This window comes from Pelecanus crispus, chromosome 5, assembly GCF_030463565.1.
Source record: "Pelecanus crispus isolate bPelCri1 chromosome 5, bPelCri1.pri, whole genome shotgun sequence".
NCBI lineage: Eukaryota > Metazoa > Chordata > Aves > Pelecaniformes > Pelecanidae > Pelecanus > Pelecanus crispus.
In genome coordinates, this window is record NC_134647.1 from 78,407,214 (window position 1) to 78,478,192 (window position 70,979).

General features: G+C 49.1%; 1 protein-coding gene across 1 annotated transcript; it reads left to right on the top strand.

Moving 5' to 3' along the window:
- The first annotated feature begins 27,792 nt into the window (after nt 1-27,792).
- On the top strand, nt 27,793-32,400 carry LRRC8C (leucine rich repeat containing 8 VRAC subunit C). Its single transcript, XM_009489049.2, has 2 exons — nt 27,793-27,930; nt 30,130-32,400. Exons 1-2 carry the CDS (start codon nt 27,793-27,795, stop codon nt 32,398-32,400), a joined length of 2,409 nt encoding a protein of 802 aa, XP_009487324.1.
- The last annotated feature ends 38,579 nt before the right edge of the window (nt 32,401-70,979 follow it).

Genomic DNA, 70,979 nt, shown 5'->3' on the forward strand with positions numbered 1-70,979 from the left:
GAGATTTAAAAAACAAACATATAACTTGCTGATGGCCAGCATTTAAATGTCTAACAATATTTTCCATTACTAATAATCTGGCAAAATGTTGTGTCTAATGGGTTATGTCAGCTAAGAAATAGACAGTGGGTTGGGTGTTCCTCTGCTGTTTTGCTTTATTTACAATGAATCACAATTGTCTCCTCTTGCTTCATTTCTGTGTTTTGGGAAATTGATCTGATTCATTGCTTCCAGCTCGGGCCCTTTCCTGACTCCTCACCCTCTGGTTTTCTCCTGGGATTATACCATGCTGTCTGCCTCCGTGGGCTGCTTTGTCCAGTCCTTCCATGCAGTCCGGGTACATTTTCTCTCTTGAGATTGCAGCCACTGTACAGCTCAAGGCATCCATGTACAATCCTTCTCTATTTAAATCTCTCTGCATGCATAATTTAGCCTGTATAGCAGCGTTTCTGGGGTCTTTGTTTCAGCTGGGGGTTTCTGTTCCATGGAAGGGATGTGTAATTACCTCCATGAGGAGCGTGACTGTTCTCATGTGCCAGCTTCAGTGAAATTTTTGGCTAGCTGTTCACAGAAACGTTTCACTGTGATCATCACTACAAGGAAGACATTGAGGTGCTGGAGCATGTCCAGAGAAGGGCAACGAAGCTGGTGGAGGGTCTGGAGCACAGGGCTGATAAGGAGTGGCTGAGGGAACTGGGGTTGTTTAGCCTGGAGGAGGCTGAGGGCAGACCTTATTGCTCTCTACAACTACCTGCAAGGAGGGTGTAGTGAGGTGGGGGGCGGTCTCTTCTCCCAAGTAACAAGTAATAGGACAAGAGGAAACAGCCTCAGGTTGTGCCAGGGGAGGTTTAGATTGGATACTAGGGAAAACATCTTCACGGAGAGGGTTGTCAAGCATTGGAACAGGCTGCCTAGGGAAGTAGTTGAGTCCCCATCCTTGTAGGAATAGGGAAGCAGTTGAGTCCCCATCCTTGTAGGTATTCAAAAAATGTGTAGCTGTGGTGCTTAAGGACATGGTTTGGTGGTGGACTTGGCAGTGCTAGGTTAACGGTTGGACTTGATGATCTTAAAGGTCCTTTCCAACCTAAATGATTCTGATTCTATGATCAAGCCACCAGGTATCCCCAGACTAGTCACTAGAGGTCAACATCATCATCTTCTAATAGAGCACTAACTACCACATAACTAAAGGACAGTCTCTTGATTGTAGCAGTTCATTTCTCTAAATGTTTTAAATGTTCATGATGGGCTGTTACTGATCCCGCCACTGTCCAAGGTTAGGAAGACAGAAGATGTAAAACAGGATTTAGTAGTTTCTCAGAGTCTGGAGCAAGAAAAAAATAAATTTGAAGGCCTTTGCCTTTCTGTGCCTGAGGTTGCTTTTGGTGAGTACCTTGGGGAACAGCGGCAAAGCCAACAAGGTAGAGCAATAAAGAAAACTTTTCTGGAGCCATTGCTGTGTGTCAGAGTTGTAGGCCTTTCAGCTAATATGTGTGTAACCAGGAACTCCTGTCAGTACAACATGCACTTCATCAGCATCATAAGAACTCTTGGGGATCCCTAGGATTTTCCAGGTGCAGAAGTGTTCTCTTTACATTCCTACTTGGAGACACTTTTTACTGTTCCTAGCTTGGAGAAGCATACAGTCTATCTGAAGTCTCTGACGAACTGATCCATAACTGCATGGAAGTTCAGAAAACTGAAATCAGGGAGGAAGAGCTGAACACTGCATTGTTTCATAAGCAGCTGAAGGAAAGAAGGCTGGCCTACAGATCAGTGTCCCTGATGATTTCCTCAGTTGGGGTATTTAAAAGTGACCTCTCTCTTACAGATTTTTCTGGTGTTAATCTTGCAGGCTTTCTCTTTGCTGGAACACTTGCAGGATCTTCCTCTAGGTAGCCAGTTGCCTATTTTCATGCAACTTGAAGGAACTCAGTTTATCTGAGACTTCGTCTTTTGTTAAATTTGTTTGAAATCAACCAGCACATTCAGGATTTTTTAGGGGGATGACATAGATGGCATCATTACTTTAATGCTTATACCTTACCTAATTTCCTGTGGGAATATGATGTAAGTAGTCTTCATCCTAAGAAATCTGCAGAAACCACATTTGTTACTATGAATGCAGTATCCTCTGGGCTAAATCATCCACTCTACATTTAAGGAACTTCAAAAAAGGTGAAGAAAGCGACACTTTTAGGGAGAGTATGGATCAGAGTTTCAAGCGTGCATCTCCCTATACCAAATCTCCTTTCAGCTTTTAAGTTTATCTGCTAGGTCTAAGAGGGACATTGAAGATAGGGGAGAGGAAGGGAAGATGGACCTATCCAAAGGCACAGAATAAGATTGCCTAGGTGATCCTGAGTGTAACTATCAAGGCTTTAAGTAGCGAGGATTTTCCTCTTCCTTGTTGCTGTCGCTTCTGTTGGAAAGCTGCTCATAACTTCCTGTCTTTCTGTTTTTTCATAAAAAATACAGTGTTCATGTCAAATTTATAGAACTTGAGCCAGTAATATGTTTTTATTTGTTAGACTGGAAGAAACAGAAACAGTACTTTACAAACTTCTTTTTTTCCCTGTAGGAGTTGTCTTCTCCCTTGCTGTCAAGAGACTTGCCAGGAGAGGGAATGCAGGCTGCCCTCCGCTCTGGCTGGGCTGCTGTCATTGCTGTCTCCTTTTTAGCTAATGCATCTTGACTGCTTCTGGGCTACAAGCTAGGCCCATGGGCTGTGCCGGGCAGCTCTCCCAGCTCATCAGGACCCGCTCAGGATCCCTGCCCAGTGGGTCCGTGGGGGCGGGGAGTCACACCGCAATGCGGAGACTAAAGGCCATGCCACTGCGATGCTGTGGGGGTAATGGCAAAATACAGGAAAAGGTTCTGTTCCCGTTTTCTGTGCAGAGTTGGTGTATCACCTTTGGTAGACAGACACCCCTGTGTGTTTTGCTGGTGTAAGTCTGGAGGAGGGCTATCTATCTGGCATACAGCGCTGCTGTCAGGGCTAAGCTGAAATTCCATGAAGCATGAGCTGGCATGGACGGATGGTACTGCTGAGGGAGATGGCTCTGCCACCCTCTCCTCCCTTCCTCCTTTCCTGTCTGCGCAAACATTTCTGCAGCTGTGCAGACAGTGTCTGTGTGGGTAAGCTAAACAGGCCTGGGGCACGCTCTCGAATGCTGCAAATTGTGGTACGGTTTATGGCACAGCCCTGGGCCGCTCAGCACCCTTCCCAGCAATGCTCTGGGCAGCACAGGCCAGCGACTGTTTCCAGCTGGCGGTCTGGATGCAGCCCTGTGGGTGACAATGAGGGGGTTCGGCTGTATGGACGCAGGCTGCTCCGTGCAGTAAGTAGATATGGAAAGTATCTACAGTATTCAGTCATTGTTCTTTAAACCTTGACAAGCTGACTGTGCCTAGTTGCATATCCTTGGACTCATTTAAGTGGGGTTTTCATATTCCTGCCTCTCTGCTGGACCAAAAAGTGAGCAACAGAAATATGAGAGCATTTGAAAACCTGTTTCATGAAATGCTACACCTAGTTTTTGCGTTCCATCCAAGCACCTTTGTATATGGTGGAAAGACCACCTGAAATTGGAAGTATGCAAACACAGAATGGTAACCACGATGTCACCTGGGTTTGACACCTGATGGCTTATTAGAAGTTGCAGTCTTTACTCACCGATAGCCAGTGTCAGGACCTGAGCTGTGCTTGATAAAGCTGAGAAGCAAACACTTCCAGGGTTGAAACCATACTAGATTTTGCACCTCCAAGAGTCACCTTATTTAAAAGTAAGATTTCCTCCAGCATGTTGGAGCAGAGGTTCCCTGAAGGAAGAGAGCAGAAGGCTCTACTGGGAGGATTGCTTTCATTATATCCAGAGGCCAAACTTTTGCACATGCTGTATGGGACCTTGCTTTGAAAGTGCTCTGCTTAACCACCGCTTCAGAGTAGATTCTAGTCAGCAGAACAGATTTCTTAATGACCTGAGTCCTATTGCTTTTGAACCCCAAAATGCACTGCTCCCTTTCCCCTCAGAACTGCAGAGGTCACCCGTTTCTATAGAATCATTGCCTTTTACCTAGTCATTCCTTTATTATTGCTAGAAGGAAGCATGGACATAGAGCTCTTAACATCTCCATCAGCACTGCATTCAAGCTAAAAGTGGATTTGGTTTCCTAAGATAAAATCATGGAGAGATTACATTTTATGCGGAGATAATTTTGTACTGCTTTGTTTCAGGGTTTGCTCTTGACATACAGGCTTCCTGTTAGCCTAGCAAAGGTCTTCCAACATGTCTGTTTTCTTCATTCTTCTTTTCACAAACTAAAATAGCCTAGCGATGCAGAGACTGTCAGCATTACCTTTGTTCCCTCTTTACACTTGTATTTTGCACAATAATCTCTGGGAAACAATCCTATTCCTGGAAATACATCACATTCCATGCAGTTGTGTGGCCTCACTGATGGTGTTCTTCAGCCGCTCGAAGTGATTCAGTGGAACTTCCATTTGTGTTTGGGATTCCTGGAAGGTTTGTCATATACAGCGCTCTAAAAATGCGATACAGCAGATGAAGCCAGGCACAGAAAAATGCACGGTTCAGTCTCTCAAACTGTTATTAGCCAGTCTAAAGGGGAAGCTGTCTACTGCATAGTCTGAGTCTTAAAGGTCTCAAGTGTAAATATATAATCTTCAGCCTCTTGCTGAACAAAGAGTCATTGTACCATATACAGTCCAACCAACAGCCAGACCAAAACAGTTTGCATGGGTGTTTCATCCCCTTATGTTTGTGCTATAGTAAACAATCTTATCTCTCATCTCAGCTGCACGCAGGCTTGTTTTAGTACGTAAGCATATGCGTATGCAAATACACACAGCCTTAATTCTAAATGCTTTAGCGTGATAGTTGTTTCATATAAGCTTCTGGCAATGCAGCCTGGACTGACTGGACAGCTCTGCAAATCTCATCCACCAGAAACGCCTACAGGTGAGAGAAGTGGAAGAAGGAAGCCCTCGGACTATCATCTTTCAACTGTGTGAACAGCTCACAGCCAGAGCTTGGAGGATACAAAAGCACTTCTAGAAGCAACAACAAAGAGACTTTTAAATGCGGAGTCACTGACCTAGCTGAATTGGGTGTAGTCCCAGTGGAGAGCCAACCCTTGACAACCTAGGAAAGGGGAAAGTAAAAATGAAAGAGTTGGGTGCATGCTGTGCGTGTGATGCCTGAATAGTTTGACTGACAAGCAGGGTAGGCTACAGGTTGCTGTTAGTTATGCCCTCTCACCATAAAAGACTGTTCCGAACAGTCTTCTCGAACACTTCTCGCTCTCCTGGGAGGTTACCTGCTTCAGAGGCTGTGCCCACCACGGCCTTTGTACAAAAGTGGAGCAGTGAAGTACGTTGTCTCTTGGGTTGTTCCCCTGCTGAAGTAGTGTGAAGTAGCCAGAGTTGAAACTGTAAACTACCCCTAAGTTTTTTGGTGGGTTGTCTGTGTTTGTTTTTTTTTTTTTTCCCCCCCAATAGTTGGATTCAAATTGATTCCTAGTGAAGTGCAAGGCTCAAACATACCATTGAAAACAACAGAGGAAAACAAAGCTTTTAACTGCGTGCGTTGAAATGGGGGCAAGTCTGAACGCAGCAGGTATAATTGCGGCGGGGTCAGACGCATTCCACGTAAGCGACTGTCGGCTGATGAATAAGCACGAAGCACGGTGCAGGATGTACGCTGACTTCTGCTGTCAGAAGTAGTGTTGGCCTGGACCTGCGTCATGGATAAGCAGCAGAACGTGTGTCCGTTCATCCTCTGCGTGGGCCTAGCCTAATGGTGCGGGAAAACATTGGGAACTGTCTTCTGCCATTACGCTGGTGATTTAAGGAACCACGCTGGTACCAAACTAGAATGATGATGTGGAGATTCTCGTTCTATCGTACCTGCGCTGATGGCAGCAGCACGGCCTGTGAACTGGGCATGGAAACTTACACCAGAACACACTTTTACTGCCTCGCTGATGCTCAGCACTATAAATCCAAAAATACGATTACTTTTATCTGACCGGACTCTTGTGTTAGGAATCCTAGGACTCTTAAAAGCTACTGAGCTTACACAGAAGCCACCAAACACCACTTCACATCTTGTTCCTTATCAGCTATGTCTGTATTGGATAATCCCCTTTGCAAGTAAATTATTGACTAGCTCATCCCCAGTCCCCTGAGACTTCCTCTCTCCTGACAGGCACCGTATTTCAGAGAGTCATTTAGACGTGTGGGTTTTTTTCCAGCGTTGATCTGTTCCAGCAATTAACACAAAACGTTGTTTATCTTAAGTTTAGGCAGCCAAGACGGCCGCTGTATTTTAGTGCTTTCTAATTTTGAGAATCTATTCTAATCCTGACCCTTTCCCAGCTAACAAGCATACCATATGTCTGATTACTCAGGTTCCCATGCAAAATGGGAAATTAAAAATTCCAGATGATTAACAAACATTTCTTTTTGGGTTTTTTGACAGGAGTGTTTTAAAATGCCATAAAAAATTTAGGGACCTGCTTCTCAAACATTTACTTTATCATTTAGATGTGTAAAAGGATATTTTCATTAAGAATGCACCATTTGTGGTTTTAAATTATGATTTATTGATACAGGCTTGCTAGCAGTAAAAGATCTGCAAATAACTGTTTAAAGACAGCGGACAAAAAGGTGGGTAATTCAATGGTGGAATTTCATGGGGTGGGGTGGGGTGGGGGGAAACTAGGGAAAAATATTCCAAGCTGAGTTCTAACGCCAATGAAACACTTGAATCCTCCTGGAAACATCCAAGCCCAAAGCATGATGCGAAGCGGACCAGCGACGACAGTCTGTTCCCTCTTAGCAGGACGTCAGCCTGGGGAGCGTGCCGTGTAACCAGAGACTCAGTCCGACGCAGATCGGAGCCAGGATACCTGTCAGGAAGTAGAGACTTCCCTAAAAGTAGAGCTGCTTTGTATTAATTTATAGATTCTTGCATAAATTTGGTTATGAGCAGACTGGCTCTGTGAGTACCACGGTCTGGCTCGCGTGAGGGGTAGAAGGCTGCTGAGATAAACTGAGTACGACAGAAAACCAAACACTTGAATTAAGCCATCTCTCTGTGAGTGCTTGAATGAGGCTAAGAGATGGCACCCACGTAGAAAAAAGCCTGCATGCGGGTCAGACCACTACGGGGCTTCAGTACAGAACATCAGAGGGGGAAGGCTGGGGGGCAGGACCTGGGGCAGCCTTGGCTACCACCTGAGGACGGCAAGCTGGTGATTGACTCTTGTCCTAATATCCTCCCCCAGCAGCGTCTGTCCTTGCTACCGCCTGTTTATTCACTCACACCCATACAGGTGCGTCGGTAGTAATAGAAAAGCCTCTGTTATTTTGAAAATAGCATTTAGTGATTCTGAAGCTCTTGTTCTGAGCTCTGGCTGCTGGGCTCTGTCCCTCCTACCCCCACTCATTGCATCACATCACATCTCGAATTAGGTAAGAGGCTGTATCCCATGACGCGCACGGCTCGGTGGCTCAGAGCTGCAACAGCTGCACCGAGCACAGCGGCATAGCTCAACGCTTAGGAAAACGTTTTCAGGCGGATCGCTGAAGAAAACCTAAGGATGATCAGAAGCGTAACAGAGGTAAAGCATCGTTCAAATCCAGGAGCTGCGGTTCAGCCAAAGGTCAGAGAATGGGAGTCAGCCCTATTTCTTTTGGCATGTCTTTAGCGCTCTGTTTTCTCAACAATACGAGGTACGTGGGGACAGCTGTCGATAGCTTCTCCGCAGAGACCTAGCTGGGCCAAATTCTTCCCTGATGGAATTGCACTGCTTTCGCTGTAATCATACTTAGGAACAACAAAAGAGCTCACGCGATTAAACATCCTTTTGATGTTTTCCTTCTGATTAAAGCGGCTTTTAGCACACAGAAAATGCTGCAGGCTTAAGAAATGATAGCGTATTCTTCACCTTGCTCTGAAGCTTCGCTTCCCCTGCCCAGACTCGGCCCACAGCATCCAAGCAATTTATTTTAAAAGTCTGTCTTTCCAGTGCGCTGCTATTATTTAAACATCTGGTGCACTTAAAATTCATATTTCAAAAACACTAATCTGGGGGGAAGAGGGGTTAAAATGTGAAACTAGAGAAAAGCAAACTAGAGGAAAAGACAAACTTTGACAAACTTCAAGCAGCTAAGAAGCGCTAGAGCTGTCAAATCATGCATTTCTGGATTTGAGCTGAACCAAATCACAGCAGCAGTTTTTCAGTACTCTGTCTGAAAGCAATTTAGCTTTTCTGTGTTAGCAGATTATGCTGTTTTCAACAGTTGTTGGAGAGATGACTGATGAAAAGCATTTTCATTGTGGGTGTGTTTCCAAGCATAGACAAAGCTCTTGCACTCAAACCCCTGTTTTCTCGCCCTGATCTCTCCTGAAGCGGAGAGGGGATGTGGTCTGTCAAGCTCTGCGCAGCACCATCCCCGCGGCCCCAGCTTCAGGGCTGCTCTTGGGACCCCAGATTTTTGGGTATGAGATGGCTTTGTCTTTTTTCAGGGTGCATCCTCAAATTACCAAGGGATTGGAGAAGGGAAAAAAACCCGAAAACGAACCAACCAAAAAAAACCCCACCAAAAAAACCCTGAGCAGGAATCAGTAGGTGGTGGGGGCTGTATCCTGGCAGATGCTGTGTTGGTGCTGAGCAAGCACTTCGGGATTGGGCATCCTGAACCAGGATCACACTCGGGAATCGGTCCAGGGGTACACGGACGGGGATAACTGTCCCGTAAGCCCTGACGGTGCAATCTGTCCCTGTGCCCAAGTGGGTTTGGCGGCTGCTCTGGGATAGGTGCAAACCAGCGCTGCTCTGGGTTCTCTTGTAGGGCAAGTACCACAAGGTAGCTCTCCAGCAGCGATAACGCTTCTGGAGTTTGTAAATTATGAATGATAGAATAGGACAATTGACAATAAAGGCAAATGTGCTAAGTTTGCAGCAATGGCATTTCTCATGCGACCTGTCCCACGTTCCTCTGGAGTCAATGAAAAACAAAGAGGCAACCTGAAATCAAAGGATGTCAAGAACTTGCAGTCGTACAGATGGTTGAATCCTGCTTCTGTTGCCTATCATTTTGGTAGAAACAATACTTTTAGTAAAATAAATACCCCAAAATTACTTCAGACTTCACCTGCCTAGATGGTATTAAAGAAAATAATGCAGGAATCCACAAATAAACTAGTTTTCTGCAAGCAGCAAAATCTTTCCAGTGGAGCAAAGCTATCTGGAGCCCCAGCTGTGTGTTTAATATCAAACATGAATTCTTGGGCCTTCTTCCACCAGAAGCTCACGTCCCAGAACTGCACTACGCCTCCATCCCCAAACCCATCAGCTTTAATTATCCATGGACCATGTTTTCCATTGCAGCATCAGTGACCTTGCCTGAAATTATTCTTCACAGGGGAAGCTTAGCTCAGTCCTCCAAGTACCGCAGCAACTCTGAACAAAAATAACCCAAAAGTCCACAACAGGAAACGTTAACAATGGCAGGATTACTGGCCACCATGTCACCGTAAAATAAACGGGCAACTGAGAGGGAGTTCAGGGAAAAGCAGCACCACGATCAGGTAATGGGAGGGACTGACTTCTAAGAAAAGATTAAATGAGCTGAGCGATGACGAAAGGGTCAACAGAACAACTGCCTGCAAGTGTCTGAAAGAAGAAACCATCCAGGACAGGGAGGGATCCTCTAAGCTGCTGCCAGGAGTTGAGAGTCATGGAAAGAAACCAATAAAATGAACGCAGCAGTCACCACAACCATTTCTTTAGCTCAAAAAAAGAAACCCAGTGCTTTTGTCCATATGGAAACCTTGCTCCTTTGCCCTGTTTTACTCCCTGTTTACTTCCCCCAAAGCATGGGGCTAACGCTTAAAATTATGTAACGGTGCAACGTTGCTGAAATCTTTTCGGCTGGCGGCTCCGAAGGACTGCGAGGGAGCTACGCCAGCAACCTCTTCCAGCTCCCGCCAGATTCGGCCCCTCATTTCTGGAGGTGCCTCAGAAAGCCTCGAGGCTTCACCTGAGGAAAGCGGCTCTGCGTGGCGAAGCGCTGAAGCAAACGCTTCTGTCAAGACGACGAGCCGCGCTCCCGCAGCTATCAATTCCGTCAGTGATTCCCAAATGAGGAACCCGCGTGCCCTCAGCACTCCCTGAAGCAGACGGGTCAGGAAGCACACGAACTCAAAATTACCCGCAGCTCCCCGTGGCAGACCTTTGGTCCGCATCCCAATCCAGCTAATATTTTTGCAGCAAAACAGCTGCGCTGCCTCATGTTGTATTTATTTCCATTAACTCCCCCCCAGCGGGCTTATATATTTGCATTTCTTTGTTTACATATTTGTGCCGTCCCTGAGGGGACACACGTGCTATCCCTAAGGTTAGGGGCAAGTCATCAGAGGGCAAGTACCTCCCTCTGATGCGGAATTTCTCCGGTTTCTTCGTTCTGCCAGAGATGTAAATCTTTCCTGGAAACGCTGGACAAAAGCGCCTTCAAATATGTGGTTTCTCTCAGCAGCAGTTTGCAGCCTGCGCTTTCTGAGCGGCCGGGCCAGAAGTTTGTGTTTCCAATTGTCACCCTGCGAGACGCTTTCGTGCTGTCAGTGCAACCCCAGGCGCTGCCCAGCCTGCTCCCCTCAGCGCCGAGGCCGCCCAGCCTGCTCCCCTCAGCGCCGAGGCCGCCCAGCCTGCTCCCCTCAGCGCCGAGGCCGCCCAGCCTGCTCCCCTCAGCGCCGAGGCCGCCCAGCCTGCTCCCCTCAGCGCCGAGGCCGCCCAGCCTGCTCCCCTCAGCGCCGAGGCCCAGCTCTCCCCCTCACGCGTTCCGCGGCCACCCTGCCGCCGCGGAGCGAAGCCGCCCGACGGCCACTCGCGGCTCCCCTCCCACCCGCGATTCCTCCCCACGCCGCCGGCCGCACGGCGGGGAGGAGCAAAGAGCCCCCCCGAGCCCGGCCGGTGTTTGGTTTTGTGCCGCCTTGCCTCAGCCAGCACCCACCTCGCACCTCCGGCCGGGGACGCCGCGGGCCCTCCCGCAGGCCTCGGCTACCGGTTACCGTTAACGGCTCCCTGGCAAGGGGCGGGCGGCGCGCGGCGGCCGGGCCTGAGGGGCGGCGCTCCCGGAGCGCTGCCGCCAGCGGGGCCGCCCGGCCCGGCCCATCCCGGCCCATCCCGGCCCGACCGGCGCCCCCCGGCCGCCGCCGCCTGCGTCAGGCCGGAGACGTGGCCCCGCGGCGGCGAGGGGCGGAGCGGCGGCGGGCGGAGCGCGGCTGCAGGCGGCCTCCCCGCCCCGCCCCGCCCGGCCCGGCCCGGCCCCGGCCCCGGCCCCGGCCCGCCGCCGCTCCAGCCCCGCACCGCGGCATGATCGCGCTGCCGCCCGGCCGCCGCCCGTGACCCCGCGGCCGCCCCCCCCCCCGCCCCGCCCGGACGCGCACCAGGTAGGCGGCTGCCGCGCCCGGCCGGCCTCGCCCCCCCGGGCCCTCCGCTGCCCGGGGCCGGGGCATCGCCGCGGGGAGAGGGGGCCGCGGGGTGGGACGGAGCCGCCGCGGGGCCCGGCGCTGCGCTCCCCGCGGGGAGAAGAGACCCGGCCCGGCCCCAGGCGGTGGCTGCCGGGGCGCCGCTCTGCCCGCCCGGGGCATCGGCGGTGCCGCCCCCGGCCCCGGGCAGCGCCGGGGGAGCCCAACTTTGTCGGGCATCCCCTGCGGAGGGGAGGCGGCCGCGGCAGCCCCCCCGGCCCCGGCCCACCCCGGCCCCGGCCGGGCACCCCCCCCCCCCCCCCGCCGCTGCCGGGCCGCGGCGCTCGGGCGGCCCCGGGGGTGCCCCGCGGGGCGGTGGCCCGGAGCCGAGCGGGGCTTCCCGGGAGCGGGGTCGGCGGTGGGCGGGGGGGGGGGGGGGGGGGAGGCGAAACAGTCACCGTGAAGACGGGCGGCCCGAGGGAAGCCCTTGACGGTGTTTTCCCCGGAGAAAAAAAAAAAAAAAACAAACCAACCAAAAACCCAAAAAACCCGAAAGCAACGTGCGTTACGGGGAGGCTGCGAGCAGGCCGGGCAGGCGGCGGTGCCGCCGCGCTCCCGCCGCGGGCAGATGCGGGCAGATGCGGGCAGATGCGGCCCCTCCGTGCCCGGGGGGGCCCGGCTCGGAGGGGAGCGCCGGGCTCCGGCGTGCCTGGCTCTGTTTTCCAAGAGATTTAAACAAACAACCACCACCCCCCCCCCCCCCCGCCCCAGACCCCCAAATCGTGATTTTTAAATGGGTTTAAAAGCAACGCTGCCTTGTCGCAGTGTGATGGGCGGTTTTGTTCATTATTCACGAAATGCAGTTTGGCCAGTTCGCTGGAAAGAGTTGACCAAGCAAAATGAGAGGCTTATGAAAGACTGCCGAATGCATCCTGCTAGATTTTCATTAGGATGAAGATGTTTAAAAGTGAGGAATTTTCTTGCGCAGATAAGTGTGTGGGTTACGGCTTGCCTTTTTTAATTTTTTTTTTTTTTTTTTTACTTTCGGAATAAGTGAGGAAAAACTCAGTATTATGAGCAGCAGTGTTTGAAGGCGCACATGTACATGTTTGTTCCCATAGAGCGCTGTAGGCTTGAATGATGCTGTAAAAAACTGGACAGGCAGAAAGGTGCTTTGCAAGATAGTGGAGAAAAAGATGCTAATGTTGGAAATAAATAATTGAAAAAAAAAATCTCCCCAGTTCAACCAAGTACACATATTTCCCCTCTCCCCTGGTATGTTAGATCTACTTTTGCTTTTCTTTTTGGCATGATGAAAGCGGTCAGGAGGGTAGCACTCGCTCCCCTGGGTTCACTCTTCTCCTGAAAATGCCCATTTGTCCCTGTGGTGCAGATCAGCATCTAGAGCTGGGCTGAGCATGGTTCCCGGTCGATCCCTAATTTTAACCTGGCCTTGGATTCCTGCTGCCTCGCAAGTGCCGGTGCCTGGGGGCTGCGAGTGAGGCACAGCAGCCTGCTGCTGAGCACCTGTGGTTTCTGAATCATTTCCTTTTCCAGTTGCATTCTCGGTTTGCTAAATGTGTGGCAGCCGCGATGCTGTTTTCTTCCAGTCAGAATACTAACGGGCCCTGCTGGAGGTTTTACTGTCATACAACTTTCTGTGGGGTTTTTTTGATATTATTTACTCTTGTAAGCTGTTTTAGAAAGAAACTTTCTGACGGAAAGCTTAAAAATCTAGTTACTTTGTATGCCCGCTTTTGGAAAAGGCCAGTGCTGGTTGATAGTGAAGAACAAAATCGGAGACTGCTGAATTCTCCACACAAGTTCCTTGCCTCAGTGCTATCTTGCAATGGGTTTCTGTACCAGTTCGAGCTGATTTCCTGAGGCAGCCGCATCCCACCTCGGTCTCTGGTTTTTGAAGCTCACAATAAGGGGCTCTGACTGGGAGGGAGCCGGCGTCCGGGCTGGGCTGTAGAGAGGGTTAAACAATATTCAGGTGGCCGTAGGGCCAGAGTGAGGACACAGTAAGACCCAAAATAATGAATTGGGTCAGAGAGTGCTGGGAGGAGCAGTTCCCCTGATTGTCCACTGACCTCAGTTGCAAGGGGTTGAAGTGGCCCCTATTCAGCAGCAGAAAGGCCCTTCCCAGCCCAAGCCTTTTTGAATGCTGCGGGAAGTAAAAAAAATTTCGATTACCGTCCAAACAATTCACAATAACAGGAGCTAGTGTTTAATTTTACAGGATTTTTTTTTTCCCTCTTGGAGAAAATTCAGTGAAAAGGTATTGTCCTCATTGTCACAGAGTTGTGAAGGGCAGGGGAGGGGCTATATATTAAAGAAAACCCTGAAAATGAAACAATTCACCTCAGGAAAAAAAAAATGAGAACTCCAAAATACTTCCCTTAAAACATTACTTAGTAAAGCAAAGAAGCCATTCTCCTTCCAAAATGACTTGTCAGAAGAATGTTAACAAGTGTTGGATTTCACATGCTCAACATAATGGAAACTTTGCTCTCTTTTTCATCCTTTAGCTGTTTGCCCAGGGCTTTTGTGCGACAGAACTCCGATGCAAATCCAAGCTATAGCGCAATGACTTTTGTTGGGGTTTGTGTTTCTTAAGATCTCTTTCCCACTAGGCAGATACGAGCTTTGAGTCACCTCCTTGGGCACGTGCGAGTATGCCATTTGCTCCGTTGCTTTCATTCATAATACAGGGCAGGCATCGCTGTCTTCCCATCCCCAGGCAGGCAAAGAGTCTCGGAGCTCTCTTTAAACCTTCCAGACCCTGGATCAGCTTTCCTGCACTGTATTCATTTTACATTTTAGTGCCTGACACAAGCAGCTAATGAGATACAGCATAAACTTTCCAAGTGTATCATCCAGAGGGTCGTAGACTTGGACAAGGATGATCTTTTTCAGCATTTTTTTCTGGTAGGGAGCTTGTGTCCACTCTGTTTCCATCTCCCATGAAAGACTAATTTGCAATCTAGTGTTTGATCAGGTCAGATTTTTAAAAGGTGGGATAGTGCCGTGTATGTGCTTTGCATATTTTCCATCTGTTTGGGAGAATCCTGCGTTAAGAGTCAGTGCATGTTTTTTCTTGGTTTTAAAGTAAAACAAAAGCCTCCCCTGAAGCGCAGAATGGCACCGTTCTCCATGGAAAGTTGCTAAGGCTGCTGTCACGGCGGGTGTACAAAGTTCCACGGAATTTGAACCAGCATATGTGAAAACATTTGGTCCTGTAGACTAGCGTTAAAAATCCATTTCTCTCTCTGTCAAAGTAAACTTTAACTTTTCCATTGGCTCTCAGATGAGCAGCATCTGACCTTTTATACCAACTTCCAGTCTTGGGCTAAGGTGTGATCTGCTGAAGATGGAGATGCTAGCTCGTGTCTCCCTTCAGCAGCAATAGCACATAGTGGGTTTGTATCGATGGGAATCCCAAATTCGGCAAGCCAGCAATAAGACTGCTGAACTGCTGAGAACATTACCAATTTTATTTACTCATCACTGAAAGCAAGGTGGGAACTTGGATGAATTGCTTGCTGTGGAGCATATGGTGAAGCGGAGCACGTGTCAAGCCCTGCCCCGAGCGTGCAGCGGTGTAAGATCTTGATATACGCGTGATTTACGGCAGAACGCAACAGCTCAGAAGCGCAGGTTGCTGTCAGAAAGCAGGTTTGGTGTTCTGAGCGAGCACCATTAGAGATCTCATTCTCCAGTTGCTGTGAATGCTTGATGAGCTGTGTCAGGGGTAGGTAGTTTTCATGCAAGCTTATAGAGGAAGATGGGTGTTCACAGGCGGTATCGTCGGAGAAGCCCTTTGTTAAGTGTAATGTGATTAAAAAGAGTATTTGCTCTTTGCTGTCCTTTACCCATGACAACATGGTTTCAAAGACCTGCACACCTGCTGTAGCGTGGTCAGGACAGCCCCCCAGCAACTGCTTTGATTTCACAAAGATTAGGCTTGGTGGAAGCAGCCTTTCTTTCTGTTTTAGAATCATAGAATCGTTTAGGTTGGAAAAGACCTTTAAGATCATCCAGTCCAACCATTAACCTAACATTACCAAGTCCACCACTAAACCAGTTAAGGGGAGAGTAGCAACCCCACGCCTCCTGGCTTGGTGGCTGGATCATTTATAATGAAAGTAAAAACTAGGACTCATGAAGATTGGAAAGGACCTCTAAGATCATCATTCCAACCATCAACCCAACACCCCCATGCCCACTAAACCATGTCCCAAAGTGCCACGTCTACCCGTTTTTTGAACTCTTCCAGGGATGGGGACTCCACCACCTCTCTGGGCAGCCTGAGATGATGCAGCAACAGACTTTTTGGTGGAACAAGTTTAGAGCTAATCCCTCTTCAGTGGGCCACAGCTGGACACTGCGCTGAGAAAGCCCAATAGAGAATTTGGGCAGATAGTTGTGGTTTTCCATGTCTCTGAAGTTTGTGATCTTTAAAAGTCATCTTATGTGAATAGCGATTCTGATTCTGTAGCTGTTTGTGTTTAGCTTCTAGTATGTGTAGATCACATCCATTTTATGTGCTTGAATTTATGTTAGTCTGTCTTATTCTTTCAGGAATACAGATGAGACTATGAGCTTTATTTTTATTGTCAGGGATTTTTGTCGCAAAGGATGGTTTGAGGGGGAAGAAAATTCATCAGCTGTGTTTCAGGCTGAGAATATCCGTATGTTTATCCAGGCATTTTGGGATCCATGTTTTATGAGCCTATCGCAAAGTTTAGAAAGCTCTCTTGTGTAGCCTGCAAGCGGGAGCAGAAAAGATCCTTTATATGAAAAAGCCTCACGAATCATGAAAACAGGCATTTCTTTAATGTTTTTGGCTCGATCGCTGCATAAAAAGTTTTTAACTAACTTTTCAGATGGTTGAGCTGCTTAAGACTCAGAATGGACCCTTTGTGTTTCCTGTCCCAATTAGGAATTAATTTTTAATTATATCAGCTGAACATTTTTTATTACGAGCACTTGTATTAGCCTGAGGCCCCTGGCTATTCCTTTGACAATGAACGTCACTGGTTTGTGTAATACTGTCTGTCCTAGGACGTGCTACGGCATTGTTTCTGTCTTCATTATCCGAGTATGTTAACCAAGTGTTTGTGGAAAACCTGGTGTAATTTTGTTTAAAACTTGACGTGAGTTTACTTTTCTCAATCATTTTAGACATATTTCAGGAGTACTAAAATACTACTTACTGGGTAGTTTCTTGCTCAGTGCTTTGGTTTGCTGTTAAAGGATTTCACTGGCATTAAGAACATTTTGCAGCTCTGGAAAGAGGGCTGGCAGCTTGAGTGATAGCCCTGATAAATTAAGAATGTTACTCCCAGAGCTGAAAAATGGTAAGTATTGCCTTTGAAGTAGTCTTTGACATGGAAATGCGTAGAGTGTAGTTTTCTTCAGATTTGGACAAATAGCTCAGCAAAGCCAAATCTCCACACGGGCCTATGTGCTTGGTACAGAAAGAACTCCTACCGATTTCACTGAGCCTTTATCTGCCAGAATCTGGCCCTGAACGTTTGTTTGTCTTCAGTCCAACCAAGTCGAAGTCAAAGAGCTGCTGACAATAGGAAGTCTTTTTCGTGTGTAATACATGAAAAAGTACCATGACTCAGTTGAAACAAACAACAAGATTATTGTCTGGGATCTGGTGCCAAAGCGGCACTTACTCTGCGTGTAGGTGGAAATTCAGCATATTTTTTTGAAATGCGGTTTATTAAAGTTACTTCCTCTTTACATCCTTTATGTCTCCTCTTTACGTCCCTTACGTCTCCTCTGAGTTCTGGATTCGGGCCTTTGAGCTTCCACTGCCACAGCAGATGGTACCAACAGCAGAGCAGGGGACTGACTGCCGCCTCTCAATCCACCACGCTCCCTCCTGGGTGTTCGGCAGAGGGGCAGCCAAAGCCTAAATGTATGCTGGATGCTTGCAGCATGGGCCTCTAGCTCAGAGGGAAGAGAATGGAAAAGGTCTAGGTGCTCAGCAAGTTTCTGGAAGTTATACCCTTTTCAGTTTTCTCAAGCAACTAAATCCCGGTGACTCGTTGGGGTCTTGCCCACGGACCTGCAGAACCGGGGCACTGGGGAAGCTCGGTTGTGGCAGTTTTCCAGGAGTTGGGTTGTGACCGTGCTGGAGCTCAGGTGGCACAGCCTAGCCGTCTCCAGTCAGGCCACCTGGAAATGAAACCCCGTTCCTATGCTGAATGGCTGTCACGCAGGGGACAGCCCGGTCATGGGCAGCCTGCTTCCGTCCGCATCGGCACAGGTGTAGCCACTGTGGAAACTGCACGGCTTGCACACGTTTTGTGGGACCACCAAATTGTGGGTGCTGGAATAATGTCTTCTGTGGGCTGATTGTATTTTGTCTGCTCCCCAGATTGCAAACGAGTACCAACTGTGACGCATAATTTTGGTAATGTGTAGTATGAAATCAAGTTATCTCCAGCGGCTTTGCAGGGAAGCTCTGACATGCTATCCATTTAGACTCAACCATTGCAGAGAACTGCAAAATGTTACGATTTTGTAGTACTATTCGTTCACATTTCCCACCAAAGGTAGTAAAGAAAGTAGATACCTTTCTGTTTTGCAGCCGGAGAAGTGGCGGCGTGGTGGGTGGATGTGGCGTGCCCAAAGCAGGAGCACGGGGAGGCCACGGCCGGGTCCCAGTGGGGACTCCTGACTCACGCTCTGTTGTTCCTCCAGGCCACGTCTCCTTGCCAGCCTCAGCCCCAAGAAGATGAATTTGTTTGAAAATACAGTAAACACATGGACTTTTAAAAATAACTGTTTGGATGCAAATGGTTTGTTTTTAATGGCTTTCCAGTTCCTTAACGTGGGATTTATGTTTAAGCAACAGCATTGTTTGTTTGTGTTTCTTACTTCAGAATGATGGTATTTCTTCCATGAAAATCTCCTTTATAGTCAACAGAACAAAAAATGACCTGTCATGTTTGAAAAAGTGGCAACGTGATAACTTTTTTGCTATACTCCCAAATAGCCAACATTCAAAGTAGTTTTTCCAACCAAAAAAGCTTGACCGGTTTTTGGGTTTGGTTTTTTTTTTTAAATTTATTTTTATATTATAGGAAACACCAATAGCTGTAAAGCCTAGCACGGAAACTAGTTGCCTGAAATGCCTCAAATACAGGGAGAAGTTAGTAGCAGAGGTATTATCGTATGTTACCCGGGAACTGACCCAGCACCTACATTTACCAAAACGCTGGACATTTTGGTCAGTGCAAACAGATAGCAAGATAATTACCAAACCCAAATGTCAGGGTAGTTCAGACATTATTTCGCTGCATGTACAATGTGTGTGAGAATAAACAGATAAGGATGGAACATCAACCTTTTGGGAATTAGGAGCTGCTAATTCCAGCCCTTATCATCTTATTTTCCCCCTTAGTCTAATCTCAGTTTTCCAGACTTGCTGCCTTGTCCCTGGGTCTGCTTTTAGCCCTCTCCTGGTTAGGTGATGAAGTGAAGCGGGTTCGTTATCTGTGAGCCGCGGTGCCAGCGCGGGCAGTGCCCGGAGCTGTGAGGGGCTCCTGGACACGCGCCAAAGATGAAGTGTTCAGCTACTGAGATCAAAAGACATATGCGAAGCCACAGTTTCCAAAGGTTTATAAATTAGTCAGCGGTGGGCGGCTGTTCACGCTGCAGTAAAAACTGCATCCCCCCATACACAGGCCAAATTTTGGGGCATGGGGTGGGGTCTGGAAAGTTTAAAATAAAAAGACCTCAATTTTTGTAGTGTGCACAGTCCAATGTTGTTCCCCTAAGCTTGTTTCTAGAAATGTTTTGAACAATTGCTGGCTAGATCTTGGTTTAAATTTTGTTTTTAATTAGACAGGTTTTTCCTTACGGTCATTTTGGGGACCCAGTCCCACCCAAAAATACAAATTCGGTAAAGTTCTAATCAACAGAAAATATGACTGATGATGGTAGTACCAAGCCATTTTTGTGCCAGGCTGTGCCCATCAGCCCCGGCTAGAGAAGACCGTGGCCCTAAGCCCCGGGGCTCTGCATAGACCAGTGATTTTGTTTAAATTGGGTATTTAAGTGTACATCACCATGAACCTGACTGCAAAACTCCCTTATCCCTGCTTATTTACCTGTCTCAGTGTGCAGTTCCCAATCAGGCAAAAGAAGAACGCAAAATTCTGCGTTTCAGTGCAGCCTCAGGACCTGTCCTGAGGAGCACGTTAGCTTAACTTCAGCTCCTGGCCCAAGGCAGCCGAGGCCAGACGGCATGGAACCACCTGAAAAGCGACTTTTTGGTATTTATGCAGAGTAGCAGATGTTTACAACCAAAGACAACCACTACATATGGCGTGCAGTGCCATGTGTAAAGCAAAACCCACTGGGGTGCAGCACTCGGGCTCTGCCGAGTCCCCGCTACCAGGTCACAAGCTCGTTGTGCGTTAAGTATGTTCTGTGCTCTGTTCATTTAATGAAGATGAATATGCAATAAATCATGTATGGGAACCAACCCAGAGACCTATTTGCAGGACTATTCCCAAAAGGCATTTCGTAATTTATCCTAACGCATGCAGTATGTTTAAAACAGCTGGGAGGGCGGGTTTTGCCTAGCCCAGCACTTTCTCCTTTCAGTGATGTGAAAGACCAAGCAGCCGCCGTCTGAATTGCCTCTTGAGAACATCTTAGCCTTGACCCTTTGTGGCGTACTCAGCCGGGCTGCGGTCGTGGCCCTGTGGCCACCAGCCCAAGGCCCCTCACACCAAGGGGAAAGTCCTTCCCTATGGGGGGGGTCAGGGCCATGTCCACAGCATCTGGGACTCGCTTGGACTCCGTGCCACTCTCAGGAGGTGGTGGTGGCTGATCCCTCCTCTGAGGAGGGTTGATGCGATGTCAGGGAAATGTGTTTAAATGTCAGCTGGCTAATCATTTAAACATCTTTTCTACTCAGTTTAAGAAATGTCACTGACTTTTTATGCTCCCCAGTTGTAAACATCACTATTTCTGCAATGTTTTCTCTCTCCTCCTGCTCTGTTCCTCCTCCTTTTTCCCTCTGGTGTGTTATTGATACCCTGCCCCTACCAAACCAATAAATTCTGGATGTTAATTGCCCATCCAGCACCCAGGGCCCCCATTCTGGTGTGCGGCTGTGGTCATTCCCCTAAAACAAGCAACCTATGACAGTGATTTCTTCAACGCATGGCAACATGATTGAGTAACCGCTACAGGAGGAATGAAATAGCAGAGGGCTTGACTTCTGGTGAATAACACCTGTAGCTTGGCAAACACAGCTCCGGCAAGTCCTGGTCTCCCGCCTACGGCACACGAAGCGGCAGTGACGCCGCTTCTCTGTCGCATGGGGGTCAGCAAAGCGTAGGGACGGGGCTTTGCTGGGGCACGGGCTGCCTGGTGCCTACGGGTAATACCGAGCCTTGCCCGTGGAAGGGCACAGACCGGTCGGCAGCTTTCCCGACGGCACGGCGCAGGCAGCCCGGCGGCCGCGGCACGGGGCGTTGGTGTTTGCTGCTGGGGGTCTGCCTCAGTGGGGAACGCGCGCTAGCGGACCTGCTGCAGGTGAAATAAAGGCAAGGCCTCTCAGTTATTTCTTTCCGTTTCACTCAGTATGCTTTTTTTTAATTGCAGCGTCTCTACAAACTCTTCCTTGAAAGCTGAGGTGGGGTGGAGTGGGAGCGGCGCAGCGGTGTTCACCGGTGGCGGGGCGCTCTCCAGCAGCGTACCCTCTAATTCTGCTGAGGGCTGGTGTCGATCCACGCGGCTACGCTCCTTAAAATGAATGAAGTTACTCTGGGAGAATCTGCTTAAAAATAGCAACCGTCACCTAGCAATAGCTGGGGCGTGGGGCCTGGAAGCTGCTAGAAGCCAAAAGCAGTTTTGTTCGGGATTGTACCAGAGCGGCAGTTCTCTGAATATTAATACGTTTTTTCTTTGTAAAGCGTCTCTCGGGATGCAAGAGGAATACAGCTCGGTGAGGGGGTGCATCACACACATCTCAGGTCGAGTGTGTACACTCTTTATGTCCCCAGGCATTTGCCCACCTGACGTGGTGGGCACTGTCTCTGACTGGGGTCCCTCCCGCGCTGCTGCAAGGCAGGTCGCAGAAGTTCAGCGGACACGAAGCCGTGGGGAGCAGCTCACGGTGCCTACTTGCAAAGCCTTAAGCCGAGGCCGGGGCTTGTCCCCGGGGCTTTGCTGGCCGTGCTGTGACAGCTGGCACCGCCAAAAAGCTCCGGCAGCGAGCGGTGCCAGCCTGGGCACGCTGCGCCGTGGCCAGGGAGGGCTGGTGCGTTGGTTTGCTGTCGCTGGTGGAGGTTGGGTAGCTACAGCTACAGCTGGAAACCGTGCCCGTCAGCATCTCCGCGCCCGTTCGCACAGAGGGCTTGCTGACACAGCGCTGGTGGCAGAGCTTCGGCCGCTGCACGGCAGCCCCAGCTGTGCCGCTTGGCCCCGGGGGCACCAGTGCTGCGAAGGTGGTCCCTGCCCAGAAACACCTGGAATACTGTGTCCAGTTTTGGGCCCCTCACTACAAGAAGGACATTGAGGTGCTGGAGCGTGTCCAGAGAAGGGCAACGAAGCTGGTGAAGGGTCTGGAGCACAGGGCTGATGGGGAGCAGCTGAGGGAACTGGGGTTGTTTAGCCTGGAGAAGAGGAGGCTGAGGGCAGACCTTATTGCTCTCTACAACTCCCTGACAGGAGGCTGTAGTGAGGTGGGTGTTGGTCTCTTCTCCCAAGTAGCTAGCGATAGGACGAGAGGAAATGGGCTCAAGTTCCATCAGAGGAGGTTTAGATTGGATATTAGGAGAAATTTCTTTACTGAAAAAGTGGTCAAGCATTGGACCAGGCTGCCCAGAGAGGTGGTGGAGTCCCCATCCCTGGAAGTGTTCAAAACATGTGTAGACGTGGCAGTTTGGGACATGGTTTAGTGGGCATGGGGGTGTTGGGTTGATGGTTGGACTGATGATCTTAGAGGTCCTTTCCAACCTGAGTGGTTCCTAGTTTTACTTTCATTAAAAATAATCTAGCCACCAAGTCGGGAAACATGAAATTAATTATTACTCTCCCCTTAATTGGTTTAGTGGTGGACTTGGTAGTGTTAAGCTAATGGTTGGACTGGATGATCTTAAAGGTCTTTTCCAACCTCAATGAGTCTATGATTCTATAAACCCCCCTGGGCTGCCCGCCCGAGTCTGTGCTGAGCCGCCAGTGGGCAGGAAGTTAATTAATTAATTTCCTTTATATTCTGCAGTGCACGTCACACGGATTGCCCTATTTGTAAAATGTACTCGTTTTTCTCTTTAGCCGCACTGGCAAGAGCCATCATTATTTCCGAACTGTCCCCACTGCTTTTCTTTATTCCCCCAATGAAGGCCAATTGCTGAGAAGCTGGTTTGCTCCACGGTGCAACCATTTCACAATCATCCTTTGATTCAGTCTCTTGATTTATTAAGTCCAGTTTGTCTTCAATACTTTTCTCTCTGACTTGGATCTATTTATTCTCCTTAGCTCTTTTAGGTCACATTAAGTCGTGTCTTGCTCCTAATCACCCATGCATTAGCTGATTCCTGTAGTTAGTTTTTCTGCTGGAGTAAATATCACATCTTCCTTGTACCTGGATTCCAGTATTTTATCCTATTATTACATATTCATTTTCACTCCTCAAGTTTTCTATATTTCCTAGAAATTTTAAAATAATAATCAAAAACCCTACTAATTTCTCTCCCCTCAGTTTTGGGGTTTTTTTTGGGGGGGTTGTTTGTTTGGTTTTTTATTTAACCTGGCAAACTCTTAGCTCTTTTCCGCAGCACTGCTTAACAGCAAATACAACTTTTTTTAGTCCAAGTTCCTTTTTTATTTCCTTCTGGTAGCTGAATACCAGATGATTTATCTCATGTATGGTTTTCTGTTCTCTAGAGACCAAAGATTATTAGAAATGCAAGAGAAAAAGAGAACGAGTTCTGATTTTAACTGAAAAAATTATCCAGTATTTAGAATTCAGCATTTCTAAAAGTAGGTTAGAATAGTATTTAACCAAAGTCAGACTCCACATTTCAGCTACGATGTATTGTGCCATCAAATAGCGTTTTGAATGTGAGTGAACTGAAATTAGTAATGCTGTCTTAGATTTCCCAGCTGAAATGTTGAACTCCTCTTCTTACAGCTCCTTGTTGTAAGAAGAGATAAGAATCTACAGTAGATGGTGTGCTGTCCCAGAGATTGCTGTCATTTGGGCTGCGGTGTGACATTTTAGCATCCCTGTTTTGATTTAATTCAATTCATGATTGACTGAGATGCTTTATTTTGTACAGACCTGGGTTGTGCGTGGTCATAAATGAGGCTGGCGCTGGTGTCGTTTTGGGGGTAGCGGTGGGGAAGAGCCGGACCCCGGCCATGGTCAGGAGGGGGTTTTCAGGATTGCTCTGAGCCTTGTGGACCTGCTGTGTCTTTTCCGAGGCCTCAGAGCCACTGCTAATAGATGTCCTTTCAGTCACTGGATGGGCCAGAACGGAAAAGAAGTTAGAGGGAAGAGGGAGACAAATAAAAAGTGACTTTGTGTCATTCTGTTCTGCATGCAGATACCAGCAGCGCTGGTAAGCGTAGGCTTCTCTGCACTTTCCAGCATTTTCTCTTTATTGCTAGTGCAGCAAGGAGAGAAGCAACGGGGTTTCTCTAGAGGATGTCGGAAAACAGTTATCCCATTTCACATCCAATCTCCATTTAAAGCTTCTTGTGAATGTCTTTTTTCCTGAAGTTAAAAAATACTTTCTGTCATTAGACGCTGTTGGGTTATTTACTATTATTATGTGCAGTACCATTGTCATAATTCAATAACATTTGTTTTCTTTTTTTAACAATAGAGAAAAACATAGGTGGCAGACAGATTTTGATGCCTGGTGTTGGACTGCAAAGCTTCCACCCTCACAGATGGGGTTTCTAGCACAGCTCAGAGAGGCTTTCTGTATGCAGGTCCCCCTCTGCTTGGCCCATTAACCAGGGTAACAGTACGTGCACTCTGCTAATGAGGAGGCACTCTATGCAAACAGCAGCCTCTAAAGGGAATGAGGGATCCGAGCAGCATGTATTTGTGCTGCCAGAAACTCTCTGCCTTCATCTGAACTCCCTGCACATCACTTAGAAGAAATAAAGCAAGTATATAATACAACAAAGGCCCCTAAAAATGCAGAGTGAAACCTATCAAATGCAACAGCCAAATTAATTTTTCGTCTTGAAAGCTGTCCCTGCACAGTAATTTGCAAGATAGTTTCCAGTCCCATCTGCTGTCAGGCGCTGCCCCTGTTGCAGTACTGCCGACTTTCATAACACCGTGGCTCAGATCCGTGGCGTTGCTTAGACATCGAACCAGGGAGAACTGGGTCTCCGCATGTTTCGGTGCGTGTGAGCACTCGTGTTCTCTCAAGAGGCTCCACTGCAGGAAACACGATTGTGTCTTATCTGACAATCGAATTGTCTATTTTTGGAAAAGCCTTATAAATAGGACCCCTACAGGCTGTGGCATCAGAAGATGAAGAAGAACCCCTAAGCCGTTATTGGGGGGCGGGGGGAGAAAATGTCAAACCCTGGTTTTGTCAAACCCAATCTGTTGATACGTATTCTTGGGTGTACCGATGGCATTCCAGTCGGCTAACTGGCCTCAAAACCTGAGCCGACGGCAGTGTATGCGTTACAAAGCTTTGAGCAGGACTGTTGCATGGCAACTGATTAGCGAACATTTCTATTAGTATATTCCTTTCAGAATTTTCTATGTTTCTCAATGCTTGAGGGAAAAATTGTTTTTTTAAAGCTTACCAGCAGCTACTGCCACTCACCTACATTTTATGTGAAAATAGAAAAGAGGAGGGTAATTCCTGACCGACAGCAGTGAAATGCGCGCGGGTACGGAAGGGAGATGAGTGCGTGATGTTCTTCAGCTCAGGCGCTGCCGGGAGCTGCCAGCGGAGGGTTTCCTCTCCCCGGGTTCAGCTGAAGGAACGCTGGGCACGTACTTAAACCTGCGTGGGGCACCTCTAATTTATGAGATCCATTTTTTCCACCAGTATTTCTAAAAGAAAAGTGAAAGGCAACAAAGGTTCATCCCAGCAGCCACCTGAGCTGTCCTCTGCTGTAGAGGTGTATCTTCCCTGATGCGTCTGCTGAGCATTTGCAAGACAGGCACACAGAAATCAGAATTGCGGCTCCCGGCTGCGTGTAATTTAATAAGGAATGCTGCATTCCTTCGCCACCGCTGCAGCAGTTCAGGCCTGTTGGCATGGACGCTGCCGAGCGTCTGACTGGGCCGTGTGAAGTCAGGCTTGCATTGCTGCTGGTTTCACTGATGGTCTATTAATTTGCAAGTGCTGCAGAGGACAGCCGGCCTTCCTCCTGGGGATCGCCAGCCGCGCGAGGGGTGTGTGCGATTTCATCTGGCATTGTGGCGTGCGTGCATCCTGGGGACAGCTTTTAGAAGGGCAAGAGGCTGCGAGAGAGTTTCTCCTGCCTGGCCAAGTAGTGCTTAAAGCAACATGGAAGGGTTGCAAGAGGAGAGGGGAGCAGGGAGCAAGGGGTAAGAGGTTTTTCTGCTGCCCACTCAGCTGCAAAACCCCAGCCCAGCTACTAACCCGAGTTCATTTACAGATGTCACCTTGTGCCTTTGGGGAATGTGGTACCTCCTGAGGATCAGCTGGGCAAGCAGAGCCACAGCGGCCCCTGAGAAGGTGTCAAACTGAGCATCCTTCCTCTCAAGTACGGCCAGTGTATCATAGAATCATAGAATCATTTAGGTTGGAACAGACCTTTAAGATCATCCAGTCCAACCATTAACCTAACATTACCACGTCCACCACTAAACCAATTAAGGGTAGAGTACCAATTTCATGTTTCCTAGCTTGGTGGCTGGATTATTTATAATGAAAGTAAAAACTAGGAATCATTAAGATTGGAAAGGACCTCTAAGATCATCAGTCCAACCATCAACCCAACACCACCATGTCCACTAAACCATGCCCCAAAGTGCCACGTCTACCTGTTTTTTGAACTCTTCCAGGGATGGGGACTCCAACACCTCTCTGGGCAGCCTGTTCCAATGCTTGACTACCCTTTCTGTGAAGAAATTTTTCCTAATATCCAATCTAAACCTCCCCAGACGCAGCTTGAGGCCATTTCCTCTTGTCCTATCACTAATTAGCGGGAGTCAGTTATAAATGCTTGGGATGGCCGCGCGCTTGTGATGATTTGCAGCCGTTAGGGCCTGAATCCTTCCCTGCCGGATCCCTGGCTCTGGATGAACTGAATCCCTTAAGTCCCTGGGCTGCGTATCAGCAAGTGTGCGCTTATTGCTGAGCCTGCGCACAGCCAAACCCACGCTAATGGGTCCCCGTGCTCAGCTGAATCAGGATTATAGACTCTTCCAATATTACTGTAATATGAAGTGATTGTGGTGAGCATTTACATATTAGTTACAGGACAAATCTTGTAAATTGCTCTTGGGAGTATTTTTGTTCCATTCCCATGCGAATTAATCTTTCCATCGTAACTTACCGGGGAGTTTCAGTACTGGTTTGATCTCAGGGATTCAGTTACACAATATGCTGTAGGCTTTAAAATCAGTTGCTTTGCCTGTACATGCTCATGCGGTAGCTGATTTTTCGGAGGAGGTGATGATGTAAGCCTCGACATCTGAGATGAAGATAAAGCCCTGGATCTGCCTGTAGTTTTGGTTAGCTAAAACACTTTAGCAACTTGCACTCAAAACATAGTAGATTTAAAACTGTGGTGAGTATGCACACAAATATTCCAAAGCATCCCTGAAACCACTAGGAATAAAATGGAAGTGAATGAAACATGATCGCTAAAAGGGCCTGTGAAATTTGAGCACAGGGCAAGCATTTTAGCCAGACCTTTGAGACCAAGGCTAATGTCTATAAAGCTCAATGTCTCTATCTACAGAACGGGCTGATTTTCAGGGATTCAGAGGGCCTCGTTCACCCATCAGATATGATGGGAGTCAATGCAGAGAGGGATTTGACTGCCTGCATGGATGGGACCCCGGTCCTGCTCTCCCTTCCTTGCAGGAGCTGCGGGGGAGCAGCATGAGCATCCCTCTTCTGAGGCGGGGTGTCAGAGGGACTGCTTGGGCCGTATCTGGGAAATTTTGTGCCGCATTTTGGGCTTCTCATTTCCAGATCAGATTTTTTTCAAACCTCACGGAACTATACTTTCTCGCACAGGCTGAGGGGTATGGGCTGCAGGAGGCTGAGCGCTGGCCTTACTCTTTTGCAGGACGATGATTCCCGTGACCGAGTTTCGCCAGTTCTCGGAGCAGCAGCCGGCGTTCAGGGTGCTGAAGCCCTGGTGGGATGTGTTCACGGACTATCTCTCCGTCGCCATGCTGATGATCGGTGTGTTTGGGTGCACGTTACAGGTAAATCGAATGGGATGGAGGTGAGGTGGGTGCTCTCAGGGCTGCTGAAAGAACTCCACAAACAAGGAAGGTCCTCGGCAGGATGGTGTCACGTCTTGTGTTACCTCTTGGGTTCACCATGAACAAAACAAAAATTTGCTGGTCCCAGGATTAAAGCTGTTTAGGTAGCAACATCAAATAACACTGACCAGACTTTTAGCAGCTGTAAATCAGCAGCGTTACGCTAGAGTTGATGGAGCGATGCCAGCTAAGATAAGAGCTGTTGGTTTGGCTTTTGTGCCTGGATGCCTGTTTTCACCACAAGTTGACATAACAAAACAGATGATCGACTTAAGTCCTTATTTGTTACCATTTTTCTGTTTAGAAGTTTGAAAAATGTAATTTCATAATTTCTGGTTTTCATGATTTGGCCAATGTTAATATTCTTTCTGTCTCTATGCTTCAAAGAGATTTGAAATGAATGTGCTTATTTTATTAACACTACCCACAACTCATATTATGCCTCCTCCATTCCAAAGTATCTCTGAGGATGCGTGCACGTAAACAATTGACATTACTGTTAATCACTGTTAGTTACATTTTGCTAAAGAGCCAAAAGCTGAAAAGAAATGGAAAGTACTGTTTGGGATGGACTCCACAAAAATAGAAAGTTATAGTACTAGTGCAAACATGGATCTCGCATTTCTTGGCATGACTTAGAAATGGAGCTAAAGGGACAGGTTGACAGAGCTCTTATTTCAGGGGGATTTGCTCACTTACATGACCCAAGATTTTCACATACTATGTCCCAAATTTCACATGAAGTCAACTGTAGTTTTGCCTGTATTCTCCTTTTTCAAGTATTTTCAGTTGAAAAGATATGATGTCCGTGCTTTAAAATCTCTTAATATAAGGCTGAATTTTGCATTGGTAGCCAAGTATTTGCTTAAGCACACAAAGAAGAACATCTGTTATTTTTAAGTTTACCTGCTTGATTGGATAAAGCACACTGGAAAATAATGTGTGGAAACACTGCAAATAACAGGCGATTTTTTTATTCCAACTTATTACCAGAGGCATGTAAGTAATAGTGTGTATCAGAATAGCATTTACAGACAAAGATTAACTGCAGGAGTTTTTGATGTGTCAACAGTTACGGCACTGGTATTGTTCAGAACACATGTGGTCTCATCTCAGCATCTCCCTGCACCAGGGTGGGTCATCAAGGAGGATCTGATTTTGGTAGCTCTTGTTGCCTACCCTATATCTAGTGCTTTGAACAACCACAATGTCAAAAGATACATCTACACTACACACACATTCTTAGTTTGGGCTAATCCCAGTTAGTCATTCAGGGCAAATAACAGAGCTCCCTGGTTTATCACGTGGATCAACATTTTAAATTCAGATCTGTAGGGAGTCTTGCACTGAACTGACGCTGTTATCCCAAGTTAAACCAAAGGTGGTTGGACCCTAAAGGCACTCTGACCTCAGTTTGCCAACATGGATGGCCAGCCCAAATTAAGGAAGCTGCTTTTTTTTGCATTATAGGCAGACTTAAGGAGAGAAGGACAGAGCTACTTTTTTCCCCACAGGTGTGTGGTACGAGGACTCTATGTATATGTATGAGAAACTGAATAAAAATGATGTCTGTGTGCACACGCACACAAATGCCGTCAGTTCTCCATTATCCCTATGTGTCTTTATTAAGACTGAAGATTAATAATGCCCTAGCGTAGATATGCCCACGTTAGCTCTTTGTCAGCCATTTTCTGTGTGATAAGACATCACAGTGTGAGCGTACGGCCACATGAATGCAGTTACACTGCTTTCAAGCCTGAGCTATCTCTGAACATCATGTAGCCAGGATGACTACACCTGGCAAGAACAATCTGTCTCTGGGGAGAGCAATGCAGGAGATGCCTGGTCTTTTCTGGAACCATTACCCACACTTTTCCTTTTTCTGGATTACCTCAATGCCCTCTTACTCAGATTACGGAAAGCTAACCATAGATGAAAAGCGGTGACCTAGTTCTTGGCATATAGAACAAGTGTCTTGTTGGGAATAATAATAATAATAGCAGCACAGCCTGTGGAACCAAGTGCCAGGCTGTGGGGAGGAATGCCTGGCAGCTGGAGGAGCTCCAGGGACAGCTAGCCATTGGTACTGCCGCCCTTGTTTGTACATCAGTTTAAAAGATACCTTTTTGTGTGTTTCAGGTCATGCAAGACAAGATAATATGCCTTCCAAAGCGCATACAGCCTTGCCAGAACCAATCTAATAGTTCAAATGTGTTTAACACAATCCCAGATACAACCCCCCTTCCTCCACCCAAGCCATCCGTCCCTCCAGCTACAGTCGAAATGAAAGGACTGAAGACTGATTTGGACCTTCAGCAATACAGCTTTATAAATCAGGTGTGCTATGAACGCGCCCTGCACTGGTATGCCAAGTACTTCCCTTACCTTGTCCTTATACACACACTGGTCTTCATGCTGTGTAGTAACTTTTGGTTCAAATTCCCTGGATCGAGCTCCAAAATTGAACACTTCATTTCAATACTCGGGAAATGTTTCGATTCTCCCTGGACAACACGAGCCTTATCCGAAGTGTCAGGGGAAGACTCGGAAGAGAAAGACAACAGGAAGAACAACATAAACAAGTCTAATACTATCCAGCCAAGCACTGAAGGCACTTTGGTCAAGACACAGTCTTTAAAATCAATACCTGAGAAGTTAGTTGTGGATAAGGGAACTCCTGGGGCATTAGATAAGAAAGAAGGTGAACAGGCCAAAGCACTGTTTGAAAAGGTGAAGAAATTTAGACTGCATGTTGAGGAGGGTGATATACTCTATGTCATGTACGTTCGCCAGACTGTACTTAAGGTAATTAAATTCCTTATTATTATCGCTTACAACACTGCACTTGTCTCAGAAGTTAATTTTACAGTAGTCTGTAACGTTGACATAGAAGACATGACAGGATATAAGAATTTTTGCTGTAATCACACGATGGCACATCTGTTCTCCAAACTTTCCTACTGCTACCTGTGCTTTGTCAGCATCTACGGCCTCACATGCCTTTACACACTATACTGGTTGTTCTATCGTTCACTGAAAGAGTATTCTTTTGAGTATGTTCGGCAAGAGACGGGAATTGATGATATCCCAGATGTGAAGAATGACTTTGCTTTTATGCTTCATATGATCGATCAGTATGATCCTCTCTATTCCAAGCGATTTGCTGTCTTCCTATCTGAAGTCAGTGAAAATAAGCTGAAACAGCTGAACCTAAACAACGAGTGGACTGCAGATAAACTGCGACAGAGGCTACAGACGAACTCCCATAGCCATTTGGAGCTCCAGCTTTTCATGCTATCTGGACTACCAGACACAGTTTTTGAAATTACTGAGCTGCAGTCTTTAAAACTTGAAATAATTAATAATGTAATGATACCAGCAACCATTGCACAGTTGGACAATCTCCAGGAGCTCTCGTTGCACCAGTGCTCTGTGAAGATCCACAGTGCTGCCTTGGCGTTTCTGAAGGAGAATCTCAAGATCTTGAGTGTCAAGTTTGATGACATCAGAGAACTTCCACCCTGGATGTATGGCCTCAGAAATTTGGAAGAGCTCTATTTAATTGGCTCCCTAAGTCACGATATTTCCAAAAACATTACACTGGAGTCTTTTCGGGAACTTAAAAGCCTTAAAGTTCTTTACATAAAAAGTAATTTGTCCAAAATCCCACAGTCTGCAGTCGATGTTTCAAGTCACCTGCAAAAATTGTGCATCTATAATGATGGCACTAAGTTAGTCATGCTCAACAACCTGAAGAAGATGGTCAACCTGACACAGCTGGAATTGGTTCATTGTGATTTAGAGCGCATTCCTCACGCAGTCTTCAGCCTTCTCAGTCTTCAGGAATTGGATCTAAAGGAAAACAACCTCAAATCCATTGAAGAAATAGTAAGTTTTCAACATCTGCGAAAACTGACAATCCTAAAGCTGTGGTACAACAGTATAACGTACATCCCAGAGCATATAAAGAAACTCACTAGTCTCGAGCGGCTTTCCTTCAGCCATAACAAAATAGAGGTTCTTCCCTCCCACCTATTCCTATGCAACAAAATCAGATATTTGGATTTGTCTTACAATGACATTCGCTTTATCCCACCTGAAATAGGAGTCCTGCAGAGTTTACAGTATTTTTCCATTACTTGCAACAAAGTGGAGAGCGTGCCAGATGAACTCTACTTTTGCAAAAAACTAAAGACTCTGAAAATTGGGAAAAATAACTTGTCAGTCCTTTCACCTAAAATTGGTAATTTGGTATTCCTCTCCTACCTGGATATTAAAGGCAATCACTTTGAAATCCTTCCACCTGAGCTCGGTGAATGTAGAGCTCTGAAGCGGACTGGTTTCACTGTAGAGGACACCTTGTTTGAAACGTTACCTTCTGATGTCAGGGAACAAATGAAAGCTGAATAACTAACTTCCTCTCGCTCAGTTTTACAGAAATAACGCTTCTACCAAATACGCTGTAGAAAGTGCATACTCCGAATATGCATTCAGTTTGTCATTATTTTTCCTTTTTCAAACAAATCCCTTCTGTACAAACAAATTTGGAGTAAGGAGTACATATATTTTTAAATAAAATTTTCTCGTATTTTTTCACTGTTTTAAGATATTTTTTAAGTTTGTTTTGCCCTGAGAACAAGGGTATCTGTAACTTAATTTTTACTGGTAAAAGTAAATGGTTTTATCTGCTGATTTTTTTTTTTTTTCCTTTGCCTAATCCCAGCAGGGAACTGTGTTTAAGCTGTATGCTTTGGGTTGCATAATTTGTAATAGGTGATTATATTGTCTTCCTGGTTATTGTTAATCCCTTAGGACATGGTCTTCAACGGGTGATGCTGCAGGTGTTGAACACCCTGTTTCCTCTTTTCTTCAGTGGCAGTAGAAGGTGTTCAACATCCAACAAGACCAAATCTGGGTTGACCATCCTTTTTTATTTATGACCTGGTTTTCTCAGATGGTGAAAGCAAGTAGAAAAGGTTCTTTATGTATGTGAATGGGTCTGAGGGGGCACGCAGAACTCCTTCGGGGCCTTTTGGCAAGTTTAGTCTAGCTCTCCGGTCACACACTGCGCCGAGCAGGAGGCACTGACTGCAATTTCCTCTCTGGTGCAGGAAGAGTAAGGTCACAGTTCACAGAGGAGTCAGGACCAAAGTGACTCACGTTGAAGATTTTCCAAACAATGCAAAGGGATGCGGCTGCCCGTTTCCTGCTAACTTGAATGGAAAGGGTGCAATGAACTCACTGTGTTGGAAACGTCAACCCAGCGAGGTGAAACACTATTTTGAAAGATCCTCTACCCGTCCTCCACTAAACACCCCGTCCCGCAAGGGTGGAAGTGCCTGCTGCCCCCTCAGTTCACTTCCCTACCGGGATGCTTGGCACCTTGCAGGAACGGGATCCAGAAAAAGTGCAATCGTGTTTAGTTTGTAAAGCTTCTGACATGGAAATAGCATCTAATACGCTCCTTAATTGAGCTTGGGTATCATATAAACAAGCTCAGCACAGGAACATTTGCAGATTTACCAAAATGAGATTAAATGAATACATTAACTTCTCAAAAGTCTCAACCTACCAGAGGACAGTGATGAAGGCCGTGTTTTCATCTCCCAACTAGTAATTAAATCGGAAATCATACAGTTGGAAGTCTGTTTTTTAAAATAATGTAATAACCTGTAATGATTATGCGTCAGTTTGGGAACTTTATCCTCGGAAGCCATGTTCAGTTCTTTATTTAATCCAGCCATTTGCTTTCTTTTAGGCAAATTTGGCAGGTATATGATAACTCGTGTGCTGCACACAAGCTAATTTAAACTAATCAAAAATAACCATATGATAGTAAAATATTTTGCTGGGAGGAGATCTCTTCATCCTATCTAATAACACGTTTGAATCAGATGCAGGCACTGGATAAATGCTTTGCAAGAATAGGAATAAGTACTTCTTTCGCTAGGAGGCAACGCTGTTTATAAATTGCAGAGGTTGAGTTGCTGATTGTTTAAAGTTATGTAAAATAATTGTCTGATGATTGTCAGGTTGATTGCTCTTAAATGTTTTCTAACTGCCGTCGCATGTCTCGAGCTACAGTTCATCGGAGTTCTTGAGCCTGGTACAAAAGCATAGTGTTGGTTTAAGAGTCTGACTTAATAAAGGTGGGGAGACAACCTAAAATGAGAATTTCCTCATGAATCCAGGGCGTGCTGTGCAATCTGGTATGTGGGCTTGCCGCAGTACCAAGTCAGACTTATTTTTTGCGCTTGGCTATGTTCTGGAGAAGATCCATGTGATTAATCAAAAATGGGTCAGGCATGAAGGAATCAAAGCAAGCTTTTTTAAAGGGGTTTGATTTAGTTCTGCTAAAGACCTATAGCTGATGGAGCTATTGTGAGAGCTACTCTTACTTGTGTATGGAATTGACTTATTGGAACAGCTTGGCAGTGTATATATTCTAAATGTATTTCACTTTGATGTATGTGAGGGAGAGAAGTGTTTCATTGCTCATATTAACCTAATTATGTAAACCAAAGTGCTGTTGTCCCTGATGAATGTAAACTGTTTAAAAATGTCCCTGTAATCGGTGGAGCTGTATAGTTCTCTTACTTAGATTTGAAATACGGGATTACATTTAAAGTATTTTTAAAAAAATCTTTATATTCCTAGATGTAGCATTTTAAATCCCTAATTTATTTTGTGTCTGATGTTGTTTCATGTGTAGTTTGTGGTCTATTTTCTGAACGGAAGTTATGCACACCTCATAACTGAAGGTTGGAGACTTGTTCTACGCCATTTTTGTAAATACATCACATAGGGGATGTGGGTTTTTGTTTGTTACTGATTATACTTATACCAGTGCAACCCCTCATGTGGACACAGTTACATGAGTATGAAGTGCCTTGTGCTGGTATATCTTTATTCACTTTCTAGACAGGAATAAACTATACCGGTCTAAGCACTTTCGCGCTAATAACTGTATCTTCTCCAAGGGTTTGGTCTGCTGAGACAGCTCAGTCAATCTGACAGCTCACTGCCACCAAAAAGGGGCAGTTCCCTCCTCCTCCCGTGCTCCCCATTCCTGCCAACACGTTCCAGCTGCTTCTCTGGTACCTTTGCTGATCTGGTGCTGGTCTGATCCCTTCACAGGACAAATCAACTTTTTTAAGCCAGCAGAAAACAAAGCCAGTTTTAAAAAGGGACTGATTTTCTGCTGGATCAGCTCTCCGAAGGATCGGATGGACACTTGGATGGGAGTAGCAAGGGGACAGGACTCTGCAGCCAGGGTCTGGGCAAGGAGAAGGTGGGACAAGTCACTTTGGAGGTGCTGAGCTGCGAGGTCAGTTCATCGTCATGCCGAGGTCAGTTCATCGTCTTGCCGAGCCATGTGCCTGGAGAGCTGTGCTGTTTTATCTATAGCAGGGTTAGACGTCATGGCTTTTGTAAGTAGACAACCCTCAGGCTCGCAGTGAATGATAAAATATCACATTACTGTTAATTGCTTAAACTTAATGAAACAAACTCAGGTAGCTGCACTGTTGACTTTTCTTACTGTCTAGTCTGTGGGGTGTATTTTCCAAAACCATATTACAGTATTTTAGACATGCGTCAGCTAAGAGAAGATTGTTTCCTAATTCTGTATGACATCCAGGAAAATATGTTAAAGTGCCATATTTACTCAGTGATTCATGTACTGCTCATATGTATATTCACATGCAACGCATACTAGATTTTTCCGTGACCTATAGTATTTGACTTAGAATGGATGGACATTTCGTGGATAAAACTGTAGGCACGGTTTGTATGAGTTTATATAACTACTTGCATTAATCACGTGCCTAACAAGTAAGACAATTCCAGAATATAAGCAAGGCATTTTACATTATTGCTCAAAAATAATACAAATCTTCCTTGGTAACGGAGGCAGAGATGACAAAGAGTGCATCAAAAATCAGAAGACAACCTGAATAGTACATTAGGCCTGAAAAGCAAATCTGCTTTGTGATCAAACTCTGGAGATGCGCATCTCCTCCTGTGCCAAAATTAGGGTGGATGTTTGTGCTGACCACTTGCATCTAACCAGCCCAACAACTTTTGCAAATTTGGATTGGAAAGTGCCCGCTCCAAATCTCGTATCACATTTCTGGCACTTCCACTAATTCGTGTGCTTAAGTGGTGATGAGTCGTGTAAGAATGTCAAGGAAAAACTTTGAAATTTGACCAAATGGACAAACTTCTTAATTCTGTAGCAAGAATCTTAATATGATAGTAGACTGCATAGTGTTACGTTGCAATATAGTACACCCAGAAAAAATGGAAATAAAGTGCTCTTTTGTAATAATAAACATTGTCAGACTGCAATGTGATTATTTGTTTGGGAAACATTTTGTTCCTGGGTTACCTAAAGATCAGACATAACCATCTTTTGGGTTCGATCCCTTGGGAGGGAAGTCAGGAAAATAGGCTTGAAAAAACATAGTTAGACTTGACAGGATTTATAGCCGCCTGGTCTGGCTTCCTGTGCACCTCCTTCCATCCCCTCACTCCGGCAGCCAGCTCAGTGGCCAGCAAAGAAGCCGTCCCGGCGGGAGCAGCTCCCCAGCTCCGGTCGCTGTGCTCTGCCAGGGTGCGTCTGCGGTGCCGGGGGCCCTGCCAGCCCTGGCTCCCGCACCGGCCCCCGCACAGCCGGCAGCCAGGGGTGCGAGGGCTCCTGCCTGCCCCCCGTCGCGTGCCTGCGAAAATGGTGCCGTTAGCCCTTGCATCTGACGTAACCCCCTATAAATCTCCCGGCCAAAGGCGATGGGTTCGTGCTGCCTGCGTTTGGCGTGGGACGTTTTCCTCGTTTCTCTGGATCTTTAAGTTGGAAGCAATAACGTGTTTCGGTTTTGTGTTTTTATACCGAGACAACGCTGCCCAGCTGAGACGGAGCAAGAAATGCTCCGCTCTGGTCCTTGTGGTCGCAGGGAGAGGAGGGGAGCGGCAAGCACAGAACCCCGAGTCGGCTTTGCCTCCGGATGAGCCCTGGTGGGGAGCTGGCACCAGGGACAAGCCACCCCTGGGGCACGGCAGGTCTCACGGAAGAGTAGGAGGAAGCCTTGCTGACGGTGCCTGCTCTTAAGCTCTGGGCTGTTCCCTGTGAAGATGCAGAGGGCTGGGAAAGCTGGTCCGCTCCTCGCAGCCCTGCTCCTTCCCGCTGGCCCCACAGGAGATGCCATCTCGGGGCCGCACCCGGCAGGATGGGAACGATGGCGCAGGTGAAACTGCCGCGGGGATCCCTGGGGGGATGAGGTCACGCTGCCGGATCACGCTCCCTGTTTCTTAAGTGTGCTGGTGGCAGGAGAAGCTCACAGCCCGAGTTAGCTGAGCCCCGACAAACCATAGACTCATAGAACGCCTTGGGTTGGGAGGGACCCTTAGAGATCATCCAGCCCAGCCCCTTGCAGCGAGCAGGGACAGCTTTAACCAGATGAGGTTGCTCAGAGCCCCGTCCAACCTGACCTTGAACAACCTGACCTTGAAACCTCTTCTTTTGGTTTCCTGAAGACGCGTGCTGGGGAGCGGGAGTTAAGCGGAGCAGATACCGTGCCCTGAGAAACCCCCGCCCTGCAGCCAGCGGGGCTTCCAGGGTTGCACAGCCCACCAGCAGCTATGTCATCTGCTCACCAGCAAGCAGCACTGCTAGGGCCAGTTTGTCCTTCACTTCACGCCAAATACTGCAAATTCCCAATAACCGTGACGGTTTGCTTGTATGTCTTCATACACCGCGTTCAACAGCACAGGTGATGGTAAGAAAATTGCATGGCTGTCCTCTTTCCTCCTTTGGGGCGGACATGAAGCCCTGAAGATTCAGACGAAGAGGAAGAGGTTTCCAGTTCTCTTTTTTTTTTCATCTGTGATTGCCTCAGAAACACCCCTCAAGCCAAGGGTGCAGGTCTTCCCCGTTGCTGCCTCCATCCCTGGGAGCAGCGGGAGCGTGGGAGCGATGGCCCACAGGCCAAGGCCAAGGCTGCCGTGGGAGCACAGAGGCAGGACCGGGTTTGCCGGGAGGGCGAGGATGAGCCCCTCGGCCTCCTCCCCGCTGGGGCAGTGCCAGGGCAGGCGGTGCCCGCCGGTGGGGCAGCTCAACGCGGCAGGTTCCTGCAGGTCCACCTCCACCCATGGGCGCTTGCGCACCCCAGGCTGAGCTCCCGATTTCCCATCACACGTCCTGCCCTTCGTCGTGCTCTTGTCCGTAGCACTGGGTGCAGAGGATAAATCCAGGCTTGACGTGCCCCGTCCCCGCTGGGATCAGAGAGGGCTGGCGTGCCGCAGGGGGACATGAGGTTTGGCAGACGTGCGACGGATGGCAATGGCCCCAGAACTTCCACATAAGGCAGCCCAGACCAGCGCGAGGACCTCGCTCCAGCCCTCAGGCTCCGGGCGCACGTTTGAAGGCGCTTGTGCTGGCAGAGGCGTTGCGTTTTTATCGCTGTCTCGATACTAAATCAGCCGTGTTGTGACTGGGCTGTGGCTGATGGCTTTGGCTCTGGCAGGTGAACAGTGAGGCTGCTCGTGGTGGTTGGCAGGGCCATGCTGGGTCCTCACACGTGGGCTGCCTGCATGTGGACAGGCCTGAAATGGAGCTGGCTTTTTTCAGAGCAGGGCTTCCTCCACGTGTCCCGGGACGGGGAGGACCCAAGTGTGCCCAGAGGTTGTGCTGCCAATGAGAAAACAACTGCAGTAACCTCAAGGAGTGTGACCGTCATGGCCAGTGGGGTTTGGTGGCTCTTGGCCAGGGCCAAATTCCCAGGTACTACCACGGGCGGCACCAGCAAGCTGCACGATTCCAGGGCGTGGAGTAAAACACCTACATTGCACGCAACTTGAAGCGTTCTGCTATCAAGCATGGTTTTATCAGCCCATCCTCTCCTCTGCTGCCAAGGCTTAGGAAGCTGCACCTACACTGGGGGGTCTGGGTAGCACATCCAGCAACGTCCCTGATGTGGCACGGTGGCAGTGGCGTGGGCGTTAAGAACGGTAACGGCAAGACGATGCTTCCTTCAAAACCAGCGTCAACCGGCCAAATGGGCTGCGTGACCATGTTCCTTCACAGCGCTGCAATGTATGGCTTATACTAAAGGTGGACCCTTAGCTACTTCAGACAACTGGAAGGTCTCCCAGGAACAAGCCAGAGGTGGCAAGGGAATTTAGGACTGCCAGACGCACTGAGAGCCCCAGAGCATGCAGCGATTTCAGTGGGGAGTCGCTTGCTAGAGCCTGCGCTGCTGCCAGCCTGGTGTGATACTGCAGAACATGTGCTGACTTGATTTGTTGTGCTTTGACATTGCTGGAGTACGAGGGCTACGAATCTGTCTGTCGGAGGTATTTTGTCACATGAATTTTATGGACTGTGGTAAATAAGTGTTGATGTTTTGCTGAATTAAAATTGAATTTAAATGTAACCCTTGTCTCTTGCCAGTTGGGGTCATGTAGCACTGTTAGACTGGCTTGTGGAGACTGCCTGCAGTTCTATTTATTTAGTAAAATATTTTGGCAAAGCTGTGACATCCTGTTTCTTTGCTGTGAGCAGGGAGAAGAAAGTAGTTAAAGAAGCACAGAACTTCAGTACGGTCACAAGGTTACCCTTAGGAACAAGTTGCTGGCTACAACTAGAAGCTAAATGAGATTTTTACAAGTCCAGAACAAGTTGCAAACAAAACCACAGAGCAAAGTAATCCCCTTGGCAAAGAGTAACTTTTGGAAGCCAAAGTGCCAGGAGCGAATGCAGGCAGGATGAGCGCTGGTGAGATCTGCAACCTCATTTACCCCTGCTCGTCCCTCTCCCGGGGCACGCGGTGCTCTGCGGCGCAGGGATGGAGGGTGAGGGGGACGGGCTCGCCGTGGTGGGGTGCAGGACAGCTGGAAGGAGCAGAGCTGCACCCCTCCCCTGCGTTTTGAAGGTGATGCCACCCATGAGGCAGTTTCTTTGCCCGCTTGGCTGCAGCATCTCTGTGCTGGGTGTGCTGAGCAGGAGGAGACTGCCAGGCTCAACGGGACAGAATTTATTATTTTCTTTCAATATCAGAAATTCATTGCTAATCCATTGCTACTTTCTCACTACAAGGTTTTGGTGTGTAACCTATGGCATTTTGGGAACACTGACCCTTCTCACTGTTGCCACCAGCACATCAGCGGACTCTGGGTGGGGTGAGACATGGTAAATAAATTCCATTACAGCTCTGCTCCCAGCTGCTGGCTGAAATACTCCTTGAAACCACAGCCTGACCTTTGGGGGATTTTCCTCCCATTGCTTCAATGAGCTGAAAAGCTTCAACGAAGCCGAGGACCCAGGTGAGTTTTTTTTGTTTTTAAACCAGACAGCTTATCAGGGGCATGAATTGGTTGAATAGAAAAGTAACTTTCTGAGCTGGTGGAAAGGGCTTTGCAAAGCCTGGCACTTGCCCAATGGAAGAGCAACCAAGTGGTGCTGCCGGTTCAGGGCTGGATCGGCCGAGCAGGCGGTGCCAGCTCCTCCTGCCCGAGCGGCCCTTCCCGGGAGCTCGGCGTGGACGCCCTGATAAGCTGCTGGAGGAACCACCGAGCATACCCTTTGCCTTCGCCAGCAATTATTTCTGCAGAAGTTGTGAAAGCAGAGAGGAACTGCTTCCAAATTGCTGATTGCGCCCGACGTCAGCAACCAGCTGCACAAGGGGCTCGCCCTGGCCGGCGCCGGCATCTGGGCACCTCGGGCGGGAATGGTCCAGCTCTGCCGCGGGAGCCGTGCCGTTCACAACCCCTCCAGAGCTGTGGGAACCCTTTCTTAGCACCTTAACCCAGGCTCTCCTGTGAGCACCCAAGTACTTGTGGGTGTTTTTCTTCAGGGAAATGAGGCTGGGACTCGGTGGGAGAGCAACTGGTGCATCAACAGGAGCTTGACCTTGCACCTACTCATCAGTGGAGGTTTGCCGTAAATCTCCCAAAGCAGAAGCTATTTTGGGGGAAGCCTGTGAAAAGGACCTGGAAGGAAAACTTGGCACTCATCAAGCCTCTGAGGGGAGCAAATATAAGCTTGCAGGCCTGGAAAAAAGGGAGGTGATGAGGCAGGGGGCTGCTGTGTCCCGTGGGGTGTGACGATACCCACGGCAGGGAAGGGTGCTGCAAGGGCACCTGAGCGCTCAGGGGTTATGTGGCTTTTTTGTGAATGGGGCAGCAGCAGCAAGGCAAACTCTTTGTAGGAGCCTAAAGGTTTTTGCAGTCATTGAAGAGAGGGCTGCGGCCTGAGGAGCGAGGGACCGGTGAAAAGGTGTTTTGTTGGGACTTGGACTTCTCCTGGGCTTGTGTTGACGCTGGCGGGGCTGGAGCTCTCCCTTGGCAAGGGAGCAGGGGAATGGAGGAAGCAGATGTGTTGCCATGGCAATGCAGGGAGCAGCCGCCATCAGCACAAGCCTCCTTTTCTGCTGCTTTTCGGCCTGTGCTGAGAGCCAGCGTCAGGGACTGTCTGCCTTGGGTGCCCTGGAAGGCCCACGGCCACCCGTGGCCCTGGGCGAGGTGGTGGGACGGGGTGACTGCAGCACCCACATCAATGGCCAGACTGCAGCACGGGGCTCCCGCTGCTGCCCCCCAGCACCAGGTTTGACACTAGGACACTTGGAGCTTTCATTAAAAAAAAAAAAAAAAAAGCCTGCATTTACTTAAACAACATTTTTTTCCAGCTTTGCAGCTCTGATTCCCATTAGGCTTCAAGAGTCCTCATTCATAAGGGCGCAGGAGGCTAAGTCACGCTCTCTGGGGGAAGTTACACCTAAGTATGAAAAATGTGGCTAGTCAAAACTTGCAGATTTCAGACCTGATTGTTTCTGCATCCCAGGTCTTGCAAAATATTTATTGATCCCCCCCACCAGAAAAAAAAACAGGTTCCTTTAGCGGGCCAGGAGACAACCGAAGTGATGACTTTCCCAAAGCCAGTCTCCCCTTCGTGTTCCCAGCACCCCAAGGCAAACTTGGGGGGGCTCCCCATGCATCGTCGCACCGGAGAGGGCAACAAGCCTTAAAACCCAAGGGGCCGTGTGGCAGAGGGCAGGTGAGGCCAGCTGAGGTGCTCCCAGCCACCCTGACGGCTCTCCTCTCACTGCTGCAGGTGTGCCCAGTCCTGCCAGGAACCCATCCTGTCTGTTCTTGGCCTTCAGCCCAGGGTATTTTAAACAGGGATTGGAGGAGGAGGACTAATTGCAGCCTGAACTCCTCAGTAGGCTCCAGGGGTAGGATGCTCAGTGGCACAGTTAGGTCCCTCTGCCTCAGAGCCCTCGGGTGGCACAGGCTGCTTCGTCCTCCTTCGGCGCCTTTCTGGGTCCTTCGGCTGGAGGTGGAAGGTGAGCGGCAACTACAGTGTGACGCTCAATCCCAAGCAGCCAAAAGGAGGTGAGAAGAGCCCTACCCAAACGACTTACAGTTGGATACCGCTGTCCGTGGGTGTTCAAGGGTGCTTGATCCCAGCGGTTGGGTGTAACCCTCTACACAGCACAGCCCAGATGAAAAACTGTAGCCAGGATTTTGGTATGGGCCGAGACACTATCCAAACAAAAGTGAGCAATGTCCCCCCAAGTCAATCATTAATAATGGCTGTGCGGATGTTTTCCCTTGACAACGGCACAGCCGAGCCGCAGCCTTATTTAAATCTCATTTAACCAGCTTTCCAAGAAAGTTTTAAAAAGGGACTGGAAACTGCATTGAAATCCATCCATTTGAGCTGTAATTTCATCCAGTGCTTGTTTAGAAGAAGTTACACCTCAGAGATCTGCCTAATGTATGAGCGTGTTTTCCTTACACATTGCCTGCCTTGACATCTTTCCATTGGAGACCGTTCAGCTATTGGGGATCTGTGATAATGATGATTTAGAAACAAGGCCAGCAAGGAATTCGGACAGGGTACAAACAAATGGCCCAAAGCTGCCTCCACCCCAGGCATATTTTTATTTCACACCCTTTTTCTCTCCAGTGTAGAAGAAACACTCCATAAGTACATGTTTACAGTTGCTTCAGGCCTCCGAGGGCATCCTGCATTAAACCATCTCTCATTATGTACGAAATGTTCCCAGTTTAAGGAGCCTTTAAAGTGAATTCAATTAATGTTGCACTTCTACTAGTCCTGCAGCTCTCTCACTGGGTTTTGATCCCATCCTTACGTGTGCCTTGGATGCTTTGGTTGCCTTCCAAGATAGCGAGACCGATTCCCTGTTTTTTAATAACATGGTGTCCCCGAGCACTTTGTTTTCATGTCTTTAATGTATTATTTGCCACGGGTGCTCAGATAATGCAACGGATGCCAGATTTATTACACCTTACGGAGCATTCTGTGAATTTTTTCCCCATTGCAGTCCACATGAAGTAGTTTGTTTATTCTGCAAAACTTCAAAGCATTCAAATTTGCTTTCCCTTTTATGGCTGTGGAAAAGAGGGGTGAGACCTCAGGGTGTGGGCCTCCTCCACAGTGTCACTGACGGGCAGCAGATATTACGGAGGCCGGGGGAAGCCGGGGACACACCAAGCCACATCGTATAAGGGTAAAGAGCAGGGGCTGAGGTGAGGAGCACGCCGAGCAGTGCTGCGTCGGAGGCAGCAGGAGCCAAGAGGCCTCAGCCCTCGCACAGCGCTGGTTTGTGCGGCAGGGGACGGGTGGTGGTCCCTCTCCAGATTATGACCCTTTCTGGGGTGAAAAAAGCAGAATTCACTGAAGATGCTGCTGGGGGCAGGGTTGGAGAAGCCTCTCTTCTTCCCTTGCTAATTAACTCACTGGGCACACGCTGAGCATGGTGCCAGCCATTGCCCCAGGACAGGGGCTGTGTCCGGTCCCGTGTGTGGGACACCCGTGCCAGGAGGGCTCCCCGGCACAGCCCCTGCCAGGGCTCGAGCTACGCATGGAAGTCGGAGCCTGGTACCCACCACCTCACTGGCTGCCCTGCGAACAGCCACCCTGTGACTCTCTGCCACCTCCGTCCCCACCTTTGGCGTGGGGGAGCATTTAAAGGAGTTTGTCAAGCTGACAAGAGGTGATGTAAAATACTCCAAGATCCTCAGGCGAAATCCACTGATGAAATAACCTGTTATAGCTCTGCGTCTCAGCAGACTTCCCTGAAAAATCTCTCTCACAACTCCATGTGCAGTCATGCAGGGGTGTATGCAGCCAGCAGTGTTGGTAAGGGGGTCTTTCCACCTGTAACAGCCTGATTTGGTCCGGGTGACGGCTGCATATACACCAGATGGGAATTAATCTGATGTGTACCAAGGTAGGAAATGTGGTTCCACCCCTGGTGTAAAGATAATCTCTGCTCCTTCTCTACTGCTTTATACCTTACCACCAGCACACATCCTCACAGAATCAGAGAATCAGAGAACTGTTTAGGTTGGAAAAGACCTTTAAGATCATCCAGTCCAACCATTAACCTGACACTACCGCGTCCACCACTGATTCTCAGCAGTGTCCGCGCTGCGGTGGCCTGTCTCGGTGATGTGAGAGAGGCTCTCCCCAGCTCCCCAGGTTGGGCAGGAGCTGGGTTCACCCACCGAGTCCCTCCAGGAGGGTTTGCAGCTGAGCGAAGTTCCCGAGCAGCCGGGCTGCAAAAGGGGCTGGCGGAGGCCATGTGAAGCTGGTAGGTGACACAGCACCGCCGGAGCCCTCAGCAGCATAGCTGCACCCTGTGTCAGCAACATACCGGTTTGGTTTGCTCGCTTTTGGGCTCGCCTCCTCTTCCCTCAGCTTCTGCTGTTGAAATCCCGGCTGTGCCCCTGCCCTGGACTTGCTGTGCCCGGCTCTGCCCTGCCCTGCGGAGCTGTGGGGCTGCGGCTGGGTCCCATGGGGTGGGAGGGCAGCAGCCGGCGGGGTCACGGAAACCAGCGGAGGGCATCGAACGGGGTCCAGGGCAGCAGGGCTGGGTGGTTTGCTGGGGGCAGGGAGCCCGGGCTCCCACCCCTCGGGGTGTCGCTGGCTGGCTGCGGGGAGCACGGCAACCCCGTCCCCGGGTGTGCGCCAGGGAGGGCTACGGGGACCCAGCTGCAAACAGCAGTGCCGACAGCCTGGGTGGGAGAGGAAGGAGGTTTTCCTGCTGTTCTCGGTTTCTGTTCTGTCTTCATAATTTAAATCTGATAGGTATCTAGGGGACGCTCTTATTCTTGATATTGTTCCTCTTAAATCCTTCTCTTTTTCCCTTCCATCTGCTTTGAAAGGTTTTTTTATGCCCTTGCCTGTTTCCTAAAGTTTCTCCCTTTCCTTGTTCCCCTATCATTGAGGGGAAAAAGAAAAAGTTCCTAAACCAAAACCAACAACAAATTAAATAAATAACCCAGACTTACAGGAAAAGCTGGGCTATTTTTGAACTTCCTCTCCCTAACTTTATTTCTGGATCCTTCAATGCCCAGTGTCTTCTGCCACCCACCTCTGGGCTCGGGCTCGTGCACCGGCGAAGCCGAAGGGGTGCGGAGTGGGGGCCTGCTGGGACCCACCCGGGGCACACTGACTGCGCTGCCTCCTTGGCTGGTCAAGGTACTTCCCCCAGGGAGCGGGGAAAGGGAGATTTTTGCTGCTGTTAAAAAGCAAAGGAAGTACCTTAGCTAGCCAGGAAATTCTCATGCAAGCAGGGTACCTAAGCAGTAGCTCAAATGCTCACCAAATCAGAGTACCCCCAAAACCATGCCATAAAGCAGCCCTATCTCGCATCACCTTAATAGGTGTGCTGGATTCACAGGCAGGTAACATAAAAATAAGCAACTATCAAGTCAGATGAGGAAATACTGTATTTCTCTGACTGTTTCTCAGTGCTTGCCTACACGCTGCTTTTTTCTGCTTTTGGCTTCTTTTTCCTGCAAAACCAGTTTTTTAGGCAGGGTTATCATGGCTCAATCAGTGAATGCCTCACGCCGATTTGCTTTCTGCAGCTCTTTCGTGTTTGGATCCTCTGTTAATAAACAGTCACTTCCTTTTACCTCCCTGTGGGACTATGAGAGAGCCTGCGGGCAAAGGGAATTGAAAGCATCATCTTTCCTCCGCCGTTGAGCTGGAAAGAAAAGCCTCCTGCAAATCCTGCGGGGGACAGTGCTTGCAGGGAACTGGGCTCAGCTGAGGCTGGGGATAGCAGAGGGATGAAAAGATGCACAGAGGGACCAGGGACACAGGTGGCTGCCAGAGGAGGGGTTGGCCAGGCAGGCGACTTCTCCCAAAGACGCTGGAGACATCTCATGAGACTCTCCCCTTTCGTGCACAGGGAGGAAGAAATCTCTATCAGCTGCCAGAAGTGACTCATGTAGAAGGAAGAAGGTGGATCTAAAAAGCAAACTACAAATCAGGACTAAAGGGTTGTTCCTTCGTCCTCCTTTACTACAGAGGAAGAACATCAGAACTGAAAGCCAGCTTATTTTTCGTGAAACAAATTGCAAATAACTGGAGGGCTTCAAGTGCCTGATCTATTTATAATAAAACCAGTGGGAGGTTTAATTTGCTTATTTTCCTAGCACTTAATAAAATATCTGGCAAACAGAAGTGAGAAAACCACTTATGTTAAAAATTTTGTGTTTTCACATCTTCAACAAGCCTTTAACTGAAGGCTCTGCTCACCCTGGGAGACCATCAAGGGAGACTGGAAATTTGGAGAGTTGAAAAATAAACACACAAACAAAAACTCTGTGAACAAATCTTTCATGCCTTATTTTTTGTCAGCAAAAGGCAACACCCCCAGTACTTCTAAGATAATTTCACATCACTTTAACAAAGAGTCAAAGAAAAAAAGACAAGGAGAGGTCTTTAAAAAGTGCAAATGCCCTTTCACTTCAGCCAGCTGAGCCAGTGCCAACGGAGACATTCACTGCAGGGGTTTCTATAAGGAAGTTCTGAAATATGCTGAAACTCTGCTTGGGGAAGGAGACATTTTCCATGAACCTCTATATTCACAGAAGCCTACGAACCATTTCACAGTGTCTTTGAACAAGGCTGGGAAGAGGAGGATGCAGAGAATGTGTGAGGGGATGGTAGGTTCCCCTCGACATTTATTCTCCAAGGCCTTCTGCAATATTTTAAAAACGCAGTTGGGGGTATCTGAGAGGTGTAGCCAGGCTGGTGGCCTGGCAGTGCAAGACCCAAAGGACAGGAGCTTGCTTCGCATGCAGTGGGTGGGCAGTGGGATGGCTGCCACCGCTCTCTTGTCCTTTGCCAGCCCCAGGTCCCACTCCGGGCAGCGTAAGGGCAGCACGGAGGGAACTGTGCCCACCCCAGCGCTTGCAACCGCACACAGCTCAGGGAAAATGGGACCTGGGAGAAAAAAAGACATACATTTGTTTATTTGTGTATTTACATATATTTGAAATGTATGCAGGACTTCGAGCTTTAGAAGCAAGAAGGAGGATGAGAAGGATTTGAAGAGCTATGTTTCTACCACACACGTGAGTTGTGCGCACCTTTTCCTTCCTGTGTACTATACAATAAGGCCTATAAAGAATGGGGGACCGTGCACCGAAGGTGCCAAGGGCTACGGTATTGCTTACTCTGCACTGGAGCGAGCTATGGGGCCAGCTGTGTTGGTGCAGGTTAAATAAGAAAGCCAAAGGCAGGTGTAGGGCATCGGCCCAGGATCAGTGCTGTGCTCAGACGGGCTCACTGCAGCTGGGTACCAGGCTCTCTGTCCTGCACAGCGTGGTGCAGCCCGTGCAGAGGGGACCCTCTGTGCCCGGTGAGTGTCTCTGTGGAGAAGGCAGCTGCGCTCGCAGGATGAGCTCTGGGTCTCCATCCCGCTCTGCAGTCGGGTATCCCTGCTGCTGGACACCCTCTTCCCTCGCGTGTGGAGCCCACCTCCCGCTCGCAGGCTCCTTCCCGCGTTGCTCCCTGAAGCTCCTGAGTCCCTGCTGCCGGCTGCCTTGAATATAAGGGCTTTGACCTTCATTTGGTTTTCTATAGGAAGCGGGAGCAGAGAATGGAGGATAGAGTTACAAGCTTGTGGTGCTGTTGATGGGGAGGGTTAATGTCTCCTGGGCACTGAGTGCTTTGTGCGTGTTTGTGCTGTGGTGCTGGTAGGCGCTAATTAATGAAGGTGCATGTAACTGAGAATGAGCAGCCTCAAAGATGGACAGAGTACCCTGCTGAGGAGGTGAAGGGAGATTGATTGTGCGTGGGGGTTTTTTGGTTGTTTTGTTGTTGTTGTTCATGTGCTCCCTTAGGATGGTCTTTTCTGCTGGTCTTCCTTCAACCATTGGTTCCCACACTATTCAATATTTTTCTAATGCAAATGAGCTCCTTCTCAATGTCTTCCCCGAACTGCACAATACTTGGGAAGCCCAGAGAAATTTTGATGCCCTGAGGGCAGGGAATTTTCAAAACCCCTATGTAAGTAGCTGATGATCAAATCCTGGCAAGTTGTTTGTCTATGTCCCGGTTTCTCTCATTCACCTGACATTTACCCACACTCTCTATTGGTGTTGCAGCAGCTGAGAGAGGCATCTGGTCTGTGTCAGCTTTTATCTGCCTTTTTTCTTCCTACTGTGCCTCATTACTTATGCTCGCTAATTCAATTCAGATTTGAAAGGAAATATATGAGAAATTAACTGGCAAGGCATCAGCAGCTGCAGGAACTCCATGGGAGAAGCAAGCCATGAACTAATGGAGTCAGTGGCACTGCAAAACCTAGACGTGACTGCAAATTACTTCAGCGCATGCGAGTCTGAAAACAGAGAGAGGATGCAAGAAACTGGAAAGGTGTCGGGAGAAAAATATCTGGAGAAAAATATCTGACTGTCAAGTGGCGTTTTCCTTGCCCCTCTCAAGGCTGTAGGTAGACTCAGAGCAGAGTAAGGCATCTTGCAGAGCAGACACCGGCAGGAAGACGCAGCGGTTGCAATACTCAGTAACGCAACGGCAAAGCACGTCAGACTCGCTCATGGTGGCATGGGAGCTGCCACCAGGACCCAGGGCATGGTGCCAGCAACGTCTCCGAACCCTGGGAGCGCCCGGGGCTGCATCCTGGGTGCCTGCACTCCCCAGGACCACCTGCCTGCGCCGTGGAGCAGGGATACGGCTGTGAGGAGCTCGCCATGGCCATCCTCCGCTTGGCTCCTGTGGGAAGGTCAGGTCCGAGTAATTACACACTTTGAGCAGCCTTACTACAGATATAGAGACAGCTCCAAAAGAGCACTCTGCCTAATTGCAGATTTGGGTGGTTGATGTCAGGATTAAAACCACAGCCGCTTCCCCTGGAAGATCTGTGAGGCGGCTGCGATGCCTCCCACAGTTTGTAAGAGTCCATCCCAGCCCCGGGGCACCGGGGTGTTGGGGGCACCACAAATGTCTTTGTGTCGCAGCTGAGTATTCCCACTGCCTTTCTTCTTCTTTTCTTGGGGTGTTGGGGGTTTTTTTCCTCTTTTTCTAATTTTTTTTTTTTTTTTTTTTGTTTGAGACAATTGACATAAATATTCCCTGGCATTGAAGAACCACATCTATTTTTTAAGACTAAGCATCTCTTACCTAAATGCTTAGGGCAGTTTCCTAAGAGAGCTCTGCTTACACAGACCTCTCGCCTCTGGCTGGTAGCTGATGCTACCAACTGGGACTCCCCAGCTGCCCTCCAGCCAGGGGATGGACTGGAAACATCCCACAGAAGGGTGCCAGGGAGGGGGATGCCAGACACAGCCCAAGTGACAACAGCCAGCACACAGAAAGCCCACGGCTTTATCAAGCTGCTCAAGGTTACAGCTTCTGCGCCGCAGCTCTGCGCAAAATGGGGAGAGTGCTTCAGCCGGGAGAAATGCTGCTCTCATCCACTGAGGTTTGTGTTTGGCTAAAATGGAAAAACCAGGTACCTGCAGGCTATCAGGATACAGTTACGCTGCACAAAGTGCTGGCAAAGAGACTCTTTAAATAATTTGGCTGAAAAGCAGCCCTACCTCAGCAGTTCTTACAGGAGCCCTGCACTTGTTCTTTTTATCTTGCTGATTATAAAAGCAGCAGCAGGGTTTTTCTTAGTCTGTTGTGTTTGGGTTTTTTTCTTAGAAGAAAAAAGATGAACCAGTGCTCTGCAGGCACTGTGGTGATAAGCAGATGTCCTTGGCCACAAAATGAAATCTCTTCTGTTTTCTTTCTGGTCCCTTTTGCAGGGGCACTTGCCCAGCTCAGCCAGCAAGGCTCAGCGTGATGAGCTCCAGTACCATGTGTTAGACTTGTCGGGAGGCGAGGCAGTGAGGGCTGAGCATGCGAAACTTCTTTCCTGAGCAACTCTTCCTGACTGACATACTGCAACAGGAGCCCTGCCATGGAAGCTATCACGGCATGAGGATTACAGCTCCTGGAAACCAGCTGGCCTCCAGAGCTGGGGTGTAAAGCCACCAGCCCCACAGCCCACAGGACATACCCATGGTGCACATGTGGTCCAGGACAGCCCTGCAGTTCCCTCCTCTCCCTGCAGATTCGCGGTGAGTGCCTTGGGACGATGGCAAGCGCAGAGGCAGCCAGGGGTAAGCCAGGGGCTGTTTTATTGACCCAAGTGTCCTGGGCAATCCCAGACCATACCAGCTGTTCTGTCTCATACTGGGAACCAGAATAAAGCAAGCTGCAGAGATTTTTAGATCTATATTGCCATCCTCGTCCTTCCCCTCACCCCATGTACTGGATTCGCTGATGGTACAGTGAAAGCTGCCCAGGAACCCCCTTGCCACAGCCCTGCAGTGGCCAGGTGCTGCAGCAGCGTCAGGGCTGGCTTAGGGCTGCTCAGGACAACGTGCAACTCCAGAGCAACGGGCTGGCCCCAGGCTCTGGGAAGGAGCCTTTGGAATGAGAAAGTCACGGGAGATCATGGGCTTTGGGCACCCACTGGGGAAGCAACGATCAGCAGCACTGACCTGGCTCAAGGGGCTGGACTCCTGCAGGCAGGAGTGAAATAGGTTTGGTGACAGGAGCCAGATCAAGTTATTTCAGTGGGTTGTTCCATTTATGGGTTTGTTTTGCTTTATGAATGCCAAATGTGGGTTTGGTTTTTTTTCCTTTGCCCTGTTGCTGTTGGACATTGCCTCTGAGAATGACTTTGCTCAGACTTGCTGAGATGCCCAGCTGTAAGGACAGCAAGCACAGAAAAGTCCTTATAATGAAATTTTCCGTGATACTAAAAGATTATTTTTGCTTGCAGAAAATGACCAAGCAGAAGCATGCTCTTATGTAAGAGGAAAAAAAGAGGCTAATAGGAATTGTCTGTAAATGCCAGGGAATAAGGTCTAGTAGAGAGTGTTCTTTTTCAGGTGCGCTACTGCAAACCTTTAGTAGACAAAGCATAGGAAAGAGGGGTTGCTAGGATTGCCAGCACTGTCCAGTTATCTACATCTATAAAAAAAGGTCAAATGCCTTTAATGTGATTAAAGAACAGAGGTCAGGCCTGTTTACAGTGACTTTGGACTATCCAGAGAGAAAGAGAGAGACTTGGACTCCAGGCATCAATAAGGGGATACAGATAATGCAGCAGAGGTGAAAGAAAGATGTCCAGGAGTGGTTAAGGAATAGAAAAAGGAATTTAAAATGGACTCCTTGGAATGTAACTTGGAAAACAGGCGTGTAGAAAGAAAGGAAACAGAAGTGCGAATACTTTCACATTTCCAGTTCTTCAAAAATGATGACGGTTCAGGTGTGTGATGAGCAGCTACTTTCTCTGAAAAGCAGGCAAAATAATAAATCAAAGAAAAAGGAGAATGTATGTACATATGCAGTTTGAAAGCCTCCTGCTGAATTATAAATACCTTTGAATCATAAAATATAGAGCCTGTCAGTGGTTTCTATCGAAGTTTGAACATGCAATTTCACTTGTTCACAGCACAGCCTGCACGTGCTATCACGTTAAAACGAGAGAGAAGTAAGAAAGACACAGAAACATCCTGTAGGTAAAAAAAAAAAAAAAAAAAGAAAAAAACAAACCTGACTGACAGACTGAGTAATTATTAATGGGAATCTCAGCATAGATAGGCATGTGGAGCAGACTCCCCTAGGAATCGGCTTTTACTACACAGCCGTCAATAGATGAATTGCAAGAGGTGAGGTTCTTCCTTCCCTTGGAAATGTGGGGAGGTTAAAAATGCAAAGGCACATCTACAACAGCCAGCAGCTGCCCCAGTGCAGTATAGGTGCTGTGATGGGACACTGCTGCTGTGCTGGCAGAAGCAGTGGCTTGCAAAGCTCTCCCACGGGCAACACCAAAAGGAAGACTGCTGGAAATACTTGATGTTGTCACGGGGCGGGGAGCACCTGACCCTGAGGAACGGCGTGTTGGGGACTGGCAAAGCACCCAGAAGCTGTGGGTTTGGGAGCAGGCAGCCCTTCCAGCGATTCCTCCATGCCACCCGCCCGGGCTACTGCCTGTAGCTGGAGGAAGGATGCACCAGGATGGGCTGTCACAGCTGTGGAGTCGGGGAGGTCTATGGGGCTGAAAGACGTGGGTCTTGTGAGCAATTAGGGAGCCAGAGGCAGGAGGGCAAGCGGGGCTGTGGGTGCCATGACCCTGGCAGGGTAGAGCCAGGCTGGCAGGACTGGTGCCAGCAGCAGACTCTGCTCACCCTGGGCTGCCAGCGAGCCAGGACTGGCAGGGGACAAACCTGGACACAGCCGCACCTGCAGCGGGGTCATGCCAGGCCTGGGGTCTCCCCAAAATGGAGCTGCTGGGCCACGGGCAGGTGTGCAGGTCTTGGGGAGGGTGGTGGGACAGCGAGGCCTTTGGGTGCACCGTCGACCTTGACACAAGCATCAGGAGGGAGGATGTAAAGTCTTGGTCCATCATGTGGAACGCGTGTGAACAAATGAGATGTGTTGGATGGCTTTTCCTATCCATGCACAGAGCTTGTCAGCAGCTGCCGTTACTTTAGGGACCCAGGAAGGGTGTTGAGGTTGCTGAAGACCTCCTGCCATGGCGGAGGATGCAGGATGGGAGGCGGTCCCACTGGTCTATGAAGCCTCCACTTATGGTCACGGTGATAGCCCACCTGCGCGCTGATGTCCTGGCCCAGCCCCATCCCCAAGAAGGTGCCCAGTGCCTGGGGCTGGGGCTGCCCCTGGTGCCTCCCGGCCTGCCCTGCTCCCTGGCTGGGGTGGTGGGACAGGTCCTGCTTGCTGGGTCCTGCCCTGCCTCCCCAGGGACCCCCCATGGCTCCCACCTCCCAGGTAGCCCCTGGCCCCAGCGACCAGGAGGGCCAGGGAACTACGGGCAAGACAGTCTCACAAACTGCAGGCAGCAAAGAAAAATATTCTGGCAGGAATTGTATGACTGAACCTCAGGTCATGACTGTTGCCTGTAATTCAGGGAGGAAAACTGTGACAGGAGCTGGAGACAGGGAGTGCAGAGCCGGAGGGAGGTACCGCATCTGCAAGCGCAGCCTGAGAAGCATGGAGGTCTGCCCAGGAAGGAAGAAGAGCTGTGAGCAGCTCAGCAAAGGTGGAGGAGGAAGCGGCTCTGACGGAAATGGTGGCCTGGATTCTCAGATCACTGAATTGCAGGAAGACTTGGAGCCTGAGTGAGCGGCCAGCAAAAAAAAGTAGAAACTCAGATTAGAGCCTGATGAGAAACTGCAAGTCCTTCACGCAGCAGCAAAACTTTCTGGAAGGAGAAAGAGGATGGCACTGTCTGAGAAAACAACTTTGAGGTCAAGCTGGACAACAGCAGAGGCTTTCCAAAGCACCGGGAAAGGGATCTGGTTGAGCCAGCAAAAAGTTTCTCACCTGGAGGATATACAGGAGGCAGCAGGCAAACCTCAACACGTGGCCAAGGCAGGCAGGGACAGTTACGCTGCCCTGGCAATGCAAGGGACAAAGCAATCGTCCTCTAACTCTGCGGACACTGCTCCTACATTACTAAGGCTGTGCAGCCTCAATAAGCGGGAACTAGGTCATTCAGTAATTATGTATCATTATTACATGTAATTGTATCATATGGGCATCTTTTATTGACTTTCATTGCTGCTAAAAAGGAAGTAGTGTGAGATGAAGCCATTAATACAGGGAGATAGATGGATTTCTAGCAGCAATGCATGGAAATCTGAATAGAGCTCTGCAAAGGAAAATCCCTTCTGCTTTTGAGGGTGAGTGCCTATGTTCTTGATGCCCAGAAAGGCCTTGTGAGAAGATGTCTGAATGACTGGAAGGTCCACAGGAGAGGCTCATGCTGCAGCACGCCTTCAGGTCTCTACAGTTTAACTGGTGCAAACCCTCATGTGGATGCACTTGCTTTGGACTAGCGAGATTTCTGTTTATTTTGTCTTCATGGATGTAAAGAGCAAGTTAAACCCAGTTAATATAGGGCGGATTCAATACACATCAGGTACAGATTCAGCTGGTTTAAAGCAGTAACTCAAGGCCAGATTTCTTGCATCTCCTGCTAGCAGGATGTGCCGCTCAGAGCAAAGGCCTTTGATGTAGCTGTGCTGCCACTGGCCCCTTGGCGGGTTAACCTGCAAGCTGCCTTCTTTGTACCACACACATTTCTCACAGGGAGGTAATTCCTGTTACCCCATCCTATGGCCAGGGCAGGCCGTGCTTTCAAACCACTGCAGCCTGCCCGGCACCCGCTGTGTGTAGTGGGCACCTTCCTGCTCCATCCCTGCTCAGCATGGTCTCAGAATCACAGAATGCTTTGGGTTGGAAGGGACCTTTAGGGATCACCCAGCCCAGCCCCTGCAGCGAGCAGGGACAGCTTTAACCAGCCCAGGGTGCTCAGAGCCCTGTCCAACCTGGCCTGGGATGTTTCCAGGGATGGGGCCTCCACCGCCTCTCTGGGCAACCTGTGCCAGTGCCTCACCACCCTCAGTGTAAAAAATTTCTTCCTTATATCCAGTCTAAATCTATTCTTCTTTAGTTTAAATCCATTACTCCTTGTCCTGTCACAACAGGCCTTGCTAAAAAGATTGCCCCCATCCTCCCTACAGGCCCCCTTTAAGCACTGCAAGGCTGCAGTAAGGTCTCCCCGCAGCCTGCTCTTCTCCAGGCTCAACAACCCCAGCTCCCCCAGCCTGTCCTCGTAGGAGAGGGGCTCCAGCCCTCGGATCATTTCTGTGGCCTCCTCTGGCCCCGCTCCAGCAGGTCCATGTCCTTCTTGTGCTGAGGGCTCCAGAGCTGGGCGCAGGGCTCCAGGTGAGCTCTCACCAGAGCAGAGTAGAGGGGCAGAATCACCTCCCTCAACCTTCTCCATGGTCTTCTCCAGGCCCGCCTATGTGCCTGTGCAGCTAAGAGGCCCATGGGAATCTGGGGGGATCTGGGGTTCATTTCCCCAGGCTGGGTGCCAGAGCAGCAGGCAGCAGTGCTGGGGGGAAGGTGGAAGGGGATGCTGGTCCAGTGGAGGCTGCTCGTGCTGTTCCCTTTACAGAAAGCACCTGGAAATACTGAAGCTGGACCCTTGTACAACTCCAAGGAAGGTGTCCAGAACTACTGAGTGATCCACCAGCTGTCATCAAGAGACAGACAGACATAGCTGAGGTGGGTGACAGGCACAGAGCAATGCACCTGGGGAGACCTGGCCAGCCCGGGAGAGTGCTATTAATAAAACACTGTAGTAAAAAGCCATAGGTAGGTAGCACTTCGTCACGTAATGCTCTTGCTAAGTAGGTGAGTGCTGTCTCTCAGATCCCTCACGCAGCACCAGAGGGGGTAACGCTGCTCTCTTCAGTCACAGCAAACCTGCCTTTGATAGCATGGAGTAGCACCCAGTTTTCACCTGTCACTTTGGAAGGCATTGGTATGGAGAGATCCTGAAGAGAGAAAACAGAGAATCTAGGAGCTATAGCTCACTGGAAGAGAATCACAGCACTTGCTCATGCTCATGCTTTTTTCCTCTCCTTCCTGCTGCCTCTCTGATTTAACCATCTCTGGTTCTCCACACCCATCTCTAGGACTGCAGGTCTCCAGGACATCCTTAGGCGCCTTCTCTGCTCTCCAGCTGCTGCTCCTGCTCCTGCATGGACTGGTCTCCTGAGGCCCTACACTGTGTATGGCAGCTCTGTGCAGTCTCAGAAACCTTGGGGTGTCTAAGGTGGTGGGTAGGCAAATTGTGCCCTGCTTATCTGCAGCCATACTGCCAGCCCCTCCTCCATTTCCCATGGGCCCTTCCTGTCTTCTTCTGGATGGCCATAAACTCTTCAGAAGGGTTAGGCAAGGAAGGAGAGGCAGTGGGGTAGCCCTCTATGTTAGGGAATGTTTTGGTTGTCTAGAGCTTAGAGATGGTGACGATAGGGTTTGAGTTTTTATGGGTAGAATCAGGGGGAAGGCCAACAAGGCAGATATCACAGGGGGAGTCTGTTATAGACCACTCAACCAGGATGAAGAGGCAGACAAAATATTTTATAAGCAGCTGGCAGAAGTCTCACAATCACTAGCCCTTGTTCTCATGGGGGATTTCAACTTACCAGATGCCTGCTGGAAAGACAATACAGCAGAGAGGAAACAGTCTAGGAGGTTCCTGGAGTGTGTGGAAGATAACATCCTGACACAGCTGGCAAGTGAGCCAACTAGGGAAGGTGCCCGCTGGACCTGTTGTTTGCGAACAGAGAAGGACTTGTGGGTGATGTGATGGTTGGAGGCCGCCTTGAGCATAGCGATCAGTTTTTGATTCTTGGAGAAGTAAGGAGGGGGGCCAGCAGAACTGCTACCTTGGACTTCCAGAGGGCAGACTTTGGCCTCTTTAGGAGCCTGGTTGACAGAGTCCCTTGGGAGGTGGTCCTGAAGGGCAAAGGAGTCCAGGAAGGCTGGACATGCTTCAAGAAGGAAATCTGAAAGGCACAGGAGCAGGCTGTCCTCATGTGCTAAAAAATGAGCCGTTAGGGAAGAAGACAGGCCTGGCTGAACAGAGAGCTTTGGCTGGAACTCAGGAAAAAAAGGAGAGTTTATGACCTTTGGAAGAAGGGGCAGGCCACTCAGGAGGACTACAAGGATGTCGTGATGTTGTGCAGGGAGAAAATTAGAAGGGCCAAAGCCCAACTAGAACTTAATCTGGCTACTGCCATAAAAGACAATAAAAATGTTTCTATAAATACACTAGCAACAAAAGGAGGGCTAAGGAGAATCTCCATCCTTTATTGGATGCAGGGGGGAAACATAGTGACAAAGGATGAGGAAAAGGCTGAGGTGCTTAAGGCTGAGGCAAAGAAGGCATTTAATAGTCAGACCAGTTGTTCTCGGGGTACCCAGCCCCGTAAGCTGGAAGGCAGGGTTGGGGAGTGGAATGAAGCCCCCATAATCCAAGGGGAAATGGTTAGCGACCTGCTACAGCACTTAGACACACACAGGCCTGTGGGGCTGGATGGGATCCACCCAAGGGTACTGAGGGAGCGGGCGGAAGGGCTCACCAAGCCACTTTCAATCCTTTATCAGCAGTCCTGGCTAACTGGGGAGGTCCCAGTTGACTGGAGATTAGCAAATGTGACGCCCATCTACAAGAGGGGCCGGAAGGAGGATCTGGGGAACTACAGGCCTGTCAGTCTGACCTTGATGCCAGGGAAGGTTATGGAGCAGATCATCTTGAGTGCTATCATGTGGCACATACAGGACAACCAGGTGATCAGGCCCAGCCAGCATGGGTTTATGAAAGGCAGGTCCTGCTTGACTAACCTGATCTCCTTCTATGACAAGGTGACCTGCTTAGTGGACAAGGGAAAGGCTGTGGATGTTGTCTACCTGGACTTTAGTAAAGCCTTTGATGCCATTTCCCACAGCATTCTCCTGGAGAAACTGGCTGCTCATGGCTTGGACGGGCATACTCTTCGCTGGGTAAAAAACTGTCTGGATGGCCGGGCCCAAAGAGTTGTGGTGAATGGAGTTAAATCCAGTTGGTGGCCAGTCACAACTGGTGTTCCCTAGGGCTCAATATTGGGGCCAGTTCTGTTTAATATCTTTATCAATGATCTGGATGAGGGGATCAAGTGCACCCTCAGTAAGTTTGCAGATGACACCAATTTGGGCGGGAATGTTGATCTGCTTGAGGGTAGGAAGGCTCTGCAGAGGAATCCGGACAGGCTGGATCGATGGGCCAAGGCCACCTGTATGAGGTTCAATGAGGGTCAGTGCTGGGTCCTCCACTTGGGTCACAACAACCGCACGCAAGGCTACAGGCTTGGGGAAGAGTGGCTGGAAAGCTGCCCAGTGGAAAAGGACCTGGGGGTGTTGGTCGACAGCTGGCTGAACATGAGCCAGCAGTGTGCCCGGGTGGCCAAGGAGGCCAACAGCATCCTGGCTTGTATCAGAAATAGTGTGGCCAGCAGGAGCAGGGAAGCGATCGTCCCTCTGTACTCGGCACTGGTGAGGCTACACCTGGAATACCGTGTCCAGTTTTGGGCCCCTCACTACAAGAGGACATTGAGGTGCTGGAGCGTGTCCAGAGAAGGGCAACGGAGCTGGTGAAGGGTCTGGAGCACAGGGCTGATGAGGAGCGGCTGAGGGAACTGGGGTTGTTTAGCCTGGGGAAGAGGAGGCTGAGGGGAGACCTTATCGCTCTCTACCTGCAAGGAGGGTGTAGTGAGGTGGGGGTCGGTCTCTTCTTCCAAGTAACAAGCCATAGGATGAGAGGAAACGGCCTCAGGTTATGTCAGGGGAGGTTTAGATTGGATATTCGGAAAAATTTCTTCACCGAAAGGGTTGTCAAGCACTGGAACAGATTGCCAAGGGAAGTGGTTGGGTCCCCATCTCTGGAGGTATTTAAAAGACGTGTAGATGTGGTGCTTAGGGACATGGTTTGATGGTGGGCTTGGCAGTGCTAGGATTTGATGATCTTGAGTGTCTTTTCCAGCCTGAAAAATTCTATGATTCTTTGGCTTCCATCCAGGCCTTGGTGGCATACCATGAAATTGCAAATGATCTCCAAAATCTCAAGTGTCTTGCTGGAGTTGTGGCTGCTGGTAGCATCCACATTAAAGCCACAGCTATGGCAGCAGTGAAGCAAGCAGAGAGGGCTGATGATGTCGGGTCTGAGCGCTGCATAGCTCACAGTGACACTGAGAAAGTATCTCCTTCGTTTCCTCAAAAGGAAAGAGCTGGAAGGAAAGTGATCTACTAGAAAAGTGTGTTCATAGGAGAAAGAATCTGTTTTGGTTGTGGATTCAGCTGCCCAGCACAAGCAATATTCATTAGCACTGGCAGGTAAGGGCATGACACCGTGTCTCTTCTCTGCTTCCACTGGTTGTGAAGCCCCCCCAGGTGAGTGAGGGCAGGGGTCCAAATGGGATGGGTCCAGTGGAGGGTCTTCCATGAGGGAAAGACTTGCTTGAGCTGAGTTCCTTGCAACTTCCTTCATCCCTAATTTTAGGATCAATTTTAGGATTAACTGGAGGTTTGTTTTTTCCTTCTCTCTTCTCTCCCTGCTAGTCTCTTTAAATATTTGGGCGTGTAATGCTCTCTTGACCACAAAAGTCAGTCAGAAAGAAAACAGAAGTTAAAAACCTGATGTCACTCTGCAGTTCATTCATGGTGTGGGTACAAACCAGACACAGCTTTAACAACAAAGCACGTTTTCTCCCGAGGCCGCCTCTCTTATCGGCAATGGAAACGGGAAAACGCTGCCTTTTTTCCAGATCATTATCGTGAATCCTTGGAGTAGCAATGACGGTGCTGGAGTGCAGTGCCAGGGCGACCTTTAAAGGCCCAAAGCCTCGCTGGAGTGTAGTGCCAGGGCGACCTTTAAAGGCCCAAAGCCTCGCCTGCCTGTGATGAGCGGGGCCTCGCCACTGCAGCCTGGCCGGCCTGCGGCCATGGCGGGGGCTAACGCTAAGATAAAGCCGAAGCTGGAGTTTCCCATGCGCTGCACTGCCAGAAGCGTGAAGCGCAGCCCCTTGGCACGCCGCTCCCGGCGCTGGAGCAAGCCGTGAGGCCAAAAAGGCCCGAGGGGCCTCCGCAGGCAGGGCAGGCCGCAAACGCTGAGGCGGGGGGTTTGGGAGTGCCGGCCCCGGCCTTGCCCCGCCGGCCCCCGCCGCGGAGTTCACCCCGCACAGCGGCCGGGCGCTCCCCACCCGTGCGCGGCTCCGGCCCCGCTCCGCTCGCCGCGGGGTCCATCCCCACGCGTGAGCCGCTGGCCGTGGCCGCCCCGCACACCCACCCCCAGCCACCCACCCTCTGCCCCGGCGGCACCGCCGCAGCGCCAAACCCCGCCCGGCCGGCGGGCACCGGCAGCGGCCTGCAGGCCCCGGGGGCGGGCGGAGGCCTCACGGCCCAGCCGCGGTCCGCAGTGGCACCTGCTGTCGGGGCCGGGCAGCGCCGCACCGAAACAACCCTTTTTTTAAATTATTATTATTATTTAACGCCGTTTACCAGCGACGCAGGGACAGTTTATTTCACTCCACCCAGGTGGTAGGACTTAGGCTGGATTGCCAGCCTAATTCCTTCGTTTCACTGGGAGTTTTTGCCTGCCTGAGAATCCGACCCGTTAATCGAAGGGGCAAGTGAGCACAGAAATACCGTCCCCCGCGCGCTCGGGGGCGGCTGGGCGACAGCTCGTCGGGATGGAGGTGGTGAACGCGTCTGGAGAGGAGCAGGCTGCGGGGAGACCTTACTGCGGCCTTCCAGTGCTTAAAGGGGGCCTACAGGAAGGATGGGGACATTCTTTTTAGCAAGGCCTGTTGTGACAAGACAAGCCCTCAGCACAAGAAGGACATGGACCTGCTGGAGCGGGGCCAGAGGAGGCCACAGAAATGATCCGCGGGCTGGAGCCCCTCTGCTGCGGGGCCAGGCGGGGGGAGCTGGGGGTGCTCAGCCTGGAGAGGAGGGGGCTGCGGGGAGGCCTGAGTGCGGCCTGGCAGTGCTGAGAGGGGCCTGTAGGGAGGGTGGGGGCAAGCTTTTTAGCAAGGCCTGTTGTGACAGGACAAGGAGTAATGGATTTAAACTAAAGAAGAATAGATTTAGACTGGATATAAGGAAGAAATTTTTTACACTGAGGGTGGTGAGGCACTGGCACAGGTTGCCCAGAGAGGCGGTGGAGGCCCCATCCCTGGAAACATCCCAGGCCAGGTTGGACGGGGCTCTGAGCACCCTGGGCTGGTTAAAGCTGTCCCTGGCACTGCAGGGGCTGGGCTGGGTGATCCCTAAAGGTCCCTTCCAACCCAAAGCATCCTGTCATTCTATCCTATGAGTCTATGATTTGCATGGAGCCCTGACTCAGATGAGGGAACAGTTGTAGCCTGAGAAGAGTTTACTTTCAAAGCCTCATCATCCTGAAAGTGTCTTTGCAGTAATAGATAAACATTTCTCCTTTGCAATTTTTACTTATTCCGATTGTGCTGCAAGAGCAGCTTCGTGAAAAAAGAAATGCTTTCTTAGGGCTAGAATAAAGCAGTAATTTTATAATAATTATTGGCAGATACCAGTCAAAGACTGCAGTTGTCTCTGATCCATTTTGGAGCACAACAGAAAGGCTGTTATCTGGAAGAACAAAGGGAACCAGTAAGTTATTTATGACCAGGGCTCCCACCATGCAGGCAGGTCCTGAGCCTGCTTAGGCCAGGCTGCATGCCATGACAGTGGCCAGCCCCAGCTGTTGTATTACCATGCGGCCACGACTGGGTTTAATAATTTTGCTTTTGTCTTCCTTCGAGGGCTGTTAAAACCAGCAGACAGTGTCAGGCAAGCTGAGCAAGGCTGGGAATGCTCAAAACCAAATGAGCAAAGGAGCAAGGCACTTGCTTACCCCTGCACCCTGGGAACAGCCCAGTAGCACAGGTGATGGATAGAGAGGAGGGGCTGCAGGGCCTGGAGCTTGCTGGGGAGCCTGGGAAGGGCCGAGGGTCCCTGGCTGCCGCTCCTTCAGGTGCTGCAGGGGGTGGCCTCCCTACTTCCTCACCTCCTGCGAGGGAATGTGGGATGCTGGGTAGGGATGCAAGAGGCGGGAAAGAACATGTTAGCGGGCATCTTCCAAAGACAGATTTCATTTGCTTTGAAGATCTGTTCTCTCTTTTCTCTTAAGGCATATGGAAATTGACTGCATTGTGTCCTGGAGCCATGTGGATGTTGGTTTTTCTGATGGAACTAAGAATTCAATAGTGTGTAGCTCCCTGTAATGTGGTCTGATAGGACATCTTCAATTTGTCACTGTAGACAAGTTTCTTTGATTGCTTTGTGACTAGTGCAATTGGAAACATATTCCAAACACAATGATGGGAAGAAAGGGAGGCCTACATTTCCCTTCAGTGCTCCCCATATGATCTATCTGGATCATGTACCCATGCGGTTTTCTGTGGTTCTTTTGCATACAGCTACCCACTGAGCGAAGTACGAGTCTCTCTGCTTTCTTGACATAAAAGGAGCTATTCTTTTAAAGCATGGGGTTTTCCAGGTTAGTAATAAAAGTATCGTTGTGTTTCTTAAAGGTAGAGCTTCTGCAAGTGCAGTTCATAAACGATAGTGTCATGGGATGTTTTCAGAGCAACTCAAGGTCTGCTCCACTTCCACAGAGATCATGAAAGTCTTGCTGTTGACTTCTATCTTGCTGTTGACAACATCCTGCTTCACCTCCAGTTGTTAACCCAGCAGAAGAGAGGTCTTTTGTGGTCCTATGCCACATCTGCAGGCCCTCCTGGCTCTTGGCCTTTGTGAAGCTATGCCAGACACTGATTTATTAGAGGCGCAGTAAAATGCTGCATCTTGCCTTAAAAATCCTAAAGACAGAAAACGGATTAATAAGCTTTGGTCTGCAGGTGTCAACACACAAACCTGCCTGTCCAGGTGGGAGAGCTCAGTCCTCTCCATCGGCTGTTTTCAAAGTCCTGCATCAGCATTTTTCAAGCCTGTACACACTTGAATCAGAACAGGAAGAAAACATCCATAAAACTCAAGTGAATGGACTGGGGGAAAAGTCTGGAAAGAGCGAAGTGGAGATGCCGCAAATGCATGCGTCTGATCCATTCTGGCTTTTCCATGTGGTACTGACACCGTCTTGGAACCGTTCTAAAAATGTTTGCACCACATCGAGCAAAGACACAACTGTGGTGTCCAAACCAGGTGAGATCTGGCAGGTTGGCATCCCAGAGGTCCACGTACCACTCCAATGCAACGCACACTGCACTTCAGTGGCAGATTTTGGATTAGCTTTGAGACAGACTGCAAACTATAATCCAGCCACAGACTTGCTCCTGAGAACACAGTGAGCTTGTCCGTGGGTGTGGTGACTTGTAGTTCTTTTCCAAATGATCCAGCTCTGGGAAAGGAAAATGTAAAGGTCTCACACTGATGTGAACTCAATGATTTGGGGATTTTGCTGTGCTTAATGGCTCTGCTAATTGAGTTGGGTGGAAAGACCATCTACCCTCTGCTTCTGCTCCTCCTGTTCTCTCCAGGCCCAAAAGGAAGAGGGGAGGGCCCAGCCTACCTCCTGTGTGAAGGCAAGTGAAAAGGGGAGGAGAGCACTCTCTCTTGCTTGTGTCTCCCATGGCCCTGGCACAGCAGTGTGGAGCTCACCTTGTCCTTCCCCAAACCCAGCAAACCAGCCAGTATTTCTGAGAGACGTTCTGCTCACCCAGATTTAGGAACTCCACACGGGAACACATGACACAAAAAGAATGTAATGGAGCTGAATGTAAGGGATCTTCATCTTCTCCTCACCCCCTGTTTCTCAAGTTGGGACTTCATCCCAGATCATTACATGCTTAGCCAGGCATAGCAGAGATCAGCTCTTCCTTCCTGTTCATGTGGCCCTGGGCAAAGGGGTTGTACTTTGTTCAGAAGAATAAACAGCAACTAGCATCACGGTCAGCTCTTTTCTACCGTCATCACTGATCTTGATCTGTCAACTGCTTTTGCTGCTTCTTATTTGTTGGCAAAGACGCTCAAGGCAAAGGTCCTTTGGGAGATGCAAAGACAATAGAAGGAAACATTTGCCTGATGTCTGATGTTACCGCAAAGGGCTGGCCAGTGCATGTAAAAATATTGGACTTATGGAAAATTTCATGGGAAAATTGCAGGGATAAGACTTGCGCTTCTAAGGACCTATCTGCTCCCTGACGCATGTTCCGATTCTGGCTGGAATCAGCCTTTCCCAGCAAACTCCCAGCCCTAAAGCTGAAAGGCTTTTGGGCTCAGGTAGGGCAGGGTACTAGTCACAGCAGCTCCCCAAGTCCTTCCCTGTTTTCTATTCCCAATCCCATTGTGTCATCCGGATTTCCGAAAAGGGACAGCTGTTCCCATCTGCCTAGTCCTATGTGGAATACAGTTTAAACCCAAGACACCGACTATCCAATCCTTCCTGGAGTTCTTCCTTTGGTGCATTTTGGCTCTTCCCAATTGCACCAGAAACACCCTAGTTCAGACACAAGTTGTGATTGTTCTGCGCAGCTGCTGCTTGTTACCATGTCAGATCCTTTTGTATCAAAAGAGATCCTGTCTATGCGTGAAATGAAACCTAGTTATTAAAGAAGAAAAAGATGTGGATTCCCTGGGGTTGTGGACGACGCCGTGGGACTGTCTTAAACCCTGGGAGATTAATTTCTGGTTCTGCAAACAAGCTCTGAGTGGGAAATGTTGCCTGCTGGAGCCAGCTCCTCCCGCTACAACTAACGCATTGAGACTCAGCGTATGTGAAGGTTGCACCTCTGGGAAGTATTGTGATGGACCACTGGCAGTGCAGGAAACCTACAAAACACTGCATGGCCAGCGAGCATAAATTGGCAAAGTCAGACTGTCTTCAGCGGATTTACTGTTGGGTTAGCAACATTTCATTGTTATTTTATATATATTCAGATTTACTGATTAGTCATCCAAGCAAGGGGGTTTGCAATGGAAGCAACTGCAGATCAGGAGGACAATGCGCGTGAGTACCAGCAGAGCTCACGTCACAGCAGCACCGAGCACAGGGTTGCATCATTTGGAAACGTGGGTACCTGTCTCTCACTGTCTTGCACTAACTTGAATTTGTTTTGCAGAGGAGCACATACAGGAAAGGTCTGCGTGGCTGTTTTTGAGGAGGAAAGAGAAGAATTGTTGATAGCACAAGGACAAAGGCCCAAACACATTAGAAAGGATGTGCAAGGAGAATTTAAAGATAGGTTCAACAACAGATACTCAGATGTGAAGAAGAAATTCTGCAGTAAGCATGGGTAAGACAAGCTGTTCTATATAGGGAAAACTAAGAAAAAAATGGGAGTTGAGAGTAACAGAACAGAAAGAGACTTTTTTTTTCCCGAGATTTGGAACTAAAGGAGAGAAGTTTGATATAGGAAAACCCATGGATAGAGAGCTGTCAGTCTCCTCCAGGCCAGCATCACCACAAAATGGCATTTGGAAACTAGACAGATACCAGAAGCTTTCTCAAATACTGGGAATCAGGAAAGAGATGGTCACAAAGCTAATTTCAAATGTATCCAGGATGCTGCTCAAGTGGACAGTGAGGATACAGAGCTGGAAATTTGGAGTGCAAATACATGGATAACAGGACAACGCAGTGTGCAAAAAGCACCTAAAAGAACACCACAAACAGCCTTAAAAAAAGATGTGGTAATGTGCTGATCTTGGGGTCTGGAGGTATCACTGTGAAATAACGAAGTGCTGTCGCACTTTTGCTGACTTGAGAACACACATGCAAATTACTCCAGGCTGCATTAGCAAGCACATGTGGACCTGGGACTACAGCAATGCATAACACATGCCAAGCTAGCAGGCAAATGTGGGCTCAAGAGTCACAGGGGGTGTGGGAAGACTCCGGGGCACAGTAAGCTACAAGACCTTCTTGTTGTAAAAAGATGAGCAAAATTGGGAAGCACAAGAAAACTGTTAGCATTTTCCTGAGTTCTCAGATCTGAACCTGCTAAATTAATGTTTTAAGTAAAATAACAAGATTTTATAATATGTTTCCAACTAGTCATTTGACAGCTTTCCACAGATGGTCTGAAGTATGTATGAAAATATAACACAAATGGAAAATTCCTTGTTTAACCTTACAGCATCCTTATGTGCTCTCTCACATGCACGCCTTCTACATGTCTAAATGTATAGACTTCATGGCCACTGGAGGTTTTGAGGTGGTGAGATGAGACTGAAGAAGTGGAAGCAGAAGAAACCTAGCAAGAAAGAGTGATGTTCCCAGTAGGAAATCAAAGTGTGGAAATGCAAGGGACTTGCAAGGAGAAGCGAGGGGATCAGCGAAGGTGGTGTTAGTGGTACTCAGTTTATCTAGGAGAGGGTAGAGGTTGGCTAAGATGCAAGATGGAGAGATGGCCCACAGGAGTGGGGGCCAGCGCAGCTGTAGGTGCTAGCTGAAGCCCTCTAGGCAAACAAGATGGTCTCCAGAAGGTGCCCCAGGAGACATCTGTGACCTTGACATGGGAGGAAGGAGAGGACAGGGGTTCCAGAGGCTCCCAGGTGGAGAGAGCAGGGCACAGATGGTAGCAAGGAAGGATGAATAATGTGCCTCGGGTGGGGATGGAGGGAGGACACTGGGGGACCTGGTCCAAGGGGCTATGTGGAAAGGGAGAAGCGGGCAGAGAGGAAAAGCTATTCCGAGAGACAGGAGGGAATATGACTTCAGAGGGAATTTGCAGTCAACGGCACCAAAAGCAGCAAGCAAAGCTGTGAAAGATGATGGTGCAAGCACTGGAATAAAGGTAAAGACCAGAGCTGTTAGGCTGAGGGTGGGCTCGGCTGTGGTGCTGGCTGGAATTTCCCATTCAGAGGACAAGGAAGAAGGAAGGTGGGTCAGGGTGGGATCTGGGGACAGTGAGAGATAGTAACGTGCTTACCTTGGAGGTCTTGATGAAGGAGCATGGATGAAAGTGAGGACTCGGAGATGTAAAGGATGGAGTAAGGCTAGAGGTACAAGCTATTAGGAGGTCGGAGGAGATGCGGTTCCTGGGGTATTTGAATAGACAAGAGCAGCAAATGCTGCTGGCTGTATAAGAGACAGGGAGAGTGCAGGAGAGGAGCAAGCCTGGTTCAGTGCTGGGAGAAGCTGGCAGTGTCCTGCACAGAGGTAGAAGAAAGAGAAGGACTGCGTGAAGGAATAGCCTGAGGTGGTGGGCAGGGGGTCTACGGGGAAGGAAACTGGAGGAGAAGGACTGGGAGAGAGGGTGGAGCGAGAGGTGCTGGGGAAGAGCACGGGAGATGTGAGCAGTAGGGAGGCGAAGAGGAAGGAAAGGGTACAGCAGCGCAACAGGGCTTTGTATGGCTGAGGAGTGCGAGAGAAAAGGGCATGCGAGTCGGAGAGGACAGCTAGTGTGAAGGTGGAAAGGATGGAGAGACGGAAATGTTCTGAGGTGGGAGGGAGGGGGAGAGACAAATGAACAGGCAAATTATAACTAATGCAATAATTAGCTGCTACAGCAGTAATCTGATTGTCGCCCAAAAACAGAGGATGAGGCAGGGAGTTCGTGAGCGAGGGGGAGGCATGATCAGGCAGGCAGAGGAGCAGAGGTGGGCCGAGCTCGCCTGGGTGCAGAGGCAGCGCGGCAGGGAGCAGCAGGCAGCAGATGCTGGGGCTGCAGTTCCTATGGCAACACACGCAGGCGAATGCAACAAGTGTGCAAATGTGGCGGCATTAGCAGGGGACAGCTCGGCGCGTTTCCGCGCCTCAGGGTGGGAGCAGAGCCGTGCACCATCCCTGGGTACCGGGGCTGCGGGGTACTGCCCCTGTGGAAACCAGGACAAGTCACTGGCACGTTTTGAAGCTGGGCCCCCTCACTGCTGAGAAATGGATTTCTTGTGCTCTTTCTCCTCGATCGTAGGTATCCCGGAGCCCAGCAGAACGAGAGCAGCTCAGCATCTTGTCAGCAGCGAGGTGCACGCGTGCTGTGTGGCGAGGAGGCAGCTCTGCGGTGCGTGGTCTCTGGAGGGGGCGGTGGGAGAGCGAGCATCCCTCCTCCCCATCCCTCGTGCCCATGCACCATGGGGCTGGGGGCTTAAATCTCCCGTGGCCTGCTGCAGCTGGCACGTACCTCCAGGCGCCTACAGTGTGTCAGTGCCTTCCAATGAGGCTGTCATAGCGCCAGTCCGTAGCACACTTTCTTCACAGGCTGGGGCCTTATTCTTCACTCCTCAGTCATTTTTTGGCAGAATTTTCCCTTCCTCTGCTATTGTACCTCCTGTAATTAACCAGCGCTTTGAGTGTGCAGCTACTCCGCAGCATTACGTGAATTCCTATGCTAAACAGCTGCAGACAGAGCACAAAGGCCAATTTTTCTGGCCAAAGAAGCAATGTTTCCTGAAGCACTGACACTCCCAACAGAAATGACATTCCTGCGGGGCGCTGAGCAAGGATGCTGCTGCTTTTGCCTTCAAGAAGTGCCCTGGCAGAGGAGACAGCTGGCAGGAGGAGTCCAACTCAGCCAGGCCATGTTGCCCAGGCTGCTCGCCACCATCCCAGAGCAGCCTTGCTCCTGCAAGAGTTGCATCAGCCCTCCAAAGCAGCGCTTAGGGTTTCGGCTGGTTTACAGCCATATTTCGAAGTGCAGCTGCATCTGACAGCAGAGGGAGCTCTGGGTGAGGAAGAAGAGCAGAGAAGCCTGGCAGGAGCAGCCCTGGGGAAGGAGGGAGGCAGGCAGGGGTTTGGCAGAGGTAACTGCAGGCAGCTCTGCTGCACCAGGTAGGGAGCTTTTAAACAGCATAAAGGGATGAGTTAAAAAGGGGCCTGAGAGAGGGAGAAGTGGTTGAAAAGCAACCACCATGGAAACGAAATGCCGGAAGAACTTTAGGTATAAAAAGACATGCAAGACACAAGCAAAAGAAGTGTCTGGGTGCTCTTTCTCTTGTAAAATTTAAGACTTAGGCTAACTTCAGTGTGTCTGGTGCTAAATAGCTCTAAGGGGGAGGAGGGTATCTTAGTTACTCCGGGAGTGTTTTCTGTGTATTTAAATGTGAAAAAGGTCTGGCTACATTTTTCTTCCCGAGGAGAATGCTCTGTGTTGAGCGCTGTTCTCAAGTCAAATTAATTTCAGAAAGTTTCAGTGACATTTTGAGAAACCCTAGTGCCATGAATTCACACCAGGATCAAAGCAGAGTGGTGAGTACGCCTTTGTGGCGGTGTAAATGCATCCATTGGAAGACGATGGCCATTTCTGCCACACGCGGGATGACAGCAATACCAAGCAGCCACATCACAGCGCCTACAAAGCCAGAGCGTGGCTGTGACTCTCTAGCCACAGAGATGTGAGCAGGAAAATAAATATCGTGGTCTTTCCATCCCTCGTGGTCCTGGGTGCAGCACAAGAGCAGGCATGATTCATTCTACAGTCTCTGGGCAACCCAAGGGAAAACTGCCTGCTAATTTCAGTTTCTGATGTCAGAACGTATAATTAACCTGACAAAGCAAAATGTTATTTTGGGTTAAGGCATGATCAGGCCTCCCTTCTCCTGCTACCTTTTTCTGTAAGGTGCTAAAATAAGTTGGAGGTGTTTGGGGCTGGGGGAGGTATATGTTCACTTGTTTTGTGGTGGCTATACGGTGTTGGTAGTGAATTCACCGCTGTGTAATACATAAAAATATCACCAGTGCTTTCTCCAATTAATTTACATTCAAGGTAAACGCAGAGAAGACAGAATGATTTGGCGACTACAATAACCTGCTTCCCTGCCACTGCACGTATGTGCAATACTCCTCCCTCGTAGGTGTCTTTGGAGCAGGAGATGAAGCAGGCTTTAAATGGGCATGCTGACTGCCACGGTGGCTGTGGATAGGAATCACAGGAATACTTGGGATCTTTGAGGTGTGTCATGTTAAAGTAGCACAGATGGCGTGATGCTAAACTGACAGTGGATATCTAATTGTAGAAGCTTTAGGAATACTTTGGTTTACTGTCATTGTATTTGAAAAAGTATCGGGAAGAGGAGTTCAGAGGTGGAGTTATATCATGTTCTTGCTGTGTTTTCCCTTGGGTAGAGTCTCTAGAATGGAGTGATTGATTTTGTTTGATCTATAATATGTACACGTAACTAGCAGAAGTTGCTGCAGTTAAAGTGAAAAGATTAATCTAGCCATTTGAAGCAAAATCAACTTCTCTTAGTGCTGTGTTGGCAAGCCTGAGTTCTGCAGGCTCCCAGGCAGGCTCCCAGGCACAAAGACAGCAGCCTTGTTGCAGTTGTTGAGGTGGGAAAAGAGCTCCTAGTCCCTCTAGGTCCCTGATTAAGGATCCCCATTTTTAAATAAGCTTTCTCTACTCTCCTTCTACGGGACAACTGGTGATTTCTTTGCTCTGTGGGAAAATAGGAAGACAGAGAGAAGATGCAGCATGTAAGAAATGAATTATGTATTATTCCCTTACTCCTTTTTTTCTGCTGTTTTTGCCTGGTCTTCCTGAACTTTTTTTTTTTTTTTAATGGTCCAGCTGGGCGAGTCCTTAATCTTCAGCTATGTGAATGACTGGACATCAGTCATTTGCAGGCTCTGAGCATTTTGGTCCCGCATATGTTCGTTCTTTTTTCCTCCTGCTGCTCAGAAAGCTCTGCCCAGCTGTGCACCTCATTATGTCCTTGTGGCTGGGCTATTTTAAGAAAACAACTTCTAAAGGAGTAACACCAAGCTCTAACTATGGCAACTGTGGGATTGGGGAAGTAAAGGTTAAGTGCTAGCACAGGTACAGCTAAGCACTGTGAGATAACTGGCTTGCCATTTCTTTAAAGACCACCATTTTCCTACATCCAGGTAGGGCACTTAGGTTTTGTGTCATGCCATTGGCACACAGAGCCACAGCCATTTCGCTGAGAAAGCCAATCAAGGTCTGAAGAGGGAAGAAGGGTTTTCAGGCATGATTTGAAGAAAGAAATAACAGACTGAAATGTTCCTGGGGGAGGCAGGGAAATCGTTCCAGCGAGCTGGGCTGGACAAGCCATGACAGCTGAAAGCTTCTTTTGGTCTCACCCTGCTAATTCTGGTTATGACAGGTTTTTAATCTGTATTTCCTATTCAGCCTGCATGCTTAGCATTTAGTATTTGTGGAAACCAGGGTGAGCAGAAGAGGTAGAGATCGTAGACGTAGTAAAAGTGCAAAATTAAGAAAATGGGAAGAGCTAAGTAGATGAAACGGACTAATTCAGTCACAGACTGACTCCCCCTGCCAGCCTTCTGGCTCTGAAGATTTGA

Bases quoted from the DNA above. Each gene is read 5' to 3' on its own strand.
- LRRC8C (XM_009489049.2), top strand. From the start codon at position 27,793: ATGATTCCCGTGACCGAGTTTCGCCAGTTCTCGGAGCAGCAGCCGGCG. The intron at 27,931-30,129 runs GTAAATCGAATG...TGTGTGTTTCAG, and splicing joins TGTTTGGGTGCACGTTACAG to GTCATGCAAGACAAGATAAT.